This window comes from Salmo salar, chromosome 15 (genome assembly GCF_965601325.2).
Source record: "Salmo salar chromosome 15, fSalSal1, whole genome shotgun sequence".
NCBI lineage: Eukaryota > Metazoa > Chordata > Actinopteri > Salmoniformes > Salmonidae > Salmo > Salmo salar.
This window is the reverse complement of record NC_138305.1, coordinates 52917221-52978168: the sequence shown is the minus strand read 5'-3', so window position 1 is coordinate 52978168 and position 60948 is coordinate 52917221. Positions and strand designations below refer to the sequence as shown.

The following is a 60948-nucleotide window of genomic DNA, read 5'->3' as shown; positions in this document are numbered from 1 at the left end:
CCACTTCAACTGGAGTGCTTCTTCGGAGCGAGTGGTGTACCTCCGTTTCTAAGGACCACAAAGAATAAAAGCCACGCAATGGACGGTCAAAAAGGGGCATTTGAAAAAAATCCCATATATATATATATATATATATATATATATATATATATATATTCAGGGAGGAACACGTTTTCCAATTTACTGTTTCACAACATACGTACATCACTGAGCTGCAGAATATGGAGATTGTCCGATATTATTAATAAAGTTTTAAAACGGTTAATTTAAAAACACAATTCGATACACAATTCAATAAAAACCATGTCAGTTCCTTCTTTTCAGAATCAAGAAAGTGAATCTTTCTCCTTCTCCAACAGACAGTCTAGGCTATAAATATCCCTCTAGTTGTTATATCCACAGTTGTTCACAGTTGTATGACAGGAAGAACAATACAATCCTGTCTTGAAACCCATTTCTCTCTTAACACCAACCTCTCCACGGCTGGATAGATAGAACAAGTCCAACCAGAACTTAGGGTTTTGGTTAGTCACTGATCACAACGGTGGAGTGGCTCATGTGTCTGGCGGTCATGTGTCTATGTCACGAGCTGGCGAGGGTTCGTGGGGCAGGTTGGTGGAGTTGGGCAGGGTCTGCGTGTGCGATGTGTGGCGCGCATGTCCGTGGCACACCGAGTTCTGCTGCAGCTCCAACGCCATGGTGTTCTGCGGTTGAGGGAACTCCTTCACTTGACGCCGGTACTCCAGGAACGTGGACGCCTTCGTAGCGATCGCCACCACGTTCTTGCCCACGAAGATGGTCGAGACTCTACTGTCCTGGAACAGGACCATGTTAACCCCACGGATCAGGATGGTGACCACGTTGATGGTGACTAGGCTGAGGATGGGATAGAGCATCATCTTCTGGGGCGACACGTGCTCCCCTTGCATGGAGATCTCACTGAGCGAGACGCAGGGCAGGATGAGGAGGAGGATGTAGCAGTAGAAAAACATCAGCCCCTCGGCCCAGATGGGCAGTCCGGTCCGCTGAGGCTCCCACAGGTTGGCCTGGATGTCCAGAAGATCCAGAAGATCTAGAGCCACCCAGAAGAGCCTCCCCCGCATGTCCTCCTTCTTCCTGAAGGTCTTCACGTACTCCATGTTGTCCAGAGCCACTAGAACCAAGTAAAGCCCTGGGACGCACACGGACAGTAAAAGAGTCAAGGCTTTCCGGGCCACAGTCTCCAGAGACTTCCTATCCGCCTTGCAGTTCTGGAAGACGAAGTAGAGCTTGATCTCCAGCACAAAGATGTAGAGGAACCAGAGGATCATGGCGTAGCCGCGGCGGGCCGTGCGCACCTCGGCGCCCACCCATACGGCCACGTAGCGCAGCACGATGAGGAAGCAGATGTCCCCGACCAGCACGATGATGCACACGCCGATCTTCCTGGGCCCCTCGTTCTGCTCTACCAGGTAGGCGTCCATGAAGGCCATGCTGGTCATGATGACGATGGTGGTCAGGCACACGTGGCGTTTGTCCGGAGGTGGCAACACCATGGCGAGGACCGGACCCGACCGCCTTCTGGCTCTCACCTCCAGTTCACGGTTTCCGAGTTTAGAAAAAGAACGGGTTCCTGTGGGAACACCAGTGAGTCATACAGTTAATCTATTGAGAGTCAGTCCAGTGAGTAAAAACAGTGAAGTTGTGGGGGGGGGGGGGGGGGTCGTCAGTCTTTGCAGGGCTGCTGGTAGGTCATTTCTCAGGCCATGCGAACACAGGAACATCATCTCATCACTCAGCGCAGTTCCATTGATCCCCCTCTGCTAGTAAAGCAGGCGCCACAGTGAGGTGCTATATGGCTGACGGTTCATGACTGATACTGGGATGCTAATCCATACACTGAGCGGGAGTGGAAGATACACAGAGGGGTGTGTGAGGGGCATGTATAGGACACAGAGTGCAATGTGAGGTTCTATGGGGTAGAGAAAAGCAGTGTGTTTGTGCTGCTCAGGCCCTCAGTGAGTGTGGAGGCTGAGAGAGATTCTGTTATTCAGTGTGTGGCGGAATCACCCTGTGGGGCAGCACTGGCGAAGGTGGTGCAGTGTGTGTGTGTGGCTCTGTCCATTGGTGCAGTGTATGTGAATGTGAAAGCGAAAGAGGATTCTGCAGTGGCCAGATCCCCAGTAGCCATAAATCACAGAGACAAGGGGGGGGGGGGGGGGTCAGCGGCCCATTGGGCACCGCGTCCAACACCAGCTTCCCCGGAGGGAGGCTCTCACACTGGGCCAGAGACACAACATCCTCTCGCCCCTCTGCCACGTGCCGGCCTCGCCAATGCCTGGGGGAGAGAGAGTGAAAGGTAGAGAGGGGGATGGGGAAAGGGAAAGGGAGAAAGAAAGAGAACTGTCAGTGCAACTGGGCTATATAATGCAGCGCTCATTGCCAAAGACAGCAGGCTGTCCACAAGCTAGAAGCCTGGAAGTGTGTCAGTATGGTTAAGATGTGGTCTTGTTTGTTACAGTGTTGGAAGGGAGGAAGATGCTGCACCACTCAGGATCATTTTAGACCGTCTGTCATCGCTATCTCACTGTGTAATAGGGAGTGCCTGAAGACTTGGTCCAAGTTAAAATAACTTAGAATGGCAGGTAGGGGAGACTGGGGGAAATTGTAACAGGGGGCAAGTGTAACACAAGCTAGAGCGATAAAACTCACACGGTACATACCCATTTAGATTCTCTCTCGTCTAGCATAATTTTCATCACTATATGTTGGCCAAACATTGACATGAATGACATGTGTCAATATTGTTGTCTCTTGCTAGGCATATGAGGTTTTGTCATGGCTGTTGGGTTGGGGGCAATTGTAAAATGACCCTGAGCCAAGCAGCCAAATGATGATGATAACAAGTAATTTTAACTTTAGGATTGTATGAATTATACAGTGCCTTCGGAAAGTATTCAGACCCCTTGACTTTTTCCACATTTTGTTACGTTACAGCCTTATTCTAAAATTGATGAAAGACCTTATTTATGTAAGTATTCAGACCCTTTGCCATGAGACTCGAAAATGAGCTCAGATGCATCCTGTTTCCATTGATCATCCTTGAGATGTTTCTACAACTTGTTTGGAGTCCACCTGTGGTAAATTCAATTGATTGGACATGATTTGGAAAGGCACACACCTGTCTATATAAGTTCCAACAGTTGACAGTGCATGTCAGAGCAAAAACCAAGCCATGAGGTCAAAGGAATTGTCCGTAGAGCCCCGATACAGGATTGTGTTGAGGCACACATCTGGGGAAGGGTACGAAAAAATATCTGCAGTATTGAAGGTCCCCAAGAACACAGTGGCCTCCATCATTCTTAAATGAAAAAGTTTGAAACTACCAAGAGTCTTAGGGCAGGCCGCCCATCCAAACAATTGGGGGAGAAGGGCCTTGGTCAGGGAGGTGACCAAGAACCCGATGGTCACACCGACAGAACTCTAGAGTTCCTCTGTGGAGATGGGAGAACATTCCAGTGAAAGGCACATGACAGCCCGCTTGGAGTTTGGCAAAAGGCACCTAAAGACTCTCAGACCATTAGAAACAAGATTCTCTGGTCTGATGAAACCAAGATGTGACGCTTGGCATTCAGGCCAAAGAGTTCAGTCTGGAGGAAACCTGGCACCATCCCTACGGTAAAGCATGGTGGTGGCAGCATCATGCTGTGGTGATGTTTTTGAGCGGCAGGGACCGTGATACTAGTCAGGATAGATGCAAAGATGAATGGAGCAAAGTACAGCGAGATCCTTGATGAAAATCTGCTCCAGAGAGCTCAGGACCTCAGACTGGGGTGAATGTACACCTTCCAACAGGACAACAACCCCAAGCACACAGCCAAGGCAACGCAGGAGTGGCTTTAGGACAAGTCTCTGAATGTCCCCGAGTGGCCCAGCCAGAGCCCGATCTAACCTCTCTGGAGAGATCTGAAAATAGCTGTGCCACGACGCTCCCCATCTAACCTGACAGAGCTTGAGAGGATCTACAGAGAAGAATAGGAGAACTCCCCAAATACAGGTGTGCCAAGCTTGTAGCGTCATACCCAAGAAGACTCAAGGATGTAATCGCTGCCAAAGGTGCTTCAACAAAGTACTGAGTAAAGGGTCTGAATACTTAGGTAAATGTAATATTTCAGTTAGCTTTGTCATTATGGAATATTGTGTGTAGATTGAGGGAAAAAAAACAATTTATAACATTTTAAAATAAGGCTAACATGTGGAAAAAGTCAAGGGGTCTGAATACTTTCTGAAGGCACTGTACATGAATTATACAAATAATAACTTTAAATAGCCTTGGGGTCCTGTAGAGTGACAAAGAAGTTGTAAACACATATAATCTGGGCGCCATCAGAGAATTCAGATGTTTTGAGAGGAACTGAATGACCATGCAAAATAATGGGTGTTACTATAATTATTGGTTTCATACAAAGACATACTCATATTTCTTTCAAAATCATTACATACGTCTATGATAATAGACAATTCATATTTTTTTTAGTTGCTACATTTGACCCCAGCTACTGCAGCTACCCCTAGCACCGGGGCAAATGTAGCAGACTTCCGGAATTTTCTGATTCAAATCAATACTGTGAGCTGACCGTCTTATGTATAGACATATACATGGTATGAATGATTAGGAGACAGATGTAAGTTTCTTTTTATATATATATATATATATATATATATATATATATATATTATATATATATATATATATATATATTATATATAAAAGTTACTAGACTAGTTCAAGTGGTCTCTGAGCAAAAGAGTAAAATACAAAAACTGTCACAATTGCCCTCAGTCTCCCCTATCATATTGTGATAAAAGATGATAGCTCGTAATACAACAACTTCATAACTGTTTGGACCTTTGGCCCATTTACCCCTAGATCATTCACAGGATCTGCATTAATACCAAGTGATCAGAAGTGGGTACACAATATCATAGAATAGACTTCTTAATACACACTTTCACAAGTTAAATAGACAGGATATGTCTATCTATGTCCAATATGCCTCCATAGACAGGAGAAAACGTATTTTCTCAATTAAAAACAGAATTCTCAATGCCAGTCAATGAAGTTAGAACATTCAGCCATCCTGCAGAGTGTTACTTGTTATATCAATAATGTATCAAGCTTTCCCTCTGACTCTGTTGAATGATGTTTGAAGGTGTGTGTGGTTTGACCTGCTTAGTATTCATATTGACGTGCACGTTGAGCGCTATGACAGGTGAGGTCACAGGTGCACTCGTCAACCGTCTGCTCCGACATTTACTGCACTTTGTAAAAAAATAATTACGCTGGGCGCTAAACATTACCAGCATGCGCCAGCCACTCGATCTCGCTCGCTTTATCCATAAATAACACACCAGCATATAAATGTTAGAAGGGAGAAGAAACGGAACGGGTTAATTGAGCAGAAATGTCTTCCATTTTAATTGGAGCGTCAGTCGTCACACTGTTACGTTCGACAGTCGTGACGGGTATACAAAATCGAGCACACAGCCATGCAATCTCCATAGACAAGCATTGGCAGTAGAATGGCCTAACTGAAGAGCTCAGTGACTTTCAACGTGGCACCATCATAAGATGCCACCTTTCCAACAAGTCAGTTCGTCAAATTTCTGCCCTGCTAGAGCTGTCCCGGTCAACTGTAAGTGCTGTTATTGTGAAGTGAAAATGTCTAGGAGCAACAACGGCTCAGCCGCAAAGTGGTAGGCCACACAATCTTACAGAATGGGACCACTGAATGCTGAAGCACGTAGCACGTAAAAATCATCTGTCCTCAGTTGCAACACTCACTACCAAGTTCCAAACTGCCCCTGGAAGCAACATCAGCACAATAACTGTTCGTTGGGAGCTTCATGAAATGGGTTTCCATGGCCGAGCAGCTGCACACAAGCTTAAGATCATCATGCGCAATGCCAAGCGTCGGCTGGAGGGGTGTAAAGCACGCTGCCATTGGACTCTGGAACAGTGGAAACACGTTCTCTGGAGTGATGAATCACGCTTCACCATCTTGAAGTCCGAAGGATGAATCTGGGTTTGGTGAAAGCCAGGAGAATGCTACCTGCCCGAACGCATAGTGTCAACTGCAAAGTTTGGTGGAGGAATAATAGTCTGGGGCAGTTTTTCATGGTTTGGGCTAGGTCCCTTAATTCCAGTGAAGGGAAATCTTAAGCTACAGTATACAATAACATTCTAGACGATTCTGCCCTTTCCTGTTTCAGCATGACAATGCCCCCGCACACAAAGTGAGGTCCATAGAGAAATGGTTTGAGTTCAGTGTGGAAGAACCTGACTGGCTTGCACTGACCTCAACCCCATTGAACACCTTTGGGATGAATTGGAACGATGACTGCGAGCCAGGCCTAATCGCCCAACATCAGTCCTGGAACCTCAGTAATGTTCTTGTGCCTGAATGGAATTAAGTCCCTGCAGCAATGTTCTAACATCTAGTGGAAAGCCTTCCCAGAAGAGTGGAGGCTGTTATATCAGCAAAGGGGGGACCAACTCCATATTAATGATATGAGATGCACGACGAGCAGGTGTCCATATACATTTTGTCATGTATTGTATGTAGCGTTTCAATTTCATGTACAATGCAGCATTCAAAATATACCTGACCTACTCTTTAACAAAGTTGTTCAACATTGAAATGATTTGGTCAAGAAAATGAATAGAAGTGCATATACTGTACATATCCTACATTACTCATCCAATAACATTCTGTCTTTGTTTAACACTGCAAGACAGAATATCTCAGCGCTATATTTTGAGACTCAGAGCTGCGTTGGACACAAACGTAGATTGCCACTTGTGAGAGGAAGCTTCAAGCAAATACCATCTGGTGATACAGACAGTACTGTAGTTTCACTTCTGTTTAGGAGAAACACAAGGCCACGCTGCTATGTGCTTTTGAAAATCCGAATGTGTTAATGCTGGAGGGATGTTCAACAAGCAGTATTAACCAACATTGATCTACAAATCATTAGGGACACATTCAGTCAGACAAATGTGTGCTTCCTGAAGCTGACTGCATGCATTGCCATGAAAGGATAAAGCTTACATTTTAAATGAGACATTGCCCCTAAAAGAAATGGAATTATGAAACTATGAAAATCATTTTGTTACTGTATGTACCTGGCCAAGAATATGTTAACACACTGTATTGTGATGATAATTGCCTGTTGAATAGTAGGCCTTCAAGGCTGAAGCTATAGGTGTGGTTGGAGGTGTGACCAACTCACAGGTGCCATCTTGAATTGGGCTGCAAGCCCAATGTTTGGGTGGTCAGTAGTTACCACAGCCACAAAGTCAAAATTGGCTATATAGTAAAAATGTATGAAAACAAAAATGTGCTTTTTGTTAGTGTCTTAATGTTTGTGCTTTTTGTTTGTGTCTTAATTTAAGGTTAGGGTAAGGCATACAGTTAGCAGTGGTAAGGGTTAGGTTTAAATCCATATTTTAAGAAGAGAAAATGTATAAATAGGCTGTGGTTACAAGTAACGACCAATTGTTTGAGGAGAGCCTTGTCACAATGCCTCAATTGTCTAGGCAACGCCAAGCACATTCACATAGAAAACCCCCCAACTAAATGTCCCTTCTCTGTCACGAATGTTGAATACAGGTATTTGAACTTACTCTGCCGATTGTCCGTGGTGTTGGTTCTTCAGCTGGTCGAAATTGTAGACAAAATATCCTCAGGAAAGTATTATTAAACTGACTTTGTGTGTGTGGCAATCAAAATGTTTGCTCATGACCGAAGTACATGCACGCGATGCATGCATACTAACAGGCGTTGCACCTGAGCCAACTGGCACGCTAAAAACTTTGAGCAGATGAAGGATCAACTGGTAGAGGTAGTTCAAATATAATTTTATTAAACATTCTGGCTTGTAAGGAAAATGTCCTCTATTTTGCAGTGCTTTGTTTCAGACTGTATACCAAGAATTGGTATCAAAGTCTGATTTATTTGGGCAAATGAGAGTCTAGCATTGTTTGCTAAAAATAGTGATTTTAGGCCACTTTTCTCACATATTCCAGACTGCTTTAGTGGAAAATAGACAGAGCTATCCATTTCCATTAGACCTATTGGATTTGTGTTGGATAATTGACTTTATATCTTTGTTTTTAATTGGACCGAAGACCCAAAGACTCAAACAGATGTTCAGGTAGGGCCAAGGTTTTCATTTACATCTTTGGACAGTTGGCTCTGACAGGACTACTCATTTGTTGAACCCCTATGATGTTCCTATCGATAGACTGATATTGCAAAGACCAAGTTCCCTAATCTTTCATTTCTGACAAGTTTGTGGTTTATGAAAGTAACTTTGCCTTGTGTCGAGCCCTATTTCTTGTTAGTTATTTTTGTTTAGAAGAAATCGATAGATACACATGGTAAGAAAATGAAAGGAATGTGGTAGGTTTTGGACAACACAGTGGATAGAAGAAGACTTGTAAGGGCACTGTGCACCTCGTTTGTAATCCTATCGAGTGTTTGAATATTTAAAACCTATTATGTAGAACAGGGCCAAAGTGAGAGATTAAATTCATAAAATGTTGATTAATTGACTGATTAGCTGACGCCTGTGTGTCATTCTCATGCTATAAGGGACAGTGCACCCACATATATATCACATAATCATTTAACTGACATTAATTATAAACTTCGTCAGAGATTTGTTTTCCTAATGAACGGATTAGCGTCTATATGCCTGTGATAACAAGAGCCCGGTTAATTGGACGGTTTGAACCACTTCAGGAATGAAATGGGGAGAACCGTGAGATGTCATCAATGTTTCAGTGCTACGTAGTGAAGCGAGAACAGAAAATGGTGATACATTTTGGCAGTAATGGATGATTGTTAATCTGCTCTGTCACATTGGCTGCTAAATCGCCTTAGTCTGCAGAAATGTGGAGTGAGGCGTGTGTGGCAGCACTTTGCATATCAATTCTATTAGCACATCCGTAATGTGTAGCTCATCCACTGTAGATCCATCTTGGGGTTTAGTATAGAGTACAATGATCCATTGTGTGGATTGGCAGCCATATTTGGTGTATTATGTCAAAAGTTTGATGAAAAATGCTTGATGAATCACTTTAGGAATTGATATGCAATCAATCACAGTGCCTTCAGAAAGGATTCACACCCCTTGACTTTTTCCACATTTTGTTGTGTTACAGCCAGAATTTAAAATTGATAAAATGAAAACATTTTGTCACTGATTTACACACAATATCCTATAATGTCAAAGTGGAATTATGTTTTTTGAAATTTTTACAAATTAATTAAAAATGAAAAGCTTAAATATCTTGAGTCAAGTATTCAACCCCTTTGTTATGGCAAGCCTAAATAAGTTCAACAGTAAACGTGCTTAACAAGTCACATAATAAGTTGCATGTACTCACTCTGTGTGCAATAATAGTGTTTAACATTATTTTTAAATGACTACCTCATCTCTGTACCCCACACATATGTAAGGTCCCTCAGTCGAGCAGTGAATTTCAAACGGATTCAACCACAAAGACAAGGGAGGTTTTCCTTCCAAAGAAGGGCACCATTTGGTAGATGGGTAAAAAAAAATATCCCTTTGAGCATGCTGTAGTTATTAATTACACTTTGGATGGTGTATCAATATGCCCAGTTACTACAAAGATACAGGCATCCTTCCTAACCCAGTTACCGGAGTTCAATGGCTGTGATAGGAGAACGCTGAGGATGGATCAACAACATTGTAGTTACTCCACAATACTAACATAATTGACGGAGTGAAAAGATGGAAGCCTGTACAGAATGAACATATTCCAAAACATGCATACTGTTTGCAACAAGGCATTAAAGAAATACTGCAAAAAATGTGGAAAAGCAATAAACTTTTTGTGCTGAATACAAAGTGTTATGTTAGGGGGCAAATCCAATACAACATATTACTAGGTACCACTCTCCATATTTTCAAGCATAGTGGTGCCTGCATCATATGATGGGTATGCTTGTAATCGTTAAGGACTCAGGAGTTTTTCTGGATGGAAAAGAAACAGAATGGGGCTAAGCAAAGGCAAAATCCTAGAGGAGAACCTGGTTCAGTCTGATTTCCAAATTACGAAGAAAGACATAGCTGTAAACACTGCCAAAGTTTCTTCTACAAAGTTGTAATGATTATCTTTAGGAGAAGTAGAGGAGTCAGGCGCAGGACACAGGGTTCAATGTAAACAAACGTGTTTACTTGAAAAAATCAATAAATCTTCTCCTAGGAAAATACATATTGCGGAGAAACACCTCCGACCACACAAAACAGGAAACAATCACCGACAAGACAAACAGGAAATGCAGAGGTTTAAATAATGAACATAATTAGGGAAAATCAAAAACAGGTGTACACAATAAAGACAAAACCAAACGAACAGTGAAACATCGATCGGTGGCAACTAGTAAGCCGGTGACGTCGACCGCCGAACGCCGCCTGAACAAGGACAGGGGCCGACTATGGCGGGAGTCGTGACAAAAGTTAAACATTTTTGCAATACATTTTTTAAAATATTGTTTATTTTAATACATTTTTTACCCCTTTTTCTCCCCAATTTCATGGTATCCAATTGGTAGTTACAGTCCTGTCCCATCACTGCAATTCCCATACGGACTCGGGAGAGGAGAAGTTCGAAAGCCGCCCATCCTCCGAAACACAACCCAGCCAAGCCGCACTGCTTCTTGACACAACGCCCGCTTAACCTGGAACCCAGCTTCACCAATGTGTTGGAGGAAATGTACACCTGGCAACCGTGTCTGCGAGAATTGTGCCCGGCCCGCCACAGGAGTCGCTAGTGCGCGATTGGACAGGAACATCCCTGCTGGCCAAACCCTCCCCTAACCCGGACGACGCTCGGGCAATTATGCGCCGCCCCATTGGTCTCCCGGTCGCGGCCAGCTAAGACAGAGCTTGGACTCAAACCAGGATCTCTAGTGGCAGTGCCTTAGACCACTGCAGCACTTGGGAGGCCCTTCTACAAAGTATTGACTTCGGGGTGTAAACTCTATATTTCATTTTCAATTAATGTGCAAAAAAATGGGGAATTAAATGTTGATGGGTGAGAAACAACAATGCAATCCATCTTGAATGCAGGATGTAACACAACAAAATGTGGAATAAGTCAACGGGTATGAATACTTTCTGAGGGCATTGTATCTCTATGCTTATCACATCATCTCTCAGAATGCTTTGTTCTTCATGCAACAACAATACTATGGAACACTATCTATTTTACCCATTCTATTTACACTGAGGAAAACATTCCTAATATTGAGTTGCACCTCCCCCTTTTGCCCTAAAAATAGCCTCAATTAATTGGGCATGGACTTAACAAGGTGTCGAAAGCCTTCCACAGTGATGCTGGCCCATGTTGACGCCAATGCTTTCCACAGTTGTTGCCTGGATGTTCTTTGGGTGGTGGACTATTCTTGATACACACAGGAAACTGTTGAGTGTGAAAAATCCAGCAGAGTTGCAGTTCTTGACACATTCAAACCGGCACGCCTGGCACCTAGTACTATACCTTGTTCAAAGTCACCTAAATCTTTTGTCTCAGCAATTCACCCTCTGAATGCCACACATACACAATCCATGTCTCAGTTCTCTTAAGGCTTAAACATCCTTCTATAACCGGTCTCCTCTCCTTCATCTACACTAATTGAAGTGGATTTATTAACAAGTGACATCAATAAGTGATCATAGCTTTCACCTGGATTCACCTGGTCAGTCTGTCATTGCAAGAGCAGGTGTTCCTAATGTTTTGTACACTCAATGTACATGGCAGCCACAACCTTGTTATCTTGTTGTCGTTCTAGACATCCAGGGTCCTATCTAGACACTTCCTCAGGCCCAGCTATGTATCACACCAATGACAGAGGTCGGGGCAGACAGTGGTAGTAAAGCACCAATTTGTTTCTTTGCCAACTGCTCTACAACACCACTGCCTGGAGAAGGGAAGACAGGACAGGTGTAACAGGTGATGAGGGAGAAGAAGACGACAGAAAGGTTGCAGAGCTTTTATAGTTAGCAATCTAGGTTTATCAAACACAGAACTTCAGGGGTTTAGAAAAGGATTTACAGGTAGCTTATTTGAGGTATTTTTACATTTTCATTTCAGGTTTTTCCTTTCTTGTTGGATTAGTGTGTTCTCCGTTTGCACTTTTCATTACACTTGATTGTGTGGCGTGTACAGTGTGTTAGCTTTGTGCCCAAGGGAATTCAAGTCTTTGAGAACTACTAGGAGTAGTTTCCACAGAAGTAAATGTTTTCTTTTCGTAAAGTTTGTTTGGTGAACTGTTGCCTTGAGATAGACGTGCGTTTGTGGCACCAGCACCTTAGAAACTCCATCCCTCATATCAAAGCTTTGCGTATCTGCCTCTTTACCTGTGGCTCGGTGTCTTCAAAAACGGCGTACTCATTTATCGGAGTCGTGATGTTTATGCTGTTGGGAAGATGTATTGTTATGCATTAAATAACTATCATAGTATGCAGCTTGGCTACACCCGCGAACCAGCTTCCTCCTCCCACTCAAAATACCTCAGGTCGAATATACAGTTTGTTCGCTTCAATGTTTGATTTAATTATGTGGTTTACTACTTTACTTACTTCAATGTCAAAAACACTGCAGTGGGGGGACAGCTTCAGTGACTGAGGAGCTGAGAAGGCGCAGTCCGTTTTGTGAGATACAGTTGAAGTTGGAAGTTTATATACATCTTAGCCAAATACATTTAAACTCAGATTTTCACAATTCCTGACATTTAATCCTAGTAAAAATTCTCTGTCTTAGGTCAGTTAGGATCACCACTTTATTTTAAGAATGTGAAATGTCAGAATAATAGTAGAGAGTGATTTATTTCAGCTTTTATTTCTTTCATCACATTCCCAGTGGGTCAGAAGTTTACGTACACTCAATTCGTATTTGGGAGCATTGCCTTTAAATTCTTTAACTTGGGTCAAATGTTTCGGGTAGCCTTCCACAAGCTTCTCACAATAAGTTGAGTGAATTTTGGCCCATTCCTCCTGACAGAGCTGGTGTAACTGAGTCATGTTTGTAGGCCTCCTTGCTCGCACATGGTTTTTCAGTTCAGCCCACATATTTTCCATAGGAATGAGGTCAGGGCTTTGTGATGGCAACTCCAATACGTTGACTTTGTTGTCCTTAAGCCATTTTTCCACAACTTTGGAAGTATGCTTGGGGTCATTGTCCATTTGGAAGACCCATTTGCGCCCAAGCTTTAACTTCCTGACTGATGTCTTGAGATGTTGCTTCAATATATCCACATAATTTTCCTTCCTCATGATGCCATCTATTTTGTGAAGTGCATCAGTCCCTCCTGCAGCAAAGCACCCTCACAACATGATGCTGCCACCCCGTGCTTCACAGTTGGGATGGTGTTCTTTGGCTTGCAAGCCTCCCCTTTTTTCCTTCAAACATAACGATGGTCATTATGGCCAAACAGTTCTATTTTTGTTTCATCAGACCAGAGGACATTTCTCCAAAAAGTACAATCTTTGTCCCCATGTGCAGTTGTAAACCGTAGTCTGGCTTTTTTATGGCGGTTTTGGAGCAGTGGCTTCTTCCTTGCTGAGCGGCCTTTAAGCTTATGTCGACATAGGACTCGTTTTACTGTGGATATTGATAATTTTGTACCTGTTTCCTCCAGCATCTTCACAATGTCCTTTGCTGTTGTTCTGGGATTGATCTGCACTTTTTGCACCAAACTACATTAATCTCTAGGAGACAGAACGCGTCTCCTTTCTGAGCGGTATGACGGCTGTGTGGTCCATTGGTGTTTATACTTGTGTACTATTATTTGTACAGATGAACATGGTACCTTCAGGTGTTTGGAAATTGCTCCTAAGGATGAACCAGACTTGTGGAGGTCTACAATTTTTTTTCTGAGGTCTTGGTTGATTTCTTTTGATTTTCCCATGATGTCAAGCAAAGAGGCACCGAGTTTGAAGGTAGGCCTTGAAATACATCCACAGGTACACCTTCAATTGACTCAAATTATGTCAATTAGTCTTTCAGAAGCTTCTAAAGCCATGACATTTTCTGGAATTTTCCAAGCTGTTTAAAGGCACAGTCAACTTAGTGTATGTAAACCTCTGACCCCCTGGAATTGTGATACAGTGAAATAATTTGTCTGTAAACAATTGTTGGAAAAATGACTTGTATCATGCACGAAGTAGATGTCCTAACCGACTTGCCAAAACTATAGTTTGTTAACAAGAAATTTGTGGAGTGGTTGAAAAACGAGTTTTAATGACTCCAACATAAGTGTATGTAAACTTCTGACTTCAACTGTATTTACGTCTCGTTGTCTTCATTAGTCTCCAAAATGAGATCCATATGTCGGCCTGGCTCTCCGCCATCGCTATCCCTCCCAGCAGGTGCTTTCTGATTCTGACGTCCTTTTGTGTTTGGGCTGAGCAGGGAACACTGCCAGTTTTGCTGATAGGTGGCAGATTGCCTCAGACCCTCCCAGTGGAACACAGAGGAACTTTGCACACAGCTCTCTCTCTACCCTGTTAATGTCTCATTGAAGGGGAGGAGGATGCTGACAGGGTGGTTATCATTGGATCATGTCTTTCTCACATCCACGTCCATCACTTCCCGATCACATGCTGTAACCACATACACCCCATGTTTTTTTACAGCAGTAAAGCATCATAGTCCAACCACCTTAGTATGTTTGTTATACCACCTGCTGGGGCTAGTCATAAAAGGCCTGAGTAAGAGACCTGGGTTCAAATAGTATGTGAGGGTTTGATTGAGCCTGCCTGTAGTGCCATATCGGGCAGGGGTTTGCACTTTTGGGACTCTTCCATGGGTTCCATTGCACCAGACAAGCTCGGGCAAGCTCAGTGGAACACAGTTAAATTACATCAGAGAAAGCAAATACAATGGGATTACCGATATTGCATTACTGTATGTGTGGTAATCTATTTACTTAACATATGCAAACTGCAGGACTCAGGGCCCTCATGGGCCTAAGCACTGCTCCTAATGCATAATCATTCCAATTGCATATTTATTTATTGGCTTGAAGTGGGTGTGGAAATTGCCTGCTCTCTTTCGTTCCCTCGCATTTTGTTATCATTATTTCAGGCGCATTTGTTTTCAGTCGTTTTCTGCAAAAAACATTCATGCAATTTAATGCGAGGCTTGGGTGTTTCGCGCGAACACAACACCGTGTTCAGCTATTTAGGCACACCTTAAAACCCCATTCTTCTCTCGGTTGCTTTACATTATTAGTGTGGTACTGCGGTATAATTTGGCTATAATTGCTTGGGAGGTTGCGGTGGGGCGGAATAATGAGTAGGACAACCTTTGAGTAAAGAGGCTTGTGGTGTTTGAAGCTGTGGCTACGCTTATTTTACCATCCATTACGGATGATTAAGGTTGATGTTCCCTCTCTAAAGCACTCTGTCATATTGTATGTTCAAAGAACTTGAGTGTTTCAATGCACTCTCCTGTGATCAGGATTCCTGAAGCGTATTCAAGAGCTTTTCTTTAACGATTGTTGAAATAGGATCAAACGTAATTCCCCAATCAAATATATCGAACATGACATGCGTTGGACGTGCAAAAAGACATTTATGTTTAAAGCCCTTCAGAAATCTCTCACTCCAACTCAATCTCAACAGTAAAAACCGGGTGCTTTTCAACTTGACATACGTGTATTTTTCATCAAAATGCTAGAAATGCGTGAAAACCGTCACACGTGGCGCATTCTTTACTCAAGAAGCTAGGGGAAAGAATCTCGGCGAATTACGGCATTAAGAGTCATCATCAAATGGAAAGCCACAGCCCTCTGACATCACATTTCTCCTGACAGTATAAGTCACTCATGCAGGGGAGGAACAAATAGTACTTGTAAGGGCCAAGGTCCTCATACGTACAGAGTGACACTGTGTGGGAGTATTCATAAAGTCCTTCAAAGGAGAGGGGAATTTCAATCTCCTTTGGTACTTTTATTACAGTATGGTTGGAAAGGAGAGAAGAGGAGGATACTTGAAAAAGATTTACATCAACATTTTAACCCACGTAACCCAGGGTAAATGCATATTCCAGTGTCGGCAGAGCTACCACCAGACCCCTTGTAAAGTAAATAGTCCAAACAGCCAACAACAACAACAAAAAACGATTTGAAAGTTCCTTTCTATTGAAGTATCACATGGTATCTTTAAGTTTTACTGGTTAGCTAACACTGGGCCATTTTTTTGCCAGGTGTTGATAGGGGGGGGGGGGGGGGGAAACCTGCACCCCTCAGCATAGCAGCAAAAAAAGGATGAAGGTTTGGTGCTTCACACAGCAAACAGCGAATAAATATACTGTGGTTATAGTGGTTAGAAATATGCTGTAGTTATTCCAGTTCTTGGAAATGTCTTGTAATGATTCACATCCATCCTTCGTGTCTTAAACTGGTAACAAGCTACTGTATGTAATAAAGCAGCCTACTGCTTAAGTGGAATTCTCCCTCAGTGAGAGTTAGAAACATATTGATTTTGCCTGTGCAAAACATGGCACAGTTCTCTAATGATGATTTGGTGCTCTGATCACCTCAGGCCAGTAGTGATTTTTATCCACTGGTTATGCAGGGGAGATCCACTTAATCTTTGTGTCGATATTTCCCCCCAACTTCCTCTTTGGATGTGCCTTGCCCTCTCTCTCTCTCTCTCTCTCTCTCTTTCTCTCTTTCTCTCTTTCTCTCTCTTTCTCTCCCTCCTTTCTCTCTTTCCCTCCCCATTTCTTTCTCTTTATTTCAGAGAGTTGCCATTTCTGCTCTTGCCCCACTACGGGAGTGGCGTCTAACTTCATTGTATTCATGTTGCATGGCATTCTTGGTATCATCACTGCCTCACGATATCGACGAAAATTACTCTCAAAAGACGGACACAATCCCCGAGGCCTAGCACAATATAAAATAAAGCAGTAATGGATTTAAATGCTGTAATTATTATCTGTTTAAAAAAGTCCTTATTAAAGTTTTGAGTTTCGTTGTTGCCCCCAGGCCAGACGACTCCCTGTAGTTCCTATCCAAGGTAAACACACACACGCCACACACAGTCTCCCTTTGCCCCCATGGCATGCTTAAGACCAACGTGTAGTGAAGGGTGAAGGGGAGAGAGCAGTCACTTTCATGCACAGGCGCAACGGTGTAGAGGTGGAGTGAAAATAAAGGAGTGGAGAAGAAGATACTGAGGGAGAGAGAAGGAGGGAGGGAGAGATGAAAGAGAGGGAGAGGGAAAAAGAGGGGGGGAGAGAACGATACAGAGAAAGGAGGGAACTACCATGAAAGGGGAGAGGCGCCAATACAGAGAAAACGAGAGAGGAAATCTCTCAAACTGATTGAGTGCCAGCCAGACACACAGGGAGAATCATCTAAAGCACAGGTATAATGAACCAGCCTATGTAGCAGTCCCAGGAAGCTTTGTAAAAGAGAACAGAATGAATGTACTTTTTTTCTCCAAGAGACTTCCGCGGAGACCAACAAATGAGACAGTGTGGATATGTCAGACAGGTCTTCCAACCCCTTTGTGTGATTCATAATAATATGTTGGATGTTGTCCTGGGAATAACTCCAAAACAGGAGTTTTGATAAAATGACACTCAACTGTCGCTCTCTCGCTCCCCACGGCGACACCTGCTCTGTACGATAATGAAATGGAAAACAATATTTCACTCAGGTTTAGAGATTCCTGTTTGCACGATGACAAGACACCACCTCATGGTGACTTCCATAGCAACCGGTTTCCGGCGAGGCATGAGAGAAAGAAAGAATGAAGTAAAGTTTGGTAATGTGTGTTGTATGTGTGTCATACAATTCATTCATCCCATGGGAACTGCATCCCCGAACATGCTATTTAAAGAAAATCCAAATATAGCTACACTCTTAGAAAAAGGGGTTATTTGAGGAGGGACAGGGTTTTGCTCTTTTTGGAAGATGAGAGTTCTTTGTTAGGCAACGGGTTCTACCTAGACCATTTTTCATTCTAAGAACCGTTGATGATTCTTTGAAAGCCAAGAAGGAATCTACATAGAGCCCTTCTGCATCTGAATAAACGTTTAGTTTTTTTGTACATTTCTTTTTACCTTCATACGACCAATATACACTGCTCAAAAAAATAAAGGGAACACTAAAATAACACATCCTAGATCTGAATGAATGAAATAATCTTATTAAATACTTTTTTCTTTACATAGTTGAATGTGCTGACAACAAAATCACACAAAAATAATCAATGGAAATCCAATTTATCAACCCATGGAGGTCTGGATTTGGAGTCACACTCAAAATTAAAGTGGAAAACCACACTACAGGCTGATCCAACGTTGATGTAATGTCCTTAAAACAAGTCAAAATGAGGCTCAGTAGTGTGTGTGGCCTCCACGTGCCTGTATGACCTCCCTACAACACCTGGGCATGCTCCTGATGAGGTGGCGGATGGTCTCCTGAGGGATCTCCTCCCAGACCTGGACTAAAGCATCCGCCAACTCCTGGACAGTCTGTGGTGCAACGTGGCGTTGGTGGATGGAGCGAGACATGATGTCCCAGATGCGCTCAATTGGATTCAGGTCTGGGGAACGGGTGGGCCAGTCCATAGCATCAATGCCTTCCTCTTGCAGGAACTGCTGACACACTCCAGCCACATGAGGTCTAGCATTGTCTTGCATTAGGAGGAACCCAGGGCCAACCGCACCAGCATATGGTCTCACAAGGGGTCTGAGGATCTCATCTCGGTACCTAATGGCAGTCAGGCTACCTCTGGCGAGCACATGGAGGGCTGTGCGGCCCCGCAAAGAAATGCCACCCCACACCATGACTGACCCACCGCCAAACCGATCATGCTGGAGGATGTTGCAGGCAGCAGAACGTTCTCCACGGCGTCTCCAGACTCTGTCACGTCTGTCACATGTGCTCAGTGTGAACCTGCTTTCATCTGTGAAGAGCACAGGGCGCCAGTGGCAAATTTGCCAATCTTGGTGTTCTCTGGCAAATGCCAAACGTCCTGCACGGTGTTGGGCTGTAAGCACAACCCCTACCTGTGGACGTCGGGCCCTCATACCACCCTCATGGAGTCTGTTTCTGACCATTTGAGCAGACACATGCACATTTGTGGCCTGCTGGAGGTCATTTTGCCGGGCTCTGGCAGTGCTCCTCCTGCTCCTCCTTGCACAAAGGCGGAGGTAGCGGTCCTGCGGCTGGGTTCTTGCCCTCCTACGGCCTCCTCCACGTCACCTGATGTACTGGCCTGTCTCCTGGTAGCGCCTCCATGCTCTGGACACTACGCTGACAGACACAGCAAACCTTCTTGCCACAGCTCGCATTGATGTGCCATCCTGGATGAGCTGCACTACCTGAGCCACTTGTGTGGGTTGTAGACTCCGTCTCATGCTACCACTAGAGTGAAAGCACCGCCAGCATTCAAAAGTGACCAAAACATCAGCCAGGAAGCATAGGAACTGAGAAGTGGTCTGTGGTCACCACCTGCAGAACCGCTCCTTTATTTGGGGTGTCTTGCTAATTGCCTATAATTTCCACCTGTTGTCTATTCCATTTGCACAACAGCATGTGAAATGTATTGTCAATCAGTGTTGCTTCCTAAGTGGACAGTTTGATTTCACAGAAGTGTGATTGACTTGGAGTTACATTGTGTTGTTTAAGTGTTCCCTTTATTTTTTTGAGCAGTGTATTTGACATACAGTGTATTCGGAAATTATTCCGACCCCTTGACTTTTCCCGATTTTGTTACGTTTCAGCCGTATTATGAAATGGATTAAATTAAATTTTTTCCTCATCAATCTACAGACAATACCTTATAATGACAAAATAGGTTTTTATAAATGCTTGCAAATTTATAAATACAAAAATGAAATGCTGTATTTAAATACGTTTTCAGACTTTTTGCTTTGAGACTTGATATTGTGCTCAGATGCGTCCTGTTTCCATTGATCATTCTTGAGATATTTCTACAACCTGATTTTAGTCCACCTGTGGTAAATTCAATTGATTGGACATGATTTGGAAAGGCACACACCTGTCTATATAAGGTCCCACAGTTGACAGTGCATGTCAGAGCAAAAATCAAGCCTTGAGGTCAAAGGAATTGTCTGTAGAGCGCAGAGACATTTTTGCAGCATTGAAGGTCCCCAAGAACACAGTGGCTTCCATCATTCTTAAATGGAATAAGTTTGGAACCACCAAGACTCTTCATAGATCTGGCCAAACTGAGGAATTGGGGGAGAAAGGCCTTGGTCAGGGAGGTGACCAAAAACCAGATGATCACTCTGATAGAGCTCCAGTGTTTCTGTGGAGATGGGAGAACCTTCCAGAAGGACAACCATCTCTGCAGACAGAAGCTACTCCTCAGTAAAATGCACATGACAGCCCGCTTGGAGTTCGCCAAAAGGCACCTGAAATACTATCAGACCATGCGAAACAAGATTCTCTGGTCTGATGAAACCAAGATTGAACTTCCAAATGGAAGTTTTGTTGCCTGTTCATCCAAGTGCTCCATTCTGACATTCACAAACACCCCCTGGAATCGGCGTTTGAGTGACTACTGCAGTGCTTTTACTAGACTGACTAGGTGACGACTTGTGCTCAGTATACTTTGCAGATGATAGTTGAGTGACAGTACACAAGGAAGGGCAGCACTGAGAGTCACCACTTTCTCCCCCTGAGTAAGGTCGGTGGCCTGGACAAAAAGGGTCCAAAATGTCCACTAGCTCCAATAGCTGGCTCCATTCCCTTGGTGATAAGCAGAGATCCTTGTTTCCCTGGGCCTCAAGTAGAGTATTGAGGCTTTGTTGATTCAGATTGGTGACTGCTTTAACAAGCCGGAGGATGGAATTCCATCTGGTAGACACAGCAGCAGGGATACTACGATTGGCTCCAAACTCAGCTTCAAATGCTTCTTTCAGACCACAGGTAGTATGTAGTAAGCTGCAAAGTTTAGTTACCTTAGCCATCACACTGTTTATGTTTTTTGTTTCCTTCAGTCCTTCTCTAATCACCAGTTGTAATGAATGGGAAAAGCACTGTAAGCGCTGTTGCCTGCAGTTGGTTTGGATAGCTTCTACATCAGCATTGTACTCTTCACCAAATTCTTCCCATAGGCTGGGGTTATCCACATCATCATCATCATCATGGTCATTGCTTGCTTTGGGGAAACAAACTGTGAAGGCCTTTTTCATATTTGCAGCATTATCACATATGATATAATGAAATGTATGTATTATGCCAACATTATCACAGATTACTTCACATGTATGACTGATTCTTTCCCCAGTGTGTGACCCTGCGAATCTATAACAGCTCAACAGAACTGACTCCAGCCTGGGTGTTTTTTTCTCTTCCATGGCCATGTAATGGGCCGTTACTCTCATGAAGCCCCTCATGGTCCTGTCAGTCCATATATCTACAGTGACAGACACTGATTCTGTCTTCTCTAGGGCACTTTTGATTGTAGCCTCTTTGTTCAGTGTTAAGTCATGCAGGCGCCTGGTCAACGTGGGCCTACTTACTGGTCTATATTTGTCATCTACCACTGACATGAAATGCCTGAAGTGAGGGTTGTCCACTAAGGACATAGGCGGGTTGCAGGAAATGATCAGGTCTTGCAGTGTAGCCTCTGTTATGGCCTTCTGCCTGTGGTGGCCCTGGCTGTACACATGGACACCTGTGGCGGTCAAGAATGAGTCAATGCTGCCCTGTCCTTCTGTCCCTGCGCTGATCACCTTTGCTTTTGCAGAATTCCGTGAACCTGCAGATGAACAACATGTTCGATAGTTATTGCTGACTTGAGATGGAAGTACAAGGACACAAACAAATATATATGGTCTATGAGATTTTTCAGCAGAAATGTCCAAGAAGTTGCATGCTTTGAACTCTCGTTTTATACTACGTTACTTCCTAGGACCAGGCTACAACAGAAAGTACATTAAATCTCAGAGTGGTATGCATGTCGCCGAGATGTAACTTAATAATCTCTGCTAACAAGTAGACATTTCTAGTTAGCTAAAAGATGACACACAAGAAAGATGGCTGGCATCTGCTTAATAGACTACTATTAGTCTAACCACATTGCAACGTTGTTAGCTAGCTAGCCAAACTGACCTTTCGCAGTGAGTTTTCAAACGTTGGATGAAGTTAGATGTAGTTGCTTCAGCATCTTTGTTAATTCCACATGTTTTGCAAAACGGCATTTCCTTTTTTTGCCACTGGCATTACACTGCAGGTTCTTGTAACCAAATGTAATAACGAAAGCCTCACCACCTGAAGACATTATTGCTGATGTACGATTGTTTAGCTGTAGTACTACAGTGATGTACAAATGACGCAGACATTCCAGAATGTTTTTCAGCCTTCTGTATTAAACTACTTTCTCCGTGTTACAATGCCGCCTGTTCCATGTTATCTGACAGCATGCACAACAAAAACGTATCCCAGTACTGACTTGCATTGTTCACAAGTCTCATCTAGAGTCCAAGTCAAATTTCAAGTCAATTGATCATGAGTCTAAGTCAAGTCGCAAGTCCTTTTCTGAGACTCGGACTCGAATTTCCATCTCTGGCTTGTAGTGTTATACCCAAGAAGATTCGAGGCTGTAATCGCTGCCAAAGGTGCTTCAACAAAGTACTGAGTAAAGGGTCTGAATACTTATGTGAATGTGATATTTCATTTATTTTTTTATAAATTAGCAAACATTTCAAAAAAATCTGTTTTGTTTTGTCATTACGAGGTATTGTATGTAGTTTGATGAGGGAAAACATGTATTTAGAATAAGGCTGTAACTTAACAAAATGTGGAAAAAGTCAAGGGGTCTGACTACTTTTAGAATGCACTGTACATGGATTACCTAGAAGCAACAATCATAGCAAAATATCAACATAATTCTTATCAAAACATCATTAGACAAGTAAATGATGTTAACTGAAATAAAAAATAAACAAAAAATACATATTTCAGCAAAATTACAATGTAATATAATGTAAAATGAAAATACTTTTTCCCTTAAGTAATGTGCAGCTTTTACAATCCACATAAGTACTAAAAAGCTGATTTACAATAATTTGATGGAGGTTGACTACCATTTAGTATTTTTTTTTACCACAGCATTCTGTAGCGATACACCATCCCATCTGGTTGGGGTTTAGTGGGACTATCATTTGTTTTTCAACAGGACAATGACCCAACACACCTCCAGGCGCTCCCATTTCAGACGCTTTGGGATGAATTGGACGGCAGAGTGGAGGAAAAGCAGCCAACAAGTGCTCAGCATATGTGGGAACTCCTTCAAGACTGTTGGAAAAGCAATCCAGGTGAAGCTGGTTGAGAGAATGCTAAGTGTGTGCAAAGCTGTCATCAAAGCAATGCGTGGCTACTTTGAAGAATCTCATATCAAATGTATTTTGATTTGTTTAACACTTTTTTGGGGTACTACATGATTCCATGTGTTATTTCATAGTTTTGACGTCTTCACTATTATTTTACAATGTAGAAAATTATAAAAATAAAGAAAAATCCTGAAATGAGTAGGTGTGTCCAAACTTTTGACTGGTTCTGTATGTGATAAAAACGACAGGGGCAGTACACCAAAATGTTAAATATACTTAATTTTATTGACAGTAAGTGATTCATCCATTGATATTGTGAGAGAATGACCAAAACTTTGGCTTAGTTGCCTTTATTTACTTACCCCACAGCTAGCATTAGCATCGCTGCTAGTGAAACAATGGGAGTGGTAGGGCCTATGGCAGGGTGCTTCAAATATTCATGGCTACTTCCTCAAAGTCAATTCAAACCAAATGTTATAGCAACCACAATACCATAAGATGCACATATAGAATACTGGAGGATATTATGGGAATTCTGGTATTTATAGAACATTTCCCGCAAAATAACTATTTTTCAGAGAATTCGTACGTACAGTTCTACCATGTATTCATACCGCTGACATACTTTTATAAGCTGTTTTGACTGCAGCTAAGCATATATGAAAGGTAATTTAGATTTTGTACACACTCAGGCCTAGTTGTAACCATAGGTGAGTATGTAATCTGCAGGTGATCTGTATCTGGTCAAAATCATGATACAGGTCCCCCTCCACCCTCTGGTAGTATGGATAACTTGTTATCATGTCTCCAGAGAAACCTAGATTCAAAGAAAGGTCCTATCTATGAAATTGCTATTGGTGGAATTAGGTGTTTTTGGCTGGAACTTGATTTTAAAAAAAGTCCATACTGATACGGAAACACTAAACAATGATTTAGATTTATAAAGAACTTGTTTATTGGCAAAGTCATGAAAAACTGGAAGAATTGAATGAACCACCTTTTGGGATATGATTAAAAAAAAAGATTCCTCTGGGGTCATCGGTAGTATGAGGGTTATGTAGTGCCTGAGCATTAGTGTTTATACTTTAACATCAAGAGTTTGAGTAATCTGAAACTGTTAAAAAGATAGCTGTGAGAATGTTTTTATCGGTACCTAGAGTATAGGAATTTTTGTGCATGTATCTGGTATTCCCTTAATCATTTTACATATCCAGTACTGACATAGTTATCTTTGCCATGATCTGTCTTTAAAATTAGTTTTTTTTTTCTGTGATTTTATTGAGCGGAGAGTAGGAGAATAGAAGCGAATCTGAGTGAACAAGCAGCATATTGTATGATACACAGCAAATTGGCAAGTGCTACCTAGGTTTTTTTGTGACTCAGTGGTGTTAAAGAACCCCAGCATTGAGTGTGATTACAGTATGTCATTTGTACTCTGAATACTCAAATCCATGCCATCATTATCATATTTCCCTGCATCCTCTATTGTAGGTTGATTTTCAGAATTGCTTGTTTTAATATCTGTGTTTTTGCATGTACATTGATTGGTTTATTAATCTTATGCTGCACAAAGATAAATAACATACATTTTTACAAACAAATTAAATCTGTTAGTAACGGGTGCAATAAATCCAACTACTGAGATGGTTGTTCCAGTTTAGATGATTAAGGAAGTCTCAGTAATCAATCTTTCATACCCTGGCAGTCATTCTAAATGGTGGTTGTGGGTGATTCAAAGATCCAGTTGTTAAATATCTTCACTTTAGCTGGATTCTAATAGGAATGACACATAATTTTGCAAGTCAGTATAATGTGACTTGCAGGCCTGATTTTGGCCAGGTTAGACCACTGTGTTAGGGTATAACTAGGCCCTCAAAGAAAGGACTTATGATATACAGTATGTGATGTATTGTCAGTTACATTTTTTTAAATGACTAAATAAAAGGGTTATTGGCAGAACCGTTCATAGAGGGTTATAGGAAGAATCTTTAGACGATGAAAGGGTTATTGGTAGAACCATTTATAGAGGGTTCTATGAAGAAGCCAAAGAACCCAACATGGTTATACTTACCTTTTTTTCTAAGAGTGTAAACACAACTTACAAATCGATACTCTATGTACACTATTCAGTAAAATACATCCTTATCAGTCTATTTTATTCCCCTAAGAGGCAGTTATCTACCACTGAGGCCAAACAAAACAACAGAAGTCTTGTTTGGCATCAGCAAACACAAAATGGCAGCTCAGTGGCAGCTTTCCCCATTGAAAAGAACAGACATCTCCTGCCACTGTATTACACAAACAGATGGTTATTAAAGGGACTTGCAAGGCAATCCCCACAGAGACAGATGCCATGCGCCATCCACAGTCAGGGAGATCCAGCCAGTCTGTCTGGTCTCAATCCCCCCTAGAGGGCACCTAACTGGGGAAGGATCACAGAGGAGTCTTTAACCCACCCACCCCTCCTCCTCACCAGACGAGAGTGCTTGTCAGCTGATCGATTGATGTCTGCGCCTGATAGGCTGGACAGTGTGTAGTCGGTTAAAAGCCAAAGTGATCAATCAACCACCTGCTAACAGCCTCTCCAGAATGAGGACGGATCCCTCCTCTACTCCTCTCCCCCTCTCCTCCTCCAGTACATTGTACTGATCTATACCAGACCTCCCACAGAAGCAAAGTGTGAACGACCGGTGTTCAAACCCAGGTCTCCTGTGCACCTCAAGATTTGGTTAGCCCCCTGAGCTAAAGGCCCTTAGCTTGAGCCAATGTGAGTATTCAGGTCTAATGAAATGGTCACCCTTCATCACACGAATAGAAAGGGAGATGCCAGTTTTTCACAGGTCACTATTACACTATCCCAAAAGGTTCACCATTCATTCTCAACAGTATCTCAACAGTCTTCGCTCTCATCCCAATATGCTCATTTTTAGGGTGTGGGCTAGTCTAATGAACCGATTAAATGCCAAAGTGTAATTGAGAAGGAGGAATTAATCAAAAGAGCATTGGCTGTCGGGCCCTGCCAAAATGGGACTATATCACTCTTGAAGATGTCGTCTCATTTTAGCCGCTGTATTATTAAGACCGCTCATCATTTTCTTGGAAGGAAAGACAGTAGAAAGACACCGTAGTATGCTAGTTCATGTTGGGTCTTTGTAATGGCCTTTGACAGAAACTGGCCTGTATTTAACTGCCTCCCACATACAGTGCCTTCAGAAAGTATTCAGACCCCTTGACTTTTTCCAGATTTTGTTAGGTTACAGCCTTAATATAAAATCGATTAAATCGCTTTTTCCCCTCATCAATCTACACACAATACTCCATAATGACAAAGCAAAAACAGGTCTTTAGAAATGTTGGCTAATTTATTTAAAAAAAATGTCTGGGCTCTGGCTGGGCTACTCAAGGACATTCAGATACTCCCGAAGCCACTCCTGCGTTGTCTTGGCTGTGTGCTTAGAGTCGTTGTGTGAACCTTCACCCCAGTCTGAGGTCCTGAGAGCTCTGCAGCAGGTTTTCATCAAGGCTCTCTCTGTACTTTGCTCCGTTCATCTTTGCCTCGATCCTGACTAGTTTCCCAGTCCCTGCCGCTGAAAAACATCCCCTCACCATGCTTCACTGTAGGGATGGTGCCAGGTTTCCTCCAATACACTTGGTATTCAGGCCAAATAGTTCAGGCCAAATAGTTCAATCTTGCTTTCTTCAGACCAGATAGTCTTGTTTCTCATGGTCTGAGAGTCTTTCGGTGCCTTTTGGCAAACTCCAAGCGGGCTGTCATGTGCCTTTTACTGAGGAGTGGCCACTCTACATTAAAGGCCTGATTGGTGGAGTGCTGCAGAGATGGTTGTCCTTCATGACGGTTCTCCCATTTCCACAGAGATGGAGCTCTGGAGCTCTGTCAGAGTGACCATCGTGTTCTTGGTCACCTCCCTGACCAAGGCCCCTCTCCCCTGATTGCTCAGTTTGGCCGGGCGGCAAGCTCTAGGAAGAGTCTTGGTGGTTCTGTAAGAATATTTCAAAGATAAATACACAACTCAGAGGACTAAAGGTCAAGAGGGAATGAACGATCAATGGAAATAGCATTTAAAAAAAATTAATGATCAATGAGTCAGAGACATGGGAGGAATTTGTCTGTACATTGAGCCTGAAACAGGATACTTGTTATTTGGCCATTGGCCCGATTTTACTGCAAGGAATTCTAATTGGTCAACCACAGGCTAGAGTTGGGGGTTATAAATTGCATCCTGTCACTTTGTTCTGTGGATAAAGTCACTGAGGACAGGGGAGAATGAACATCGACCCTCTACTCCCCAGTATGATTCGTTCTCTTTGAATAAACCTATTTTTCTCCCCCTGATTTGCTTTGGGGTCTGTGTCATTGAAGAGTAACATCAACTGCTAACAGTTCCAAACTTCTTCCATTTAAGAATGGAGGCCACTGTGTTCTTGGAGACCTTCAATGCTGCAGAAGTGTTTTGTTACCTTTCCCCAGATCTGTGCCTCAACACAATCCTGTCTCGGCGCTCTACGGACAATTCCTTCAACCTCATGGCTTGGTTTTTGCTCTGACATGCACTGTCAACTGTGGGACCTTATATAGACAGTTGTGTGCCTTTCCAAATCATGTCCAACTAATTGAATTTACCTCAGGTTGACTCCAAGTTGTAGAAACATATCAAGGATTATCAATGGAAACGGAATGCACCTGAGCTCAATTTCAAGTTTCATAGCAAAGGGTCTGAATACTTCTGTAAATATGGTATTTGTTTTTTATTTGTAATACATTTCAACAAAACTGTCTTTGCTTTTTCATTATGGGGTTTTGTGTATAGATTGCTGAGCATTTGTTTTTATTTCATCAATTTTTTAGAATAAGGCTGTTTGGAAAAAGTCAAGGGGTCTGAATACTTTCCAAATGCACTGTAGACACGCAATTTAGTTTTTACCAACTATAAGTTGCGGTCTCTATTTCTCTCTCTGTGTCTATGTCTCTGTCTCTGTCTCTATGAGACACACAGTTACCAACCTATGCCTTTGAATACAAATACCAAAGCCAGCTGTTTCATGTTATTTATCAATGACCTGATTCGAACTGCTTTCTCAAATCAGTAGACAACCAACTCTCTAGTCTGAAAGAACTGCAGGTCTGCTTTTGAAGGATAGGCAGGGAAGGTGAAGGTGAAACAAAAGCAACGCAACAACTGCAAGAGAAGAAGACGACAAGAGGAAGTAGGAACAGCTGGAGACATCCAATTACTGTAACACTGAGACGCTTGACACGAATCCGCCGTGACACGTTGTGTTGCTTGTTAGTGAACGAACGCATCGTCACAACAGACGGCTTGTGCTAACTAGAATCTAGTATTTTAAGAATGGAATTCTGAACTCCACACATTTTTTGGGGGGCAGGAAAGGAGCAGAAGCAAGGAGGCAGAGTAGAGGGAGCAGAAATGCATAGGGCTCATGCAGGGATCGAACCGGGATCCCTCTGCTGCAAGGGGAAGCAAATGTTTCCGGAGGCGAAAGTGTTACCCACTTGACCAGACTCTGGTTCGAGTCTAACGTTTCTAATGGGATAACAAGGAGCTGTCAATCTATTCCAGATACACTTGTATTGTTATTTATTACAGTTAGTGGAACTTTGTTAATTAAGCATTATCAGGGCTGTTGTAATGTGTGTGTGTGTGTGTGCGTGTGGTTCAGTTCAGTAAGTGTGTGTGTGTGTGTGTGTGTGTGTGTGTGTGTGTGTGTGTGTGTGTGTGTGTGTGTCTGTGTTCATGGGCGTCCATGAACACAGGTTATGACTGTTAATCGATGCTGTGTTGTTCTGTATGTCTTTCCCAAGTCCTAGTCATCTCTCCCCAGGCAGGCTAAGACCTCTCCTGCTATGTTGAGGCCCAAACTGGCTGAGCTCTGGAGAGAGAGGGATTTCAAAGCTGTAACATTAATGGAAGGGGTAGAGAAAGAAACCATAAAGCTGCAATGGATAAAAGGAATCAATAAACGTTCACGCTCACATGTGCACACACACACACACACACACACACACACACACACACACACACACACACACACACACACACACGAACACACCTCTCACATACCTGAGCTTGAATGATGAGTATCCACCAGGGAAAAATGCTCAAATTCTCCAATTTCTCCCCTTGACTGAACCCCCGCTTTCCTCCCTGCTCCCTCATGGCTCTCTTCTCATCAGAGAATGTTTTTTTCTTCGAAAAGACAGATCTGCCCTCAACACCTCAGAGTTCACACTCATTTTCATTCAAACGTCGTCTGCTGAACATTTACTGAACGTTTACTGAATGTCCATATGATGTAGCTCAAGCCTCAAGGTCATTTACCAGATAATGAAGTACAAGTTATAAATCTTCTTAGGGCTAGGGTCCTTTTTTCAGAATTTCCGCCTGACTGACGTGTCCAAAGTTAACTGCCTGTTACTCAGGCCCAGAAGCCAGGATATGCATATAATTGGTACCATTGGATAGACAACACCTTGAAGTTTGTAGAAATATTAACATAATGTATGAGACTATAACACAGTTGATATGGTAGGAGAAAATCCAAAGAAAAACCAACCAGAATTATTTTTTTGTTTTGAGATCCCATGCTCTTACAATGGAAAGCTATGGGTCCTATGCAATTCCAGCTCACAGATTGCAATTCTTATGGCTTCCAGTAGATGTCAAATAGTCTTTGTTCAAGGTTCCAGGCTTGTTGCTTCCAAAATGAGGAAGAATTTTGAGTTTTGGAACTGGGAGTCTGTGGGCGCGCACTTGCTAATTTTATATTTCTATTGAACGTACTTCTTTGAAGTATGAAATATTATAGTTTAATTACATTTTAGGGTACTTGATGATTAAATAGAAACGTAGTTTGACTTGTTTTAACAAAGTTTAGCGGAAGCTTTTTGGATTCCTTTGTCTGCATGTTGAACTCAAATCGATGGCGCCAACGAAACTGACCTTTTGGGATATAAAGAAGGATTTTATCTAACAAAACGACCATGCATGTTGTAGCTGGGACACTTTTGGATTGCAAATCAGAGGAAGATTTTACAAAAGTAAGTGAATATTTAATCGCTATTTGTGATTTTATGAAGCCTGTGCTGGTTGAAAAATATGTTGATGTGGGGCACCGTCCTCAAACAATCGGATGGCATGCTTTCGCTGTAAAGCCTATTGTAAATCGGACAATGCAGTTTGATTAACAAGACTTTAAGCTTTTAACCGATATAAGACACTTGTATGTACCTAGATGTTTAATATCCATCATTTTTACGAATATATATTTGAATTGCGCGCCCTCCAATTTCACCGGAGATTGTCGACAGGTGTCCCGCTGACGGGACGCCTAGCCCTATAAATTATATATTAATTGTATTTATTTTTTATTTCCCCTTTATTTAACCAGGTAGGCAAGTTGAGAACAAGTTCTCATTTACAATTGTGACCTGGCCAAGATAAAGCAAGCTGTTTGACTCATACAACAACACAGAGTTACACATGGAGTAAAACAAACATACAGTCAATAATATAGTAGAAAAATAAGTCTGTATACACAGTGAGCAAATGAGGTGAGATAAGGGAGGTAAAGGCAAAAAAGGCCATGGTGGCGAAGTAAATACAATATTGCAAGTAAAACACTGGAATGGTAGATTTGCAGTGGAAGAAAGTGCAAAGTAGAAATAGAAATAATGGGGTGAAAAGGAGCTAAATAAATAAATACATAAATACAGTAGGGGAAGAGGGAGTTGTTTGGGCTAAATTATAGATGGGCTATGTACAGGTGCAGTAATCTGTGAGCTGCTCTGACAGCTGGTGCTTAAAGCTAGTGAGGGAGATAAGTGTTTCCAGTTTTAGAGATTTTTGTAGTTCGTTCCAGTCATTGGCAGCAGAGAACTGGAAGGAGAGGCGACCGAAGGAGGAATTGGCTTTGGGGGTGACCATTGAGATATACCTACTGGAGCGGGTGCTACAGGTGGGTGCTGCTATGGTGACCAGCGAGCTGAGATAAGGGGGAACTTTACCTAGCAGGGTCTTGTAGATGACCTGGAGCCAGTGGGTTTGGCGACGAGTATGAATCGAGGGCCAGCCAACGAGAGCGTACAGGTCGCAGTGGTGGGTAGTACCTGTATATGGGGCTTTGGTGACAAAACGGATGGCACTGTCATAGACTGCATCCAATTTATTGAGTAGGGTATTGGAGGCTATTTTGTAAATGACATCGCCGAAGTTGAGGATTGGTAGGATGGTCAATTTTACGAGGGTATGTTTGGCAGCATGAGTGAAAGATGCTTTGTTGTGAAATAGGAAGCCGATTCTAGATTTAACTTTGGATTGGAGATGTTTGATGTGAGTCTGGAAGGAGGGTTTACAGTCTAACCAGACACCTAGGTATTTGTAGTTGTCCACATGTTCTAAGTCAGAACCGTCCAGAGTAGTGATGCTGGACGGGCGGGCAGGTGCAGGCAGCGATCGGTTGAAGAGCATGCATTTAATTTTACTTGTATTTAAGAGCAGCTGGAGGCCACGGAAGGAGAGTTGTATGGCATTGAAGCTCGTCTGGAGAGTAGTTAACACAGTGTCCAAAGAAGGGCCAGAAGTATACAGAATGGTGTCGTCTGCGTAGAGGTGGATCAGAGACTCACCAGCAGCAAGAGCGACATCATTGATGTATACAGAGAAAAGAGTCGGCCCAAGAATTGAACCCTGTGGCACCCCCATAGAGACTGCCAGAGGCCCGGACAACAGGCCCTCCGATTTGACACACTGAACTCTATCAGAGAAGTAGTTGGTGAACCAGGCGAGGCCTGTTGCCCTATCACCAGGTGAATTTAATAATTTGTTACGTACCTTATTGTACCTTACGTACCTTAACAGTTACGTACCTTATTGTGATTGTTTTAAATTAAAATGGTCAACAATAAACAAAAATAGCTTCTTAGCAAAGAGCAGTTTCTCAAGCAAGAATTTTGCTAGGACCGTCTGGGAGTGGGGAGGGGAAAACTGAAAATTAGCTGTTATTGGTAGAGAGGTTTGGAACGCTCTTTCTTATTAGTCTATTAACAAATTTAACGCGTAGTGATGACTCCATCACACCAAAAAAGTATATCTTACACTAAAAGGGCATTATCATAATTTTCACAACATTCTTACAATATTATTACAACCAACCTCTTTAAGTGGCGCTTAGGATTCAGCCCATATAGACAAAAGGGCATTAAATGTATTATAAATTCTGGTGTGATATAACTAGTAATATGACCTAACAGGGGTGGAGGGGACAGACCTGAGGTTGAAAAGTCCAACTGAGCAAACACAACTGTGGGGAAAGTGCATATTCCTTGGTTGCTGGGGCAACCGGTCTCTCGGTAGAACAGTCTTAGCGGTGGGATATGGAAGTGTGGAGTGTGTGTGTGACAGAGAAACAGAGAGAAGGTGTGTGTGTGTGAGAGAGAAACAGAGAGAAGGTGTGTGTGTGTGTGTGGGCGGGGAGGGAGGGAGGGTGCATAGGTGCGTGTGTCTGTGTGTATGCAAGAGAGTGATTGTGTGTGTGTGTGAGCGAGAGAGCGAGAGAGAGAGAGAGAGAGAAAACGAGAAAGAGAAAATGTAATAACAAAGACTCCGACTGACCCAGAGACTGTAAACAACGAACCCCCCTCGGTGTAGAGCAAGGATCTAGATCTACCCATGTAACAGTCAACATGCGCTACGTTATCCGTCCTACTCATCCTTCATGTTGAATATACCTCCATCCACTCTCTTATAGATTATTCAAATGATGAGTCCCTCATCTAAGGAATTAGAGTGGTGGACATATAAATTGGCTTCATCTGATAGCACATTCTAGCTGAGCGAATCTCTATGATATACTGACACCTGTGTGTCCTAATGCACTATTACTTCATTCTGAGCTAGGTAGTGCCTGCGTCCCAAATAGTGACCTATTTCCTACATGGTGCACTACTATTGACCCGAGCACTATGGACCCTGGTCAAAAGTAGTACACTAAATAGGGAATACGGTGCCATTTGGGACGTAGGCCAGTGAGAGCAGTGAGAGCTGCATCTGTGTCACCCAGCAAGATTAAAGTCATAAAACCTTGCAGGGAAATGACGTGACATTTCGGCCAAGCAGTAAAACCTCTTGGTCTCGGCTGCTACTCTCTTTCACACTGTACTGTAAATCCGCCGCTAGCAGCAAGAGGTTACAGTCAAGTAGATATTTGCATGGAGTTGAAACATGCTAATGTGAGGTTAGGGGACTGGAGAATTGTGTGTGTGTGTGTGTGTGTGAGAGAGAGAGACTGTGTAATGCACAGTGAGTATCTGTGTGTGTGCCTCATCCATCAAGTGGAAAAAGAAGAGACAATGAATGACATTGAAAAGCAGCAGCAGATGTATTCTGTAGTACATCACTCACTCATTCTCTCTCTCTGTCCTCCTCTCTCTCGCTCCCTCTCACTTTCTCTCTCTGTTCTCCTCTCCCTATCTGTCTTGCTCGCTCGCTCCCTCTCTCTATCTCCCTGGGACACAGAGGCCGATCACTGATAGCAGATGTCTCTAATTGCCGAGGGGAACTCCGGCCATGTCTCTGTCTCCTCTCCCTCTATCCCTCTCCTTCTGGCCCTGCCAGAAGCTAACGACCCCAGAGCCCCAATCACAGCATCTGCCCATAACTGGCCTTATCTCCCACCTTCAGCATGCCTCTGCAGCCAGCCCCACACTACTAGGGAGGGACAAGGAGAGGGGAGATGGAGGGCGAAGAGTGGGAGGTGGGGGTGGAGGTAGGTACAGGGGAGAGGGGGAGATGGCGAGAAAGTGGGGGATATGGAGGGAGGAACATGGAGTGGAAGAGGAGGGAGATGGAGGGATAGACAGAGTGGAAGAGGAGGGTGAAGGGGGAGATGGAGGGAGAGACATGGAGTAGAGGAGGAGGAGATGGAGGGAGGGCCGTGGAGGGAGATGGAGGGATAGACATGGAGTGGAGGAGGAAGAGCTGGAGGGAGAGACATGGAGTGGAGGAGGAGGAGATGGAGGGAGGGACATGGAGTGGACGAGGAGGAGGGAGATGGAGGAAGTGACATGGAGTGGAAGAGGAGGAGAGAGATGGAGGAAGGGACATGGAGTGGAAGAGAGGGAGATGGAGGGAGAGACATGGGGATGAAGGGGGAGATGGAGGGAGGTTGAAGGGGGTAAAAATGAGGCAGACTGGCTGGGAGAGGAAGAAGGAAAGATGGAGTTAGGGATTAGGAGCGAGATGGGAGGGACGGGGGGAGGAAGATGGAGGTGCTGGATGGAGAGGGGCAGAGTAGCTGGGAGAGAGCAGGGTTGAGGGACGGGATAATGAAGGAGATAAGTAAGAGTGAGGAGAGGGATCAGTTAGAGAGGAAGTGGGAGGAAGGAAGGTGAAAAACATGATAGAGTGGGATGTGAGCGAGAGAGCGCAGTAAGGAGGAGAGATGGAAAGACACATTGGGAAAGAGAGAGATAGACAAGGAGATACTGAGAAGGAGAAATAGCTAGAGAGAGACTTTGTCACAGAGCGAGAGACAGCCAGTGAGTTAACGAGAGCGAGATAGAGAGATAGAACGATGGAGGTAGGGAACTTAGGAGTCCATCTCCTGTGCACTGCTCCCGCTGTCTGAGCACCTCTTTAAAATCAATTGAAGAAATTACCATGCAGCCAGAGTTCCAGCATTAGGATTTAATAATTTCATCTTCTTCCTCCGGTGCCTTTATCCCCTGGCCTCTCAGTTAATCTCTGCAGCACAGCCCCAGTGAATAATTAACCACGGCAGTGAGCAGCGAGACGATGAGCAACATACACACACACACATTCTATCAGTCACACACACCCACACACGCACGATGAGCAGCGTACACACACACACAGACACACACACACGTGTACACAAAAGCAGGCATTGACGCACACACACATTTAGGAATACACATACACTATCTTTGATGAACACACACACACATACATCTAAGAACACAGACACACACTCTACAGTGCATTATTGATGCGCACACACACGTATTCAGGGATACACATACTATCGTTCACACACAAGCACAGACCGCGGCAGGCACAAATACACACAGTGTACACACACGCGTGCACGCAAACTACTCTTATCGCCCGGCATGGCACACCACACCGTCTCTCTCTGTTTCCTCTCTTTCTCTCCTATCTAATTCCCCCTGGCACTTTAGTAGATATCACAGTGGGAGTAAAGGCAGGGGAGGGGAGAGGAGGAGGCGAGGCTTCGTCCTTCACAGCTTCAGATCCCTGCATGACATAGCTGCTGGCTTGGCCTAGGTCTAGAGAGACTTAGCACGCTGGGTCTGGGTCTGACAGAGAGCTGACCTGGTCTGTGTCGTTACTACCAAGGGCTTAGCTTTAAGTTCAACTGTGGGGGAGCCTTTATGTCAAGGCAATAAATACTGCAGACTCAAGTGGCTGTCTTTGGATTGCTCCTGCAATTCAAACCACTTTCAGAGTCAATGCTGACACTCCAGTGGCTGTCTAGCTTCGGCTATCCACTCTCAGAGCCTTTTTGGAATAATCTTATATGGCCATTACACTCTGTTTGGCTAATATGATATCCTACCGTCTAAAGTCCTATTCACACCGGACTTCTACTACTAAATTACTAGGTATATCCCCTGGTATACAAAAACCCTCCACATACTACAGGGTGACACTATTTTGTTTCAAGGTCCTTCCTGCCCGAGAGGAACCAGCGACCTAACTACAAGTAGTGTAAATGAGGCTTAAGATGTGGCTCTCGAGTTAAAGATCTGTCACTCTCATTGAAAACAAGTTTAATAAGCTGTAGATCTGGGTCCGTATTTACAAAGAGGCCACGGACAGAGTGAGCTGAAACTTCACTGCTTGACATGTATGATGAAATCCTGGTTGAGACTGAACAAATGAACAACGAAACAGTACAGCAAGTAAGTGAAAGAAATAGGTTTTACTGGTAATGGGGACATATGTAAATACCAACAAAATAACTTTTTGGTCAGTGTGTGTGTGTGTGTTTCAACTATACTGTACTAAACTGTACTAAAATGCTTAAGGCCGCAAAAATGTTTTTCTTTTCTTTTGGCACGGAAAATATCGGATATTTGTAGTGACCAAAAATGTAATATCGGTGCGTCTCTAATTTTACCAAAATTTGAATTCTGCATGTTAGTGTCTCAGTACTGAAGTAGTCTCACATTAGATATGCAACCTCCTTCCAAACCTATTGATTAATACCAATAATACTCATGAAAGGCCTGTGGAGGACACGTGTAATAACCACCGGACTCCATCTGTTTTGCAGCCTATAAACTGTTGGGCAATTACAATTAGATCCAGTGTGTAGAAGTTATACATTATTCGCATTAGCCCAAGTGTTGACTAATTGTGACCATTAGAATCTTGACACTGCTGGTTAATTTGTGTCCCTGTATATTTATAGTGATAATTTGTTCCTGGGGAAGGCTAGCTCCCAATGAAACATGAGGTGATTATTAGAGGAAGTGAATTTGATGAAGTTGGAGAGGGAGCTAGGTTGGGGTATGGTTGTGTGTGTGTGTGTGTCACGCAGACCACACAGTCCACCACTTCATCCTTCATACAGCAGGTTTGTTACCCGGACAGGGACAGCTAGCTACACAGAAATAGAAGCCCAGCATCATTAAATCCATCAGCGATGGCGTAGGCACTTTGATCTTTGTGTGAAATCCATGATGAGAATACACAGGAATAGCATAATTAGTGTGTGATAGATATGAGGAAATTGGAACATTGATCAGGTAAGCTACAGTGCAGACACAGGTTGCTTCCCAAATGGCAGCCTTCTCCCTATATAGTGCACTCTTAGTTGCCCATGTTTAACCAGAGCCCTTTGGGGAATATGGTGCCATTTGTGACACACACGTGCTGTGAAATGAGAGATGTCAACCTAATAAAACATGGACCAGCTGAACAGAGTCTGCCTTATGATTAACCTCATTGTCACAGCGTCCACAGAAGGTGGCGCCTCTCCCCGGTCGGGCGGTGCTCGGCGGTCGTCGTCGCCGGCCTACTAGCTGCCACCGATCTGTGTTTCTGTGGGTCTATGGGTGAAGTGAAAGTAGATAAGGGTATGACGGTTATGTTTGGGCATTAATTCAGAGTGGTTAAGGTAAGGGTTAAGGTTTTGGACAGGGTTAACACGAAACAAAACAATAGTGCCTAGCACTGGGATTGAACCCATAACCTCGGAGCTGTAGCTCGCGGTTTAAGCCCAGCCTTTATCAACATCCAAGCCGCAATGGTATTGGATGGTAATAGGCATTCATGTTGCCCATAGTGGATGGTATTGAAGGCATCTCCCGACGTCCTGGGGACCTGGACAAACGTCTAATAACGCAGTGGATCTGGTGTGACCTGGCTGAATTGCCACCGCATTTATCTGGCTGGTGGATGAGCTCACCTCAAGATACATCTCTTTAAAGGACACAATGTAGTTTTGTGTACCACCCGACTGATTTCAGATGGAAATGCGAGTTAAAGATCTGTCACTCTCATTGAAAACAAGTTTAATAAGCTGTAGATCTGGGTCCGTATTTACAAAGCGTCTCAGAGTAGAAAATTGGTCGTAAGTGCTGAGAATGGAAACATTTTACTCCTATTCTTATGGGTAAAAATAAAAGCTATGCATGAAGTCTCTTTAGTCATAAGAGTCCTACCTAGTTGACCGATATTTAGGATGTGTCCTAACCAGGTAAGAGTTACCAGCAGGTGTCTTGATAATAGAAAAAGTAGTCAGTGGTTCCTGCACCACATGCAATTGCTTTGGAGTTGTTAAAATAATGTTTTTATATTTCTCTATGATAAATAATGTAGACATACATGCTTTTGAAAATGATTTCACATGAGTCCTATTTCACATGATATGCCTAAATGCTTATAACCACATAGGCTAATAAATAATTATTTAATTAACCTACTGTCAATATCGGATATATGAGAGGCGAAGTCAGGTGCAGGAGAGAAGCGAAATGTAACCAAGCGCACTTTATATTACTTCCAAAATACGAGAGCACGTCATAAATAAAAATGCGCTCAAAACCACGGAACATAACCAAAGTAAAACGCGTAAATCAAACACCACGAAAACATGAAACAATTACACACAAAACATGATGGGAAACAGAGGGTTAAATACAAGTAGATTGATTGGGGAAATGATAACCAGGTGTGTATGGAAACAAGACAAGACAAATGGATAATAGAAAAGTGGAGCGGCGATGGCTAGAAAGCCGGTGACGTCGATCGCGGAACGCCGCCCGAACAAGGAGAGGAGCCGACTTCGGCGGAAGTCGTGACACCTACATCATGTTATTTCAAGTTATCCCTAAGGGGCGCAACATCACATTGTGTAAAACTATTCCTTAAGTGGTCATGCTTATAAGTTATCAGCAAGTGGTTTGATGCCAACTGTGCCAAAGCAATTTAGAGTTGTTAAATGGGAGTGACGAGTGTGTTGATAACGAGTGTGACGAGTGTGTTGATTTGAACAACTATCAGAATTGTGGCAAAAAAATATGCACATCAACATTTTAGCAAATAATTAAGAGTAGGCAAAGTGATTGTGTCAGGCGAAAATGATATCAAACATTTTATCTAGGCATGCACGATATAACAGTAAGCATATTGGAATCGGCTAAAAATGCAAAACATCGTCTATTTTAACGCCGATGTGCAAAACCGATGTAAAAGCTAACGTGCATACCTATATAACGTAAGTAGATGGCGTAATGACGCCATGAAAAATACAGCGCTACACAGAACAAAAGCTGAAAAATACTTCCAACAACTAAACAAGTTCAAGTCGAGCAGTCATTTGAAAGAGTAAGAAAATGTCAGCGAGACAACTCAATGGCGAAATCCTTTAACGCCAAAATAATGGAATTCATTGCCCTTGACAATCAACCGTTCTCTGTCGTGGATGATGTTGGCTTTCGCCAACTGAGCTTCTTGCTATGGGCGTCACTGCTATTAGCTTCACAACTGACATTTGGACCAGCGATGTCAGCCCCATGAGCATGCTGAGTCTTACAGCACAGTGGGTCGATGTGGATTTCGTACTGAGGAAAGCCATATTGCATGCTCAAGAATGTGCTGGTTCTCATACCGCTGCTGCCATTTCAATGGTATTAGAGAACGTGTTTGAAACTTGGAAACATGAACACACTCCTAGCTACATACAAACAACTGACTCGAGAACTAAGCTCATCAACTGCGTCTGTAGCAGACGTGAAACCCTCTGTCATGGCACTGAAACGCCTGCTCAACAAAACTGCCGATACAGACCGTGGAGTTAGAACTTGCAAAAGTACACTACAAGGGGCTGTGAACATGCAATTCGGTGGCATTCTTTTGAGCCTCTTTACTATGTCGCCACCATGCTCAATGCTAGATACAAGGACCGCTACTTCGATGCAGACAAAGAACAGGGTTTACGTGAACTCTTACAGACACAGCTGGACAAGATGGAAACGGACACAGTGACAGTGCGCACCGAGGGAGAGAGGCCACGGACAGACAGAGCTGAAACTTCACTGCTTGACATGTATGATGAAATCCTGGTTGAGACTGAACAAATGAACAACGAAACAGTACAGCAAGTAAGTGAAAGAAATAGGTTTTGATGATGTTTTACTGGTAATGGGGACATACGTAAATGCCAGCAAAATAACAATTTGGTCAGTGTGTGTGTGTGTGTGTGGTGTGTGTTTCAACTATTTAACTGTACTAAAATGCTTAAAAGGCTGCAACATTTATTTTAATTTTTTTGGCTATTTGTATCGGCCAAAAATGTCATATCGGTGCGTCCCTAAATCTTACCAAAATTTGACAGTCACATTCACCGTGTTTATCTGAAGCGTGCACAGCTGGCGATGCCTCATCACGATTGGTTAATTCACATCATTTGCAACAATGTCAATGAGTGTCATCACTATTTTTCCTTTGCGGTACCTCAAACTGTTGTGATTACCAGCTGAGAAACATTTCGGAGTTGATTTTACTCCTGGCTCAGCGTTTGTCTGAGCAGTGTCTTAACATCATCCTAAAACCTACTCTGAGCTGGGAGGTTTTTTGTTGTTGTTTTAAAACAGGTTTTAACAGGATTCCTAAGAGCTTTTCTGAGCTGCTTTGCGGATACGGGCCTTGTTCTATTAGCAATATTTTTCTATGCTTCTTCTCCGTAAGTGTCATGTTTTTTGTTGTTGTTTTTTTTACTTCCTGTTTTGTACCTCAGCTGAAAATACAATATTTTTGATTATTCAAAAGATATTTCACAGGGGTTTAGAATGTACAATGATTTTCTACAGTACTTGTTGTGTTACATAAATTGAATTCAGACAAACGTTTCAGACACCAGGAAATAGCAGAGCTATTTCTACATATTACGCCTTTAACACAGAGGCTTCTGACATGATTTGGAAAAGACCATCACCAGACAGACCTGCGTTCCAATACTATTTATTCAAGAACTTTAGCTGTTATTGATTTGAGTTTGCCCGGTTGCAATAGAACCAATGGAACAGTTCCACAGGTAATCTGGTACTCCAGACAAACTCAATCAAATGCTCAAAGTATTTAGAGGATATCAAATACTACACTCTTAGAAAAAAGGTAAAACCCTTTTGGGTTCCATGTAGAACATTTTCCACAGAGGGTTCTACATGGAACCCAAAAGGGTTCTCTATGGGGACAGCCGAAGAACCCTTTTGGAACCCTTTTTTCTTAGTGTAGCTATTTCAACACAGGTCTGCCACCAGACTAATACTCTAAAATGTATTTTAAAATGAAAGCTTGTTGTCTGGCTGTTTACAGTTAGTTTTGGACTTCTCTTGGTATTCCTAAGTTCGCTCCGTTCTTCTGCATTGTTAGATATGAAAACTATATGATGTGATGTTACACTCCTATTTTGATCAACAGATCACATTCAGATCACATTCTTCAACAGGCAAGCACAAGACATTCTCCAAACACCGACAGTGCCATAATCCCAGTTATTTGCAAGAGGAGGTGATGCAAGTACAGAGGACAAAGAGCCGGATGCCTGGTCAGGACCCAGAAAAGGCGAGTGGGAAAGTTGCCGTTACCGTCAATACTACTCGCCAACCTGCAATCATTGGACAATAAACTAGACGGGGTACGATCACGAATATCTTACCAACGGGACATCAAAAACTGTAATATCCTATGTTTCACAGAATCGTGGCTGAACGACGGCATGGATATTCAGCCAGCGGGATATACGCTGCACCGGCAAGATAGAACAGCACACTCCGGTAAGACGAGGGGGGGCGGTCTGTGCATAATTGTAAACAACAACTGGTGCACGAAATCTAAGGAAGTCTCTAGATTTTTCTCGCCTGAAGTAGAGTATATTGTGATAAATTGCAGGCCACACTACTTGCCTAGAGAGTTTTCAGCTATACTTTTCGTGGCTGTTTATTTACCACCACAGACAGATGCCGGCACTAAGACCGCACTCAGGCAACTGTATAAGCAAACAGGAAACTACTCACCCAGAGGCGGCGTTCCTAGTGGCCGGAGACTTTAATGCAGGGAAACTTAAATGAATTCTACCAAATTTCCATCAACATGTTAAATGTGCAACCAGAGGGAAAACAATTCTAGATCACCTGTACTCCACACACAGAGACGTGTACAAAGCTCTCCCTCGTCCTCCATTTGGTAAATCCGACCGCAACTCTATCCTCCTGATTTCTGCTTACAAGCAAAAATTAAAGCAGGAAGCACCAGTGACTCAGTCTATAAAAAAGTGGTCAGATGAAGCAGATACTAAACTACAGGAATGTTTTGCTATCACAGACTGGAACATGTTCCGGGATTCTTCCGATGGCATTGAGGAGTACACCACATCAGTCACTGGCTTTATCAATAAGTGCATCGAGGACATCGTCCCCACAGTGACTGTACGTACATACCCCAACCAGAAGCCATGGATTACAGGCAACATTCACACTGAGCTAAAGGGTAGAGCTGCCGCTTTCAAGGTACGGGACTCTAACCCGGAAGCTTACAAGAAATCCTGCTATGCACTGCGACGAACCATCAAACAGGCAAAGCGTCAATACAGGGCTAAGATTGAATCATACTACACCGGCTCCGACACTCGTCTTATGTGGCAGGGCTTGCAAACTATTACAGACTACAAAAAGGGAAGCACAGCCGCAAGCTGCCCAGTGACACGAGCTGACCAGTCAAGCTAAATCACTTCTATGCTCGCTTCAAGCCAAGCAACACTGAGGCATGCATGAGAGCATCAGCTGTTCCGGACAACTGTGTGATCACGCTCTCCGTAGCCGACGTGAGTAAGATTTTTAAACAGGTCAACATACACAAGACTGCGGGGCCAGACGGATTACCAGGATGTGTGCTCTGGGAATGTGCTGACCAACTGGCAGGTGTCTTCACTGACATTTTCAACATGTCCCTGTCCGAGTCTGTAATACCAACATGTTTCAAGCAGACCACCATAGTTCCTGTGCCCAAGAACACAAAGGCAACCTGCCTAAATGACTACAGACCCGTAGCACTCACATCCGTGGTCATGAAGTGCTTTGAAAGGTTGGTAATGGCTCACATCAACACCATTATCCCAGAAACCCTAGACCCACTCCAATTTGCATACTGCCCAAACAGATCCCAAGATGATGCAATCTCTATTGCACTCCACACTGCCCTTTCCCACCTGGACAAAAGGAACACTTATGTGAGAATGCTATTCATTGATTACAGCTCAGCGTTCAACACCATAGTACCCTCAAAGCTCATCACTAAGCTAAGGATCCAGGGACTAAACACCTCCCTCTGCAAGTGGATCCTGGACTTCCTGACGGGCCGTCCCCAGGTGGTGAGGGTAGGTAGCAACACATCTGCCACGCTGACCCTCAACACTGGAGCTCCCCAGGGGTGCGTGCTCAGTCCCCTCCTGTACTCCCTGTTCACCCACGACTGCATGGCCAGGCACGACTCCAACACCATCATTAAGTTTGCAGACGACACAACAGTGGTAGGCCTGATCACCAACAGCGGCGAGACAGCCTATAGGGAGGAGGTCAGAGACCTGGCCGGGTGGTGTCAGAATAACAACCTATCCCTCAACGTAACCAAGACTAAGGAGATGATTGTGGACTACAGGAAAAGGAGGACCGAGCACGCCCCCATTCTCATCGACGGGGCTGTAGTGGAGCAGGTTGAGAGCTTTAAGTTCCTTGGTGTCCACATCAACAACAAACTAGAATGGTCCAAACACACCAAGACAGTCGTGAAGAGGGCACGACAAAGCCTATTCCCCCTCAGGATACTAAAAAGATTTGGCATGGGTCCTCAGATCCTCATAATGTTCTACAGCTGCAACATCGAGAGCATTCTGACTGGTTGCATCACTGCCTGGTACGGCAATTGCTCGGCCTCCGACCGCAAGACACTACAGAGGGTAGTGCGTACGTCCCAGTACATCACTGGGGCTAAGCTGCCTGCCATCCAGGACCTTTACACCAGGCGGTGTCAGAGGAAGGCCCTAAAAATTGTCAAAGACCCCAGCCACCCCAGTCATAGACTGTTCTCTCTACTACCGCATGGCAAGCGGTACCGGAGTGCCAAGTCTAGGACAAAAAGGCTTCTCAATAGTTTTTACCCCCAAGCCATAAGACTCCTGAACAGGTAATCAGGTAAACAGGTAATTTGCATTGTGAGCCCCCCCCGCTACTCTCTGTTTATCATATATGCATAGTCACTATAACTATACACTCATGTACATACTACCTCAATTGGGCCGACCAACCACTGCTCCCGCACATTGGCTAACCGGGCTATCTGCATTGTGTCCCACCCACCACCCGCCAACCCCTCTTTTACGCTACTGCTACTCTCTGTTCATCATATATGCATAGTCACTTTAACCATATCTACATGTACATACTACCTCAATCAGCCTGACTAACCGGTGTCTGTATGTAGCCTCGCTACTGTTTAGTGACGGCCTCGCTACTGTATATAGCCTGTCTTTTTTACTGTTGTTTTTATTTCTTTACCTACCTACTGTTCATCTAATACCTTTTTTTGCACTATTGATTGGAGCCTGTAAGTAAGCATTTCACTGTAAGGTCTATCTATGCCTGTTGTATTCAGCGCACGTGACATATAAACTTTGATTTGATTTGATCTCCTTGCTCCACAGCTCCGATACCTAACAGATACATTATGGTTAAAACTCTGATGTGTTGATAAGAAAAGATTCCTACTGAGTCTTCAAATCCAACAAAATAAATGTCAGCCCTTTACAATGATTATATGACAGATAGAATAGCATATAATATGATCAATTTGCCAGGTCTGAACATAACCGTTGTATGGTGCAGGATGAAACATCATGAATCCTAGTTCTTAATTCTCATGGTGAACTCATGCAAAAAGTAAAGATTTCCAGGGCAGAAAAAAATTGAGAACAGGAGGGAGAGAGGGAAGGGTAGAGAGGGAAGGGTGGAGAGAGCGAGAGGGAAGCGAGAGAATAAGGGAAGATAGTTAAGATAGTTATGAGAAAAAAAGTGAGCGAAACGGGGAAGGAGAGAAAACGAGACAACTATATATAGTGAGAGCTATCTGTTTATCACATATAGCCATCTCTTTTACCCAACATGTCTGCTGCCACTGGAGGGCTGGAGTTGGATGTGTTGGCTGGATGATTCCTTCCCTCAGTATTGCTTTCAACCAGGGCTGCTGCAGCCATCCCTCTCCCTCTGTCAGGCTCTCAGATGAAACCATGGGCACTAGTACTGGGTACCTCCTGCAGTTGGCCAGAGAGCTGTGGATATGGATGGGTCCAAGGTCCAGCTATCCAACTATAATAACCAACAAGCCCAATCTGGCACCCAAAACCATTATTTAAAACGCTATATGGGTTTTACTCCTTATTGGAACATGCCTGATGTTTTGATGTTGTTCAAGGCCAGAGTGAGTCGGGTTGCTTGTTTGTAATTAGTGAATAAGCTTACACCTGTGGAAACTGAAAATGTCTAGTTGTAATGATAGTGCTCAGTAGCAAAATGAAGGCTAGGCGTGGATTGTTTCATCTTTTGTTTGTTGATGTTTTTCTATGCTTTTCCAGGCTAATTACAGAGCGCTTCTGCTGCTCTCAGGATGCCTTGAGAAAGAAAATGGAACAGCTAAAGAGAACATGCTAATCACTGAACTGGGATCGACACACAGAGACACAGACTCAGATATGCGTACCAATGCGCACCAACATGGCACAAATGTCGCATAAACATCACAAACAAACACAGCACTAGCGGCAGTGGTGGCAGCCTGTGTGTTAGTGTGTGTGTGTGTGTGTGTGTGTGTGTGTGTGTGTGTGTGTGTGTGTGTGTGTGTGTGTGTGTGTCCTTGCATTCTCTCAGCAGCGCAGAAAGACTTATTGCAGCCGTGGGAGAGGAGCCGTGGTGTCTCAAGTGACACAGGAGCCATAGCAGTCGAAGGAGCCACAGTTCAGAGCCCAGAGGCAGTGACGCTGCTGCAGCTAGTAGAGCTACTGCCCGTAGTCAAGTCAAGCAGGCTGATTTTCCCCAGTCAGTAGACAAGCCAGACCAGTCCAGACCAGAAATGACCAGTTCAGACCAACTGCTTAGCCTTCTACCCCAGCTAGGCTAATATAGTGTTGCTCAACCTGTGGTTCGCAGACCAGTATCAGTCCCGAGGGTGTTGCTGACCGGTTCGTCAGATGGCTCACTATGACCAATTCAGTCAGTTTTTGTACCACAGCCTGGTACAAAAAAGTTGACAAGCACTGGTCTAGTACATTTCACCCACCTAGGCCTGCTACTGCTGCTATACAGCTCCATGCTCAATGGGGCGAGACGCACCACCACACAGGCAATAATGTCCGACAAGCAGGTCACAGAGACCCAGACAGCAGGGGCAGCAGGGGACAAACGAGGGAGGGGGGGGGGGGGGGGGGGGGTCTGAGCGGGCACTGAGTGTGTGTGTGTGTGTTTGCACGGGCACACACACACATAGTATGTGTGTGAGAGAGAGAGCGAGAGAGGTAAAGACAGAGAGAGCGAATGTGTGGCTGTGTGTGTGCTTGCATGACCGTGACTGCTCGTGTGTGTGTGTGTGTGTGTGTGTGTGTGTGTGTGTGTGTGTGTGTGTGTGTGTGTGTGTGTGTGTGTGTGTTTGCACGGGCACACACACACATAGTATGTGTGTGAGAGAGAGAGCGAGAGAGGTAAAGACAGAGAGAGCGAATGTGTGGCTGTGTGTGTGCTTGCATGACCGTGTGTGTGTGTGTGTGTGTGTGTGTGTGTGTGTGTGTGTGTGTGTGTGTAATTAAATAACCCAGTGTTCTGAGACAGCATAGAGGGACCCCAGAACACCAGCCAGTTTGCTGACACTGTGGACCTGACTAAATTACAGCCAGAGTATAGAATGTAATTACACCTGCACAGCAAACACTGCTTGGGCCTGGGGACGTTCTAGCCTGGTCCTGCAACTGATTGTGCTGTCTTGCCAGCACAAACTGATCTGGGACCAGGCTAGAGACATTCCCACCAGAGAGTCTAGCCTAGTGGTTTGAGCGTTGGGCCAGTAACCGAAAGGTTACTAGATTGAATCCCCAAGCTGACAAGGTAGGCTGCAAAGTAATGAGAGAGCATCATTTCATTTTGTATAGTGCCATTTTGTATTTCTGCTTACATGACATAGCTACAGAGGACATTCCAAAGTCATTGCCGCAACGTTATTGGAACATAGCTTGTTAGCTGGACTGGCTGCAGCATATCATGATCAATATAATCTTAAAAGGCAAATCCATCTTACACATATTGTAGCTTGTCATGCGGAGTTAGGATAATGTTTCTCAGTATTCGCTGGCTGTGTTGAGTCAATGCATTCATACCTTATTTAATCGCCCCTGCTAAATGTGCAAATGCAAGTGTATAGCTAACAGTTTTTTTTCTTCACACCCAAACTCCTGTTCTTACACAGCATGAGCATGAACCATAACACAACTTTACCTCTAATATTCCATAACAAGAGTAACCAACCGGACACAGGAAAAAAACAGGCGTCCAACCTCATTTGTTTTTCTGTTTTATTATGCAGTGCAAACAGCGCCGCGTTTCGCTATCAGTTTCATCAGGTTCACCTCTGTCGGTCTGCACAGCTGCGCCGTAACACAACCTAGCCTCCATCTGTACCCTGTACAGCTGTACACACAAATTAATGTGAGCACAACCATCTGTTGATGTACACAAAGCAGCTGAGCTGGGCTTGCCTGATGCCTGATTTACAGATCGTCACACTCTAAGATGATCTCCATTCGACTTGCGTCTTAAACGCCGTGGCGGCAGGGGCACCAGACGGCCTAGCCTCGTATTCACCCCCGAGCCCGAGACACACACACACACACACACACAAGGATATAGTGTTATATTTTACAGCGAACGCTGCAGTAGAAGTGAACTCCTTCGTGCACTAGTCTTTCGTCCGCATCACACCTACTCATACGCTAACTTCCACTAAGAGGATAGCACTCTATGTCCTGGTGAAAATGGGTTTATATTCATCACTTTAATGGATTGTAAAAGAAACAATCTCTTTGGGATTACATGCTTTATTAATGTTTATGGCCACTTGGACTGCAGCCACCATTGCCTCTGGCTAACTCACCGTCCCTGCTCTGTCCCCTGGCCAGTCCGAAGCAGCTTGCCAGCCACTGCATCTGTCCCCCTACCTCTGTCCCCCTGCCTCTCTTCCTCTGTCCTCCTTCCTCTGCCATTAATCCTTTGAGGTATGGCCTCTACTTTGAGTGTTATCCCTTTTTACAATCACCCTATGCCAGGGTTCCCCAATTGGCGGCCCGCCGGACGAATTTGGCCTGTGGGTGATTTTATTTGGCCCCTCAAGTTTTCTGAGCAAAAAATAATAATTATATTTGTTTTATTGCTGGACATAAAAGACTGTAAAAACACCAGCAAATCAGCTCCAAATGATTTTCATTTTGGAAATCGGTTTCAAAGTATCCCCACGCATGATAGAGCGATGTATTTGATCGTATAGAAATATAAGCAAGATTTGAAAGGATTATGTTTTAGTCAAATGTTAGATCTGTTTGGGCTATTTGCGGTCAATTTGCGGTCTACAAATAATTTGTGGATGGCCACCTGACCATCAGCTAAAGAAACAATTGTCCCAGCGCTGAATTTAGTTGATGATCCCTGCCCTATGCTACCAAATCTTTTTCTGAGCAGGTTTCACCCTGCATAGACATGCATAGGGCAATATAGTACATACATAAACTGGTCACATAGCAGTCATAAATGAATGGTGGAGTAGTGAGAGAGCAAGCATAGATTAGTCATGTACTTTATCAGACATAGAACAGTCATAGACCAGGCACTCTATAGTGGAGTGGTCTCTCCTCTCCTCCAGGACAGGGCACACCACTTCAGCTGACTGATTTCCCATCAGCCCTGTATCTCTCATAACTGCATGAGAGATACAGGTGCAAGGTCTCCACTGTTTCACCCTGCACCACATCCCTGCGCAGCAGCCATGCTCTGTTTCGTGTGTGTGTGTGTGTGTGTGTGTGTGTGTGTGTGTGTGTGTGTGTGTGCACGCAAACGTGTGTGTGTGGTGAGTTTGTGTATGTGTGTGTATGTGGAAAATGGTCTGGGAACAAGAAAAAATTAAATTTTTTAATGCTGCGATTATATTGACATAATAAACACAGATGACACATCCATTTATAATAAATGGCTCATTAACGTTATGTTGATTTTAAAACTAAAAGCTACTTTTTTCTCTAGTCCCGATGCTGAACTGAAATAGCCTTGAGCTGCCACTTCCACCCTGTCTCTAGCATTACCGCGTTTTGTACATTACGGTATCTAGGCCTATTGATTCCTGCTGCCATTTGGCTATTGATTGGAGTGGATGTCATTATGCCAGTGAGATTATAGCCCTGCAGCACTGTTTCTGAAGAGACGAAAACCAGTGATGAGATGACTGCTGACTGTTAAAGCAGCTGTGTGTTTCAGCCAAGATACCAAAGCACAGCACAGTACAGTACAGCATTGCACAACACAGCACAGCAAAGCACATCACAGCACAGAAAGAGCACAGTGCTCCAAAATACATCCTACCATGCACCTTGCTCTCTCTCTGTACTCTGTAGAAAAGGCTGACAATGTGCACAGCGGAGTGAGTAAGCGCATTCTGTATTCTGAACACACGCGTCCCTTATTGGTATGGCTCATTGCAACCTAATATTCTCTGAGACAGCCACATCCAGCGCTACTGAGTTTGGCTTGCTCTGATTATTCAAATCGACCACAATTGATTAAGAGCGAGGAAAGGGAAAGGGTTCAGGGGGTTGTTTGTATGTATCAGTGGAGGCTCCTCAGACAAGGAAGGGGAAGACCATCCTTTTCTGATTCTCATAAAAAAAAAAAATTGTGAAACATTAAAGTTATCCTTTTTAGATAAAACTATACTAAATGATGTTCACGTCACCAAATAATTGATTAAAACACACTGTTTTGCAATGAAGGTCAACAGTAGCTTTAACTACACTCTTTAGGCCAGCACCATGGTGTAGCCGGAGGACAGCTAGCTTCCGTCCTCCTCTGGGTACATTGACTTCAATACAAAACACAGGAGGCTTGTAGTTCTCACCCCCTTCCATAGACTTACACAGTAATTATGACAACTTCCAGAGGACGTCCTCCAACCAATCAGAGCTCTTACAGGATGAACTGACATGTTGTTCATCCAATCAAAGGATCAGAAAAGGAATCTAGTACTGTAAGCATAAGCTACAGCTAGCAAGCACTGTAGTGCATAAAATGTCGTGAGTAGTTGACTCACGTAGAGAGAAAGACAATAGTTGAACGGTTTAAAAAAAAAAATCTTTAAAAAATTAAGGAGAGAGAGAGAGAGGGAGAGAGAGCTATATGTAGTATTTTATATGTTTTTTAACTTTCACTTCATTTGCTAGCAAAGGCTATCCAACACTGGAACTCTTCCAAGTCAAGGTAAGCTTTTGGTTGTACATATTTATTGCCACCGGGGCCTTCTGGTGTAACTGCTGAACTGCTTGCTGACTATACTGCATGATTGTAGCAAGTTTACTAAGGCATTAGTTCTAGTAGCTATGTTGACTATGACGTTACTATGTTGACAACGTTGTAGGCTGTGTGTAGCGGTTAGTGGTTATGATATGGCTTGGAATGTTTTTTTTTTTCACCTGGTCACAGACAGCTGACGTGTTGTGCACTGAAGTCCAGAAGCGAAGGGAAAAGGTGAGGAGGAGAGCGCATAGACGCGAAAAGGAATTATACAACGATCAAAGGGATCATGCTGTTTGTATGTGGCTGCTATGAAATTGAACTGTGTTTGCGTGTGATCAGGGTTGTATTCATTCTGCCGATTCTGTTGAAAAAAGTTTCTAAAACAGAAGCAAACTGAACGTAACAGAGATAAACATACTTGAATTTGTTCAAGAGAAAACTCTTGTTTGCAACTGTTGGACTAATGGTTCCAATCAGGCCCTCGATGACTGGAATTGCCCATCATATGTCACAGTTTTGCCTCGGCCCCAGCTAACACACCTGACTCCAATAATCACCTAATCATGATCTTCAGTTTAGAATGAAAGTTGATTAATCAGCTGTGTTTGCTAGGGATGGAGAAAAAGTGTGACACCGATCAGGCCCCCGAGGACTGGGGTTGCCCACCCCTGGTACACCCTAGATCAGCTAGATGCAGGCAAGAGTGTGCAAGGCATTATTGAATGTGTCACTGTCTGTCACCTTGATTACTCAAATTTCACTCAACCTGTGTGCACCTATTTTGTGAACTTTCAATCATAGGCTAGTTAGTATCAACCTCATGATGGGTATTGGGAAATTTTGAGTATCATGTAGCAGCCTACATCTATCGCTGTTACATTGAACTGGGGGAATGGAATATGAATGACAGTCATCCAATATGCTGCAATAGAAAATAAATAAAAAACCTCCTCCCTCATCTTAAACGGCACCGACCACCACTGCTGTGTACAGTATTTGTGTGTGTGGGATGGTGTGTGTTTACTTCAGCCTTCTCTCTGCATGTTCATACCTGCCTGCTATACTGTATGTAGTTATAATGACATCCGCCTAGCAGGGTTTGAATTTAAAGAGACTGATAAATGTGATTTGGGGCGTATAGGAACACAAGCCACAGTACAGTTAGCATGCACTCTCATGAAAACGCTCTGACCTGAAATCTAGATTATGGAAAAACCCCAGTGAACACACTTATCAAACTGTCAGCCAGTCGTATTGGGTCCCTAGTGCTGTTTTTGAGATGTGATGTGTAGAACTTTGTGTGTGTGTGTCATATAGGTTCCTAGAAGAGTGTGTGTGTGTGTGTGTGTGTGTGTGTGTGTGTGTGTGTGTGGGGGGGATAACTACTCACACCACCAGGCCATGTTCTTCATAGAGAGGAAATCCAAGGCAGTGCACCATGCAACCCATAACCCTATTACTCTCGCAGGACATCAGGATGAATACAGAGCTGATTTTGGTATTAGGAGACACACACCTAGCAAGTTTACTGTACCCTCTGTACATTATGTTCATTTTCAAGTCAACAAAATGCAGTTGAGAAGAAATAAGAGGTACATGAATATCATTGGCGGTCAGTGCCGTTTAAGATGAGGGAGGAGACATTTGTTTTCATGACCATGGCCTTATTTCCATTACAGCATATCGGGTGACTCATTCATATTCCATCCACCCAGCTCAATGTAACATTGATAGGTTTAGGCTACTTACTACATGATACTCAAATTTTCCCTATACCCATCATGAGGTTGCTACAACCTAGCCTATGAACGAAAGTTTACAACGTAGGTGCACACAGGTTGAGAGACAAATTTGAGGTGACAGACAGTGACACATGGACAGACAGTAACATTCAATACCACCTTGCACACTCTTGCCTGCATTTAACTGAGATCGGGTGTAATCATTAGTCCAACAGTTGCAAACGAGAGTTTCTATTGGACAAATTCAAGTACGTTCTTTAATTAAGTGGTAGTTGTTTATCTTTAGCTTTTGAAAATGCCCAAAGAGCATTTAACATGATACAACAATTTGTATGATTTAAAACAAAATGCATGGTATTTTCTAATGCCAGGCATGTTACTAATCATGTCATTGCTACATTGGCTGGACATACTATAGAGCAAGTCAAAGTGTACAAATATTTGGGTGTGTGGGTTGATGATAAGCTGAGCTTCACTGTGCATGTAGAGAAGGAAGCTCAAGCTGAAAATAGGTTTTTATTACCTGCACAAGGCTTGTTTTTCTTTGGAGGCCAGGAAGGAGCTGGTACGATGTACATTACTGGCGGTTTTAGATTTTAGTGATGTTATATATATATGCAGGCCTCAGTCACTACCCTGAGAGCACTTGATTCAGTGCATCATGCGGCCCTCAGGTTCATTACAAATCAAAAACGTCTAACACATCATTGTGATCTCTACAGTGCTGTTGGCTAGTCGTAGGCTTAAACACTGGTATAGACTGATTTATAAGGCCATATTGGGTAAAATGCCATTTTATCTCTGTTCTTTTTTAATCAGGTCGGTAAATAAATATCAATTACGTTCCCATTCTCTTTTCCTTCTGACAGTACCAGAAATTAGAACAGGTCATGGTAGAAATAGTTTTAGTTACTCAGCTCAGTGGTCCTGGAATTTTCTCCTGAACATTTTAAAATTTGATGATCTAGTTTTGTTGGCAGAGTTTAAACACTTGATCGATGTATATATCATAGAAGAGTGTAATTGTCTTTAGCACAGCTGTTTTTTAGTCAAGAATTTCGTGTTTGTTAACATAATATATAATTGTTGTACTGTATGTGTGTTTTATAATTTTGTTTAATGTTGTGTTACTGTATGTAAGTTGTTTTGTCTGAAATGTTGTTCCCTCTGCTGCTATTGGACCAGGTCTCTCTTGGAAAAGAGATGTTATCTCAATGAGAAAAATTATTTTCCACCATAATTTGCAAATAAATTCATAAAAAATCCCACAATGTGATTTTCTGGATTTTTTTTTCTCATTTTGTCTGTCATAGTTGAAGTGTACCTATGATGAAAATTACAGGCCTCTCTCATCTTTTTAAGTGGGAGAACTTGCACAATTGGTGGCTGACTAAATACTTTTTTGCCCCACTGTATAATACATAACAGACAGCAACTGCTGTGTCAACAGTTTTCATTGTAAAGACCAGTGTCTGGTCCTCCTACTCCAAACTGGAACCGTCTCTCCCTGGTACGGTATAGAACAGAACCATTATCTCATGTTCTCTGGAATGCCCTTTAGGCTTTATTACCCAAAGACATCGTAAATCTCCTCTGTCAGTGCTATCCCATAGAGGCCCTCCTCAGTAGAACACACACACAATAGTTAACAGAATACTCTATTTTGTCGAATAAACAACCATTATAATACAAGCATTATAACATAATCTTGCAATTTCCATGACAACGCATAAACACAGTTCACTTTCATAGCAGCCACGTTGTATTCATTCTCGCATCTATACTCTCTCCTCCTCTCACCTCTTCTCTTAGCTTGTGGACTTCAATGCACAACACATCAGCTGTATGTGACCAGGCAAAAAAAACTTTCCAAGCCAGTAATACCAAAAGCTTACCTTGACTTGGAAGAGTTCCAGTGTTGTGTTGGAAAGTCATAGCCAGCTAGGTAACATAGCATCCCTCTGTTTGAGCAGGGTGTTTCACTAGGCTAAACTAGCTAGCTGCATTTGCTAACTAAGTAAGTGAAACTAAAGTGAAAAGAAAATGGCAATCTCGCTCTTTCTCTATTTCTCTCCTGCTTCTCCTTCATTTTGGGAGAAATTAATTTGTTAACTGTTCAACCACTGTCTTTCTCTCTCTTTAAGTCAACCACTCACCACATTTTATACACTGCAGTGCTTTCAAATCAAATCAATAAAATGGTATAGGTCACATACACATGGTTAGCAGATGTTAATGCGAGTGTAGCGAAATGCTTGTGCCTCTAGTTCTGACAGTGCAGTAATATCTAACAAGTAATCTAACAATTCCACAACAACTACCTAATACACACAAATCTAAAGGGATGGAAAGGAATATGTAAATATAAATATATAGATGTGGCATAGGCAAGATGCAATAGATTGTATAAAATACAGTATATGCATATGAGATGAGTAATGTAAGATATGTAAACATTATTATAGTGGCATTAAGTCACTAGTGATCCATTGATTCGAGTCTGTATGTAGGCAGCAGCCTCTCTGTGTTAGTGATGGCTATTTAACAGTCGTCTGGCCTTGAGATAAAAGCTGTTTTTCCAGTCTCTCGGTCCCAGCTTTGATGCACCTGTACTGACCTCGCCTTGTGGATGGTAGCAGGGTGAAAAGGCAGTGGCTCAGGTGGTTGTTATCCTTGATTATCTTTTTGGCCTTCCTGTGACATCGGGTGCTGTAGGTGTGCTGTAGGGCAGGTAGTTTGCCCCCGGTGATGCGTTGTGCAGACCTCACCACCCTCTGGAGAGCCTTGCGGTTGAGGGTGGTGCAGCTACCGCACCAGGCGGTGATACAGCCTGACAGGATGTTCTCAATTGTGCATCTGTAAAAGTTTGTGAGGGTTTTAGGTGACAAGACACATTTCTTTAGTTTCATGAGGTTGAAGAGGCACTGTTGCGCCTTCTTCACCACACTGTCTGTGTGGGTGGACCATTTCAGTTTGTCCCTGATGTGTACGCCGAGGAACTTAACTTTCCTCCTTCTCCACTGCTGTCCCATCGATCCTCTGCTGTTTCCTAAAATCCACGATAATCTCCTTTGTTTTGTTGACGTTGAGTGAGAGGTTGTTTTCCTGACACCACACTCCGAGCGCCCTCACCTCCTCCCTGTAGGCTCTCGTCGATGTTGGTAATCAAGCCCACTACTGTTGTGTTGTCTTGATGTTTGAGTTGGAGGCGTGCGTGGCCACGCAGTCATGGGTGAACAGGGAGTACAGGAGGGGCCTGAGCATGCACCCTTGTGGGGCCCCAGTGTTGAGGATGAGCGAAGTGGAGATGTTGTTTCCTACATTCACCACCCAGGGGCGGCCCGTCAAAGTCCAGGACCCAATTGCACAGGGCGGGGTTGAGACCCAGGGCCTCAAGCTTAATGATGAGCTTGAAGGGTACTATGGTGTTGAATGTTGAGCTGTAGTCAATGAACAGCATTCTTACGTAGGTATTCCTCTTGTCCAGATGAGATACGACAGTGTGCATTGTGATGGCGATTGCATCATCTGTGGACCTGTTGGGGCGGTATGCAAACTGAAGTAGGTCTAGGGTGGCAGGTAAGGTAAGGTATAGGTGATATGATCCTTGACTAGTGTCTCAAAGCACTTCATAATGAAAGAAGTGAGTGCTACGGGGCGATAGTCATTTAGCTCAGTTATCTTTGCCTTCTTGGGTACAGGAACAATGGTGGCCATTTTGAAGCATGTGGGGACAGCAGACTGGGATAGGGATTGATTGACTATGTTCGTAAACACACCAGCCAGCTCGTCTGTGCATGCTCTGAGGACGTGGCTAGGGATGCCATCTGGGCCGGCAGCCTTGCGAGGGTTAACACGTTTAAATGTCTTACTCACGTTCGGCCACCGAGAAGGAGAGGGAGGGCCTGCAGTTCTTAGTAGCGGGGCACTGTATTATCCTCAAAGTGGGCATAGAAGGTGTTTAGTTTGTCTGGAAGCAAGATGTCGGTGTCCGTGTGGCTGGTATTCATTTTATAGTCTGTAATTGCCTGTAGACCCTGCCACAAACGTCTCGTGTCTGAGCCGTTGAATTGCGACACTTTGACCCTATACCGACATTCCGCTTGTTTGATTGCCTTGCGGAGGGAATAACTACAGTGTTTATATTTGGCCATATTCCCAGTCATTTTTCTATGGTTAAATGCGGTTTTTCGCGCTTTCAGTAATGCCGCCTTCTATCCACGGTTTCTGGTTCGGGTAGGTTTTAATAGTCACAGTGGGTACAACATCATATTGTGCAACATATGCACTTCCTTATAAACTCACTCACCGAATCAGCGTATAAATCAATGTTATTCTCTGAGACTGCCCGGAACATTTCCCAGTCCTCGTGATGAAAACAATCTTGAAGTGTGGATTCCGATTGGTACTAATGTAATTCTCTGATCCTTTGATTGGGTGGACAACATGTCAGTTCATGTTTCAAGAGCTCTGATAGTCTGGAGGACGTAAGCTAGCTGTCCTCCAGCTACACCATACAGTAGTGCTGTTGAGGCTACTGTAGACCTTTGCAAAATAGTGTGTTTTAATAAATTATTTGGTGATGTGACGATATTTAGCATAATTGTTTTAGCTAGAATGGATAACTTTAAAAAAAATTTACCACTTACATTTTTAGGAATTTCACTGAGGAGGATAGTCCTCTCCTTCCTCCTCTGTGGGGTGGCTATTGAACTTGAAATACTTCGGCTCTTTATTGTCCAATAAATTGAGCATGACATATTCGTTTGTCATTGTTTCACATAGTAAAGATAAAATGAAGTGTTTACAGACAATAGCACTGCAGACTTCATAACCCACAACTCCTACTTTACAGTCAGAGCTCAGACTGTTTTCAGTCCTCAAGGAAGCCAGAGTGCAGTCTCCTGGAATAATGTCATTTCTGTTGGTTGCTTCTTTTCATTTCCGTCAGTGTCTGCACCCCTACTTAACAACTAACATTCTTTTCACTCACCCAGTGTGAAGGACCATATCTTTGTTGTTATGCGTTTACTAGGAAGGAGATTTATTTTCATATTCAGTGTTATGGAAAATGTAAAACCGCAATCGGCGTATTTGAAGCTGCAACCGAAACAGTTCCTCTCACTGGAATAGTGGAAAGAGAGAGTGGGAGAGAGAGTGAGAGTCAGTGAGTGAGAGCAATAGAGAAATAGAGAGTGAGAGAGAGGCCTGTCATTTTTCGAATGTTTGAGAGGTTGATGAGGTAAGTGGTTGTGCTAGAAAGGGGAGTCAGAACCGCAGGTAATGCAAGGTGTCAGGGTGTCTGCATGTTTCCAGATTACTGGACACTGAAGGACAAGGTCCATTGGTTAGTGCTGCTATCTCCAGCTCATTTGTAGGCCTATGTATTGTATGCAAATAAAATATTTTATGATGTCAGTGTATTCGTGTGTTTTTTTCTTTTTCTTTGCCAGACATCGTTTAATAGCCGGTTTGAATTAGGATTCGGGGGCGTGAGTGCAGCACGCGCCGTTTCTGATTCTTTTTTTTTTGTGGGGTGGGGAATTCTCTTGGCTCCGTGCCAATGGGAAGAAACGTCTCGCGCTGAACAAGAGATGATTTTCTCAGTGGAGACTCGGAGGCATGAGCTGCTTTTTGCTGCTGAGTGGACACGGGCTGACTCCTCAGAATAAATAGCTGCCTAAAATAAAATTAGGGTTTTTCTCCCTCACCCGCCTCCCCCAAACGGAAACACCGTCCTTTGACAATTCTGCACGCGCAATTTTTGGTTTACAATCACTTGAAACTCTATTCACTCTCTCTCATAGTGAACAATATTCTTGACCATACACACATCCAGTATCGAAATAGATAGTGCGTACTAACTTCATATTTATTCTTCTGAATGTTATGTTGAGTAGCCTAATAAACTTGAGAGCGCAGAGGCAGGGACTCTAGGAAATAGAGCCGCAGCAGCGTTCATATTCAAACAGTCTGCATCCTTTGGAATATATTACAAACCACCCTCATTGACCTAACTCCCCCGAAACCCAATTATCGCCTTTGTGAAGGTCTCACCCTCCTCGAATTTATTCAAGGTATGCTAATATTTTGACATGTCTCATTCAAATGCAATAATGCACTTTTCTCCCTTACAACTGTGGTAAAACATTACGCAAAAGACATTTGAAAATCTACCACTAGCTGATAAGTTTAGCGGACCCGCTTACCTCAACTGCTAGTCGCTGTCCAGGGTGCTGAAATCCCCCTATTCCTCTGCAGCAGGCTCCGGAGACGACCGTTTAATCCACTGAGAGCTAGGCACAGCACACAATGTAAAACGCGGTCCAACTACTGTGGCCGTAAATTACCTTCAAAAAAACTCAATTCAAGCCAACACCATCGATAGAATAAGCCAACTCTGAAAATAATATCTTCAAAATTCAGATTTATAAAACCGACGATGCAGAAGTAGCCAAGTGGCTATGCTCTCCACGGCTCCGGGCCGATTTTGCCGGTCTAATTGGCGTCTCTATGCTATTTGCTTCTTTTTTCCCGGATTTTTTTCTCTCTCTCTCTCCTCTCTCTCTCGCTCTCTCCTCCCGCTCCCTCGCTCTCTCGCTCTCTCTCGCTCTCTCTCATTGGATTTATGGTCAATTTACTTAGGCGGTCTCCCCAGCCTACATGTTTCGTAGAATATACACCACCTGCTCTCTTTCCCCCCTTTGCCCCTCTTTTCCTCTACAGTCCTGTGGTTTGCTTTTATTATAGCAACAGTTTCCTACATGACGGTTAGCGAAACCAGTGAAGGGGGTGAGGGAATGTCTTTCTCCTTCCCTGGTGGGGGTACTGTGCGCGCTCTCTCTCTCTCTCATTAGCTTTCATCACCACATGAAGTTGACGGCACCGACTGCTACAGTAATTATACGAACTTATTGAGGATAGGACCGTCCTTTTAAACTTATTCAGGAATCACTTATCCGACACACTGATGCTCCTCTCGCGTTCCGACTCATTTTCTCTGATTAGGCCTAGCTAATCAGTGTAAATTAGAATGATTGGCGCGATGTGACGTAAATGCATGAGTGTGATTGGAGAACTGAAGGTTATATAGGCCTACCTTGGCTCAATCAAAGTGAATTATCTATTAGATGTATCAAATCAAAGTTTATTGGTCGAGTACACAGTTTAGTAGGTGCAACGAAATGCTTACGTTACTAACTGTGTGTGTGTGTGTGTGTGTGTTTGTGTGTGTGTGTGTGTGTGTGTTTGTGTGTGTGAAAAAAGCTACTAAGGATTTTGCTTCTTTGGTCACTGTATCACAGTTCTATAACCCATTTTTCGGTATCAGAGTAATATTTCATTTTATATACAGTACTAGTCAAAAGTTTGGACACACCAACTCATTCCAGGGTTTTTCTTTATTTTTACTATTTTCTGTATTGTATAATAATAGTGAGGACATCAAAACTATGAAATAACACATATGGTGGCATGTAGAAACCAAAAAAGTGTTCAACAAATCAAAATATATTTGAGAGTCTTCAAAGTAGACACAGCTTTGCACACTCTTGGCATTCTCTCAACCAACTTCACCTGGAATGCTTTTCCAACAGTCTTGAAGCGGGCGGTCATGTGCCTGTTACTGAGGAGTGGCTTCCGTTTGGCCACTCTACCATAAAGTCCTGATTGGTGAAGTGTTGCAGAGATGGTTGTCTTTCTGGAATGTTCTCCCATCTCCACAGAGGAACTCTGGAGCTCTGTCAGAGTGACCAACGGGTTCTCGGTCACCTCCCTGACCAAGAGCCTTCTCCCCCGATTGCTCAGTTAAGGCCGGGCGGCCAGCTGAAGGAACAGTCTTGGTGGTTCCAAACTTCTTCCAATTAAGAATGATGGAGGCCACTGTGTTTTTGGGGACCTTCAATGCTGCAGAATGTTTTGGTACCCTTCCCCAGATCTGTGCCTTAACACAATCCTGCAACTGATCTCAATTTCGAGTGTCATAGCAAAGGGACTGAATACTTATGTAAATAAGGTTTTTCTGTTTTTTATTTTTAATACATACATGCTGTGGGGATGTCTTTCAGAGGCAGGGACTGGGAAAATAGTCAGGATTGAGGGAAAGATGAACGGAGCAAAGTACAGAGATCATTGATGAAAACCTGCTCAGAGCGCTCAGGACCTCAGACTGGGGCGAAGGTTCACCTTCCAACAGGACAACGACCCTAAGCACACAGCAAAGACAAAGCAGGAGTGGCTTCGGGACAAGTCTCGTAATGCTCTTGAGTGGCCCAGCCAGAGACCGGACTTGAACCAGATCGAATATCTCTGGAGAGACCTGAAAATAGCTGTGCAGCAATGCTCCCCATCCAACCTGACAGAGCTTGAGAGGATCTGCAGAGAAGAATGAGAGAACATTTACAAATACAGGTGTACGAAGCTTGTAGCATCATACCCAAGAAGACTCAAGGCTGTAATCACTGCCAAAGGTGCTTCAACAATGTTCTGAGTCAAGGGTCTGAATACTTATGTAAATATCATTTCAGTTTTTTTATTTGTAATAAATTAGCAAACCTTTCTAAAACCTGTTTTTGCTTTGTCATTAAGGGGTATTGTGTGTAGATTGATGAAGAGCAATATATTTTTAATCAATTTTA

The 60948-nt window shown here is 43.4% G+C and overlaps 1 protein-coding gene across 1 annotated transcript; it reads right to left on the bottom strand.

Moving 5' to 3' along the window:
• Window positions 1–217: 217 nt before the first annotated feature.
• Window positions 218–58840, bottom strand: LOC106571664 (transmembrane protein 121). The gene is made up of 2 exons (XM_014144978.3): window positions 58522–58840; window positions 218–2317 (listed from the first exon to the last, which is right to left on the bottom strand). The coding sequence occupies exon 2, from the start codon at window positions 1533–1535 to the stop codon at window positions 570–572; it is 966 nt and encodes a 321-aa protein (XP_014000453.1). The 5' UTR covers window positions 1536–2317; window positions 58522–58840; the 3' UTR covers window positions 218–569.
• Between the last annotated feature and the right edge of the window lie 2108 nt (window positions 58841–60948).

Bases quoted from the DNA above. Each gene is read 5' to 3' on its own strand.
- LOC106571664 (XM_014144978.3), bottom strand. From the start codon at position 1,535: ATGGTGTTGCCACCTCCGGACAAACGCCACGTGTGCCTGACCACCATC.